The 72,089-nt window shown below is 37.5% G+C and overlaps 1 protein-coding gene and 1 non-coding gene across 2 annotated transcripts; both read right to left on the bottom strand.

Moving 5' to 3' along the window:
* Positions 1-42,076: 42,076 nt before the first annotated feature.
* Positions 42,077-50,653, bottom strand: LOC114381545 (disease resistance protein TAO1-like). Its single transcript, XM_028340822.1, is given in 9 exon segments — positions 42,077-42,505; positions 42,865-44,321; positions 44,537-44,842; positions 44,906-44,937; positions 44,988-45,928; positions 48,895-49,022; positions 49,024-49,413; positions 50,259-50,366; positions 50,475-50,653. Coding segments are annotated over 6 exon segments (3,093 nt in total). The 5' UTR covers positions 49,393-49,413; positions 50,259-50,366; positions 50,475-50,653; the 3' UTR covers positions 42,077-42,505; positions 42,865-43,004.
* A 15,485-nt stretch (positions 50,654-66,138) lies between these two features.
* Positions 66,139-66,245, bottom strand: LOC114382870. The gene has a single exon (XR_003660328.1). It is a non-coding gene; the product is annotated as a small nucleolar RNA R71 (small nucleolar RNA).
* Positions 66,246-72,089: the final 5,844 nt, after the last annotated feature.

Here is a 72,089-nt window from a genome sequence, read left to right as displayed (position 1 = left end):
CCTTAGCTGATGCTCTAAGTGAAGTATGAACAACAAGACTGACAGCCTTGTGTTTTGGAACCCACATCATCTTCTTTCTGCTGTTGCTACTTTGAGTTCCATGATGTGGATGGCCATGTAGATGATAGCAAAAGGGCTTTATGTGACCATACTTGCCACAGTAGTGACACCTCCACTTCTTTCTTTTGCTCTTTTTCTGCTGCATTCCATGATGTCGAGACCGATGTTGTGACATCGTGGCTCCAGTCCTGTTTTTGGCAGGAACAAATTCTGTTATGGTTGTTCTGCCAGCAGACTTAGGATTAAATCCAAGTCCTCTCTGGTTTCCAGCATTCTTTCCAAGCAGCAGCACCTCATTAAGCGTATCTGAGCCTTTATTCAGCATCTTTATTGATTTGGTCATGTTTTCCAATTTAGAGTTCAGAAAACCGACTTCTCCTTTAAGCTCAGAGATCTCCTCTTTATGTGCCTTCTTCTCAGCCTCCAGATCTGCAATGACCTTCTTCAGTTGTGCTTCTTGCTGAAGAATCTTCTCACTTCTGATGCATAGTTCTCTATAGGATGTAGCAAGCTCATCAAAAGTGATTTCACTGTCTGTATCACTTGAATCTTCAGCAGTTTCAAATCTCCCAGTGAGTGCATTCACATCTCTGTCAGAGTCACTTTCCTGTTCACTCTCTGTATCAGATCGACATACAGAAAGTCCTTTCCTCTGCTTCTTGAGATGAGTGGGACATTCAGCTATGATGTGTCCATAGCCTTCACACCCATGACATTGAATTCCTTTGCTGTGACTGGGCTTTACATCTGACCTTTTCTGGTATTTGCTGCCTTTCCTGATGTCGAAAGGGATGTTCTGGACATGTGGCTTCTGCCTCCTGTCCATTCTGTTCATCACTTTGTTGAACTGTTTTCCAAGGAGCACAACTGCATTAGTCAGACCTTCATCAGTATCCAGGTCATACTCACCTTCTCCTTCATCATTTGACACGAACGCCAGATTCTTGCTCTTCTTTTCAGCCCTATCCGAGAGTCCTAGCTCAAAGGTTTGAAGGGAACCAATGAGTTCATCCACTCTCATGTTGCAAATGTCTTGGGCCTCCTCTATTGCAGTGACTTTCATGTCAAATCTCTTAGGCAAGGATCTGAGGATCTTTCTCACCAGCTTTTCATCTGTTATCCTCTCTCCCAAGGCAGTGCAAGCATTGGCAATTTCAAGAATGTTCATGTGGAAGTCATGAATACACTTTCCTCCTTCATCTTCAGATTTTCGAATTTAGTAGCCAAGAGTTGCAATCTGGACATCTTAACTTTGGAGGTTCCTTCATGAGTGGTTTTCAGGATCTCCCATGCATCTTTGGCCACTGTGCAAATGTTGATTAGTCTGAAGATATTCTTGTCAACTCCATTGAATAGAGCATTCAAAGCTTTGGAGTTTCCAAGTGCCAATTCGTCTTCTTCTTTAGTCCAGTCTTCTTCTGGCTTCAATTCATCAGTGGGCTTTCCTTCTGTGTCCAGCATCTTGGGATGTTCCCAGCCTTTGACGACAGCTTTCCAGGTTCTGCTATCCAGTGATTTGAGGAAGGCCACCATTCTTGCTTTCCAGTATTCATAGTTGGTTCCATCAAGAATTGGTGGTCTGTTCACTGGTCCTCCTTCTTTCTCCATGTTCATCAGAATTTATCTCCCCAGATCTCACTCTGTGATTTCGAGTGTTGGCTCTGATACCAATTGAAATTCTGATACCAGGGGACAGATGTCGTACAGGATGTCATGACATCACGCTTCAGAACATGCAGTTTATATGTGTCCGTATGAACAGATTAAACAAGTAAATAACACAAGAGAATTGTTAACCCAGTTCGGTGCAACCTCACCTACATCTGGGGGCTACCAAGCCAGGGAGGAAATCCACTCTCAATAGTGTTAGTTCAAGGTCTAACAGCCCCTGTTTACAACCTTCTCACCTAACCACTACCCGTGCGATCTCTACCTAAGAGCCACTCTTAGATATGAGAACCTCTGCTCACTCCCTCTCACTCACACTCCCGTGTTTACAATTAAGTCAAAGACACACCAGAGATCAACTCTGAACAAAAGAGATCAACTCTACACACTAGAGATCAACTCTAGACACAAGAGATCAACTCTACACACATAGGTCCAACACTTGATGTTAGGGTACCATCAAGGTGGCTCACAAATCACTCAAGTCCCAAAACTCACAAAATAACTCTTCAATCCCGGACTTGGTACAGAACTCGTGCAGCCTCCATGATTATATAGCAATTTGCGTTTCTGGGCTGCAACGGCTTGTGCTGGAGGAGATCTATCTTCTTCTGAAAAAATCTGCAGTTAAAGAACTAAAAGATAACTTTTGATCTTTTAGTTTGAATCTTTAATCTTTAATCTTTAATCCCTGAACGAACTCTTCTTCTTTGAAATTCGAACTTTAATTATCTTTTAATTCGTTCCAAGAGATAGATCTTCTAATCTCTTGCTAACTGCACAATAATCTGTTAAAGATATAACAGATTTATATGTCCAGTATTATCGGGCCGGATGTCAGGACATCGTGTCCGACATCGTGGATCCTGCAGCTTCACTTCTGCACTTGACTTTTATCTTGCATTGTACAGCAACTCCAGTATTCTCGGGCAGGATGTCAGGACATTGTATCCGACATCGTGGATCCTGCAGCTTCACTTCTGCACTTGACTTTTATCTTGCATTGTACAGCAACTCCAGTATTCTCGGGCAGGATGTCAGGACATTGTATCCGACATCGTGGATTCGTGGATCCTGCAACTTCAATTCTTCATTTGACATTTTATCTTGCCTTGTACATTGTGCAGCCCGATCTTATTCCTTGACATATCGTTGGACATCATGTGCAGCAACTCCAGCTTTCCTTCATTGTCTAAGTGCTTATGTTTTAACAAAATCTTAGCCAATCTTTTAAAGCTCAGTAGAGCTAAACACTAACACTTTCGGTTTCCGGCACATCACAGAACTTCACAAATTGCCTAATGATGGGTGCCAAGCACCTCAAAATGACCAAATACAAGTTGCATGCCACCAAGCAAAGGTCCCTGGACGAAATTAGGGTATGACAACAGGGACTCAGCGTTGGTGATCCATCAGCTGAGAGGGGAATGGGAAACTAGAGACCCCAAGCTGATACCCTACAAAGCCTATATCAAGGAGATGGCTAATTCCTTTGATGAGATCTCCTTCCATCATGTTCCCCGGGAGGAAAATCAAATGGGTGATGCGCTTGCCACTTTGGCGTCAATGTTCCAGCTAACACCGCACGGGGATCTATTGTACATTGAGTTCTGGTGTCATGGCAAACCCGCACATTGTTGCCAGGTGGAAGAGGAACGGGACGGTAAGCCTTGGTATTTCGATATCAAGTGATATGTCGAAAACAAAGAGTACCCACCGGAGGCTTCTAACAATGATAAAAGGACATTGAGGAGATTGGCGGCCGATTTCTTCATGAGCAGGAGCATACTATATAAAAGAAACCACGACATGACTCTCCTGCGATGCGTGGATGCCAAAGAGGCAAACCACATGATCGAGGAAGTCCACGAGGGTTTGTTTGAAACCTACGCCAATGGGCATGCTATGGCCAGAAAGATCCTGAGAGCAGGTTATTACTGGCTCACCATGGAAAGTGATTGCTGCCTCAATGTCAGGAAATGCCACAAGTGTCAAGCGTTCGCAGACAATGTCAATGCTCCGAGTACATTGGGCGAGAGATCCAAGGGAAGACCCTAGGGTTCTCATGAGCCTTAGGGTAAATTTTGAGCCCATGGGCTAAGTATGAGCCCGCTTATCTTCGTAAATATTAGAATAGGTTTTTTCCTTCGTTTAGGCCTTGTATTTTGGCCATTCTAGTAGTATAGGGTTTTAGCCTTGTATTTCGAGGCATTTTGAGTAGTCTTTGTAGTAGGGACTTTTTTTGTATTTTCATGTATTTTGTCATGGGGGTGAGCTTAGTTATTATAGGGGGGGTGTAGCTAAGTTCTAGCTTCTCATCTCAAGGAGGTGAGCTTAGCTATTAGAGAGGTGTGTGTAGCTAAGCTCTAGCTTCTTTAGGAATCTTCTCAAAGAAGCTTCTCAAGGAGGTGAGCTTAGTTATTAGAGGGGTGTGTGTAGCTAAGCTCTAGCTTCTCAAGGAAGTTTTCTCAAAGAAGCTTCTCAAGGAAGTTTTCTCAAGGAAGCTACCTAGTCTATAAATAAAAGCATGTGTAACACTTGTTGTAACTTTGATGAATGAGAGTCTTGTGAGACATACTTCAAAGTGCCACTTCTCTCCCTCTTTCATTCCTTCAATTTCGTGCTCCCCCCTCTCTCTTTCTCTCCCTCTTTCTTTTCCTCCATTGAACCATCCTTCCAAGCTTCTTATCCAAGGCTCATCTTGGTGGTGAAGCTCCTTCTTTCATGGCTTATTCCCTAGTGGATGGTGCCTCCTCTCACCTCTTCTCCTTTGTCTTCCGCTGCATCTCCATGGTGGAAAATCACCATTAAAGGACCTCATTGAAGCTCAAAGATCCAGCCTCCATAGAAGCCCCACAAGCAAGCTTCCATCAAGTGGTAATCAGAGCACATGAGCTTCAAGTAGGTGCTCCTTAAACCTCCATTAATTTTTTTTATTTACCTTCTCTTCCATTGCTGTTTCTTCATTTTTTCTCCATGTATCTCCTCACATGTCTTGTGCTAAATGTTGTTAACATAATTCTTTAGAGTTTCTACCAATTAAACTTGCTATAGAAGCTAGATTTGATTTTCTATGGTTCAAATTTCTTGTTCTTGTTCTTGAACCATGAATTGTGTTGAGTTTAGGTTCCTTTGAGTTTTGTCTTGTTATTTTTCGAGGCTGAAACCTAAACCATAAAATTCTTACAAAAATATTAAAGTAGAAGAAAACCTCAAAAATCTAGAGTGACTTGTTCACCTATTGTAGTTTTGTCATAGAAGTCATGTCTAGTCATGAAACTTGTCACATAAGATTTCTTATGTTGTGCTGAATTTTATTTTCTTGTTTCTTTGTCTAACTCATTTGTTCATGAGTGTATGAAATTATTTTAGCCTATTATTTGATTTGAGTCAAATCTTGCATGTTAATTAGTCCTTAACATGTTCATGCAAAATTCTTAGAGAGTCTTTGATTGTGAACCTTTTCTTGAACTTTTAGGTTTCCTTATGATTGTGTCTATTGTGAAATTGAGTTTTGGTGATTGAATTGCAGGCTGAAATTTTGATCCAAGTGAATATTGAACTCCTAAAACTGTGGTAAACAAGACTAGTGAGTTCAACATACATAGTAAGATTGAAAGTAAGCCCACGGCAATCAATATACCATGCTTAAAAAAAAAAATCGCTGGTGCTGGCAGCTTGGACATACAAACTTGTAAAAATTACTGAGAATTGGTTACTTCGAATTTTGAGCTGAAATTTTTACTGAATTTGATAGACATCTGGAAAAAAAGTTATAAAAGAAGAACCAAGTGATTTGGATAAAAGGCAAAAATACTAAAAATCACACAAGTTGGCAGAAAAATCAGTATCCAGGAAAAAAAAAAGTGAAAGGGAAGTGTGCTTGTTGTTTTGGCTCAAAATTTATTCTATAATTGGTGCCTATGTTATACCAATCTTAGTTCCAAAATTTCAATTGAAAATTACTGTGAAAACAAGTGCCAAACCTAGAGATTTGTTGAGTCTTTTTTTATATATAGTTTTTTTTACTCTACTCTAGAGTCATTCTAAGTTTCTCTTTGAGTCCTAGCTTGCTTCTATGTCCTTTTCATTGCTTTAATTGTTGAGTAATCCTTGAAAAATTGTCTTGTTAAAACTCCATCGGTTTAGCTTTCATTTCATTTTTTTTGGTCTTTGGTTATTGCTTGTCTCTTTGTTTCCTTGTTTGTGGGTTGCCATATAGGGAATTAGAAGGAGGATTGGTGCCATCCCTTGAAGAATTTGAGTCAAGAAGCAAGGGGCCAACCACCTTAAGAGCTATTAAACTAAGAAGCACTCCAAATTGAGTGAATCACCAAAGAGAGAACAACCACCAAAATTGACGACCGTTTTGTAATTTTGTAATTTGCAATTTACTTACCTTTATTGCTTTCAAGTTTTGTAACAAAAAGGCCTTTCATTGGAAGTGTGTTGGGAGCCTCCAATAGGTTACCAAACTTCCATTTGTGTGTAATAATTTTAGGCAATTTTTCCTTAGGATAGTGAGTGTTTTTTTGGGAACCTTGAATGTGGTCATCCAAACACTCTTAGGATTCACCTAGTTTACTTTTCTTGCTTACTTTCATAGCTTATTTCCTTTAGCTTCCATTGTCAAACCACCTAGATAGCTTGCATTTTACCAATTAGTTTTTTCCCTTATCTTTCACACCTCTTTTAGTGTTTATTTTGGCTAGCTTCAACCATAGTTTCTTTTACCTTTTGTTTTCAAACCTCCAACAAGAAAGAACCACAACTTAGGAACCAACATGAGTCATCATTCATCTAGTGTTAATGGCGAGGGTACTAGTCATAAAGACCCTTTATCTAGAATCTTAGATGAGTTGAGTTCCCTCAAGTTATGGAAAGAAAAACAAGAGAGAAAAGAAAAAGGAAAAAAAAGAGTGGAAGAAATAAGTCAAGATGAAAGAAAGAAAATAAGAGAGGAAGAAAGAAGAAAAATAATGAAAGAAATGAAAAGAGAAAAACATGCCTCCTATAGTAGTCATAACTATTGCAAGAGCCTAAGTGAAGAATTTTGTGACTATTACGAAGGAAGGCATAGGTCACATCTTAGACCTCACTCCCATAGAAGAGAAAAGGAAAGAAAGCCTCAAGAGGCTAACATTAGCCTCTCATACTTCCATGGGAAGGACAATGTAGAGGCTAACTTAGATTGGGAAATAAGGGTAGAGCAACAACTTAAAAAGAAGTCTACTTCAAAATCTTATGGCTCTCACTCTTATCCAAAGAAAGACCAAGGTCAAGGAATCTCAGGGGTGACACCTTCTAAGCCCAAAGATGATAAGGGGAAGACAATAGAAAAGCAAGCCCCTAAGGCTAGTATGCAAGAGAAAACTAGCTCTATAAAGTGCTTTAAATGTCTTGGAAGAGGACACATTACTTCTCAATGCCCCACCACAAAAACCATGATTATGAGGGGCCAAGACATTTATAGTCGCCAAGATGAGGCTACTACTTCACCTTCCTCTAGTGAAAGTGAAGAAGCAAAAGGGGAAGAATCTAGTGAAGAAATCAACCCCCAAGAAGATGGACAACCATTAGTGGTTAAAGAGAAGTGTAAGGAGGTAAGTGTCTCCTCCAAGAGGTTAGCTAAGAAGGAAACTCATTTTACAATAAAGACAAATATTAAAGAAACTTTCCCTCTTAGACAACCTCCACATTTTCTCTTTTGTAAAAAGACACTTGCTAGCATTGCCACACCTCTTGGGCTTGAGTTTATTCCTCAAGTAAAGAAGTTGTTGGATGAGGGTTTGGTTCGCAAGAGCTTAAATCCTTGTGCTTTGTTGGTGCCCAAAATAGGTATTATTAGGCACCAAGTCCCTAAAATAGGTGGTATGATGAATGTTTTGAGTGGTGCAACCCTCTTTTGTAAAATCACTCGTACACCTAACATCTTCATGGTGTGTGTACATAGGGACCCATTAGGTAGGTTTGTTCTTATTTTTAGTTTCAATACAAACTTAGGTACTCATATGGGACACCTTAGGTTTGTCATACTTTTTGGTAGGAATAATCAATATGAAAATTCAGAAAAAGGTATGTTTTATTGCATTACTTTTCTTAATTTTTCAAATAGTGATCAAGGGGTTCCCATGAACCCTAAGAGAATAAAGGTCATTCTTGAGTGGCCTACTCCACCAAGTATAAGAAAAATTTGGGGCTTCCATGACTTAACAAACTTTTACAAAAGGTTTGTCCCATATTTTTCTATACTTGTAGCACAACTCATTGAGTTGGTGAGAAACCATGTACCTTCATGGGAAGATGCCCAAGAAATGGGTTTTCAAACCTTACCTTACTTCAACATACCAAACACCACTAATGCATATGTTTTTGTTCTTTTTACAGGTGATGAAGGAAGGAGCCCAGAGTATGAAGAACCTCGGGATTTGAGTTCAAATCCCTTCCAAGGTGGAGGGAATGATGCAATCCTACCCCGCAAGGACATTGGATAGAAGAATCCAAGTAGATTGGGCCAGAGATCCAAGGGAAGGCCCTAGGGTTCTCATGAGCCTTAGGGTAGATTTTGAGCCCATGGGCTAAGTATGAGTCCGCTTATCTTTGTAAATATTAGAATAGGTTTTTTCCTTCGTTTAGGCCTTGTATTTTGGCCATTCTAGTAGTATAGGGTTTTAGCCTTGTATTTCAAGGCATTTTGAGTAGTCTATGTAGTAGGGACTTTTTTTGTATTTTCATGTATTCTGTCATGGGGGTGAGCTTAGCTATTATAGGGGGTGTGTAGCTAAGTTATAGCTTCTCATCTCAAGGAGGTGTGCTTAGCTATTAGAGAGGTGTGTGTAGCTAAGCTCTAGCTTCTTTAGGAATCTTCTCAAGGAAGCTTCTCAAGGAGGTGAGCTTAGTTATTAGAGGGGTGTGTGTAGCTAAGCTCTAGCTTCTCAAGGAAGTTTTCTCAAAGAAGCTTCTCAAGGAAGTTTTCTCAAGAAAGCTTCTCAAGGAAGCTACCTAGTCTATAAATAGAAGCATGTGTAACACTTGTTGTAACTTTGATGAATGAGAGTCTTGTGAGACATACTTCAAAGTTCCACTTCTCTCCCTCTTTTATTCCTTCAATTTCGTGCTCCCTCCTCTCTCTTTATCTCCCTCTTTCTTTTCCTCCATTGAACCATCCTTCCAAGCTTCTTATCCAAGGCTCATCTTGGTGGTGAAGCTCCTTCTTCCATGGCTTATTCCCTAGTGGATGGTGCCTCCTCTCACCTCTTCTCCTTTGTCTTCCGCTGCTTCTCCATGGTGGAAAATCACCGTTAAATGACCTCATTGAAGCTCAAAGATCCAGCCTCCATAGAATCCCCACAAGCAAGCTTCCATCAGAACTTCTACTGGGGCAACGCCGTATTCCTTGGTTTATAGATTGGAAGCGGTACTCCCATTTGAAGTAGAGATCCCTTCCTAGAGGATACTGGCAGAATCGGGCTTAGAAGAATCAGAGTGGGCTCAAGCTCGCTATGACCAACTCAACCTTATTTAAGGTAAGCGCTTGACGGCCATGAGTCATGGGCGCTTGTATCAACAGAGAATGAAGAATGCATTCGACAAGAAGGTACGCTTGCGCAAGTTCCATGAGGGAGACCTTGTGCTGAAAAAGATGTCCCACGCCGTTAAGGATAATCGAGGGAAGTGGGCCCCGAACTACGAAGGGCCTTTCGTTGTGAAAAGGGCTTTTTCTGGAGGAGCCCTGGTGCTTACCAACATGGACGGCGAGGAGCTACCTTTACCCGTGAACTCTAATGTTGTCAAGCGATACTATGCTTAGAATCTTGGGTAATTAAGGATGTCACTGCATGTTCTTTTTATTTGTTGTGTTTGCGCCTTTTTGGTTTCCTCCAGGGATTCCGGTCCATTGTAATTATCTTGTCACATTTCTTTTAAAAGAAGAGAACATGGGTCTGAGACTTCAGTCCTCCCTTCGGTTTTAAACCATGTGCAGTATGTGATAACCTGAGCCCTTTCGCTCAGTTCATGGGGTGCCTCAAGCGCTTAATTAAAACTGAACCTAACCAGCTTCCACTAAGAATATTATTGCATTTGGAAACATTCATGCATACGCACACACATGCATAAACAGGGGCAGAAGCGTCTTAGGTCACAGTCAGAGGTCGAGACAAAGTTAAAGGCAGAAACCAATCAAGGTAAGATGACGACGCGGTCACGATTTGCCAGGCATTGTTGTTTCCTACTTTCAGGTACTTAGGGATGAACGCAAATAGAGGCTATCATCACGACCGACAGATCGTCATCCTTTCCTAGCTCGGGACAAGCGGAAAACGCCGCTGCAAGGCAGCCCAGTATCCTTTAAAATTCACAGTAAATATTATTGTTGTTTGTTTAAAATAAATAATGGATGTCTAATCTACCTTGAGTGGGTTCGAGTAAGCGAACACCGACCCGTAGAGGACCATACTCATAATAGCGCAAAAAAAATGGCAGGTTAGCTCGCCTGGGCGAGCAACCCCTGCACCAAAATATAAAAAACGAGGGAGGGGAACGTTTTTTGCACTCAAAAACTCCCCCCCCCCCCCCTCATTCAAAAAAGAGAGCTCATGGGAATTAAGGGTTTTTCACCCCTAGGCCACCATTTTTGCGCTTTTGCTTCCATTCTTAGTGTTGTTACTCGCTCCAACAAGTAAGTATCTCATCCTTGAGCTTTCTAGCTTTCCATTGATGTATTTTGGTCTTCTTTTAGTGCTCTAAGTTGTGGGAATGTGCTCAAATATGTGGGGCAATTTGGGCTTCGTTTCATGCTTGATTGGTGTGAGTTAGGGGTTTGTATGGGACGGCCCAAGGCCTATGTTGCATTTTGAAGCAATGGGGCATGCCACATTGCCCCCATTCTCTTGCTATTCATGCCTAAACATGCGCCCACCATGTGCTCGGTGAAATGTCTCAATGACACATGAGCATGCTTTTGTAAGTTTGGGGTTGTGGAACTGTTTTTTATGTATAGGGACAGCATGAAGGATTTAAAATGGGTGCCCAAATGCGATTCTAGGCCTAGGAACCCAAGCTTTTAATTTCAATACAAGGAAGCATGACTTACGCTTAGGAATCTAATTTTTGGTTTTGAATGTAGAAAGGCATGAATATTAGGACATGTTTGAGAGGTTTTTGTTAGAATTTAAATTTGGCTGCCCCGTGATGAATACCTTGCACCTAGGTAGCATGAAAAATACCTTTCAGCGGTATGTATATAGGTGAATGTATATAGTGTGGAAATGCTTTGCAAAGTGTGTGAATATATGGCATAAAATACCTTGCAAAGTGTGAATGTATGGCCAATAATGCATTTAAAAAAAAATCTATATATGTAGGATAGGTAGTGTAAAAATGCCTTTCAAAATATGTATATTTGTGGATAGGTAGCATAAGGGGTTTTTCAAAAAAAATGTACCCATGTCAAAAATGACACGAGAATGCTTCCCAAATGAATATATGATGTGAAATTGCCTTTCAAATGTAGATAGATGACATGAAAATTCTTTCTCCATAAAAAAATGCAAGTATGTGCATGACATGAGTGTGGCTCTCCAATGTGCATATATAAACAAATATGAAAACAACAAAAATTTGTATGTTAATAAAATACTTCAAATGTGTGTAGGTAGTTTGTGGTAGCAAAATACTTAGGATATGAACATGTGTGGTTTTGACACAATATCTTGAGCATGCGTATATGTATTCTTTCAAATATATATATATATATATATATATATATATATATATATATATATGTGTGTGTGTGTGTGTGTGTGTGTGTGTGTGTGTGTGTGTGTGTGTGTGTGTGTGTGTGTGTGTGTGTGTGGTAACTAGAATGTTTTGAATATCCTTGTATGTTGATATAAATAGTAGGGTATTTTACGCATATGCATGTTAGTAAATGTTACATTAAGGAAATGTATGCATAAGTTTGTTCTAAATCGGAAAGATTAGCGTGCCATTTTTGCTTTAAAAGTAGCTTTTCTTGGTAAACTAAACTTTCCAAATGTTTGTCCTCGTAGGAAATGGCTCCGAGAAAGCTTTTCGCAAAGAGATCCAGGAAGGACAAAGCGGCTAAAGGGACCAGTGCCGCTCCCGAGTATGACAGCCATCGTTTCTGGAGTGCTGAGCACCAACAGCGTTTCGAGGCCATCAAAGGATGGTCATTCCACCGAGAGAGACGCGTCCAGCTCAGGGACGATGAGTACACCGACTTCCAGGAAGAGATAGCTCGCCGGCAGTGGACGTCGCTGGTCACCCCCATGGCTAAGTTTGACCCAAACATAGTCCTGGAATTTTATGCCAATGCTTGGCCCACGAAGGAGGGCGTGCGGGACATGCGATCATGGGTGAGAGGCTAGTGGATTCCTTTCGATGCGGACGCCCTCAGCCAGTTCTTGGGATATCCGTTAGTGTTGGAGGAGGGCCAGGAGTGCGAGTATAGCCAGAGGAGGAACCGGGCCGATGGGTTTGATGAGGAGGCCATTGCCCAGTTGCTGTGCATACCGGGTTAGGATTTTGCCCGGACCGCTGCCGGGAGACGGGTGCGGATCATGCGTACCAGCATGACTACTCTGACCCAGACATGGATGACGTTGCTGCTTAGCAACATCTTGCCCAGCGATCATAATTCCGACCTCCCTCTGCCGAAGTGTCAGTTGGTGTATGCCATCCTGACACGAATGAGCGTCCACGTGGCCCAGGTGATTGCTGATGCCATCTATTTGTTTGCAGGTATGGTGCCTACCAGGCACCCTCTAGACCCAGATAAGTCCAACAGGGCCCTGGGGTTTTCGGCGCTGATCACGGGCATCTGCCAGTCCTTCGGAGTTCCCGTCGCCCCCAGTAAAGTAATCCGACCATCCATCACCCGGGCCTTCATTGAGAAGTATTGCACGCAGAGAAAGGCGCAGGGTGATGCACCACAGGCCGCAGGTGCGCCGCCACCACCTCATCAGGCTGACCCAGCTGGGTCATTTGACACGGAGCGGTACTTGTAGCACTCGATTCGCCAGCACGCGGCCAACCACAGGGGACTGGGGCAGGTCCATGAGTGTCTCTACCAGCTCAGCCTCAATATGCAGAGCCAGGGTTTCGCTCCTTTTGCGTGCCCTACTCTAGACCAGTTCAGGGCAGAGGTCACATGGCCCGGAGATTGGCCCAAGGCCCAGGCATGGGAGATGTCGGACTTACTCGGTTTCTTGGGAGGGAGTGGAGCCACATGACGGGGAGATCCCCATATTCGTGTCCTCTTCAATTTTATGTTTCATTTTTTATCATTTACATGTTATGTTAGTTTTTATGACTTAAGGGACTAATGTTTGTTTTTGTTGTTTCGATTGTCATGTGTTTTGTGCATACATTTTGTTTGGATTGTTGCGTTAGTGCTTATTTCGTTATTGTCGATAATGTTTGTTTGAAATTCCGGAACCGTGTAGAGTTTCATTTAGGAACGTCGTCCTAAAAATAAAACGAACAAAAACCATGATAAACACCAAGAATAGGAAAAAAGAAGAAAGAGGAAATGAACAAATAAACATAAAAAAAGGAGGAAGAAAGAGGAAAAGGAAAAGAGAGACAAGTAAGGAAAGAAAAAGAAGGAAGAATAAAAAGAAAATAATAAAAAATAAAAGTTGTCTAGCAAAAAAGCAACGTGCTTGTGAAAGGAGATAACTTCCAACTTTTCTTTGAAAAAGAATAAATTCACTGATCATAACCAGTTTTTGAAAAAATGTGTATACACATTTGAAGGGTGAATGCTGTGAAAATTTTCCCGAAGACCCAAAATGGACTCGGATGAATGCACAAATTGATAAAAGAACATATTTTGGAAACATTAGGTTGACTAGAAATAGAGGAAATGAATTCTGAGCCCTAGCATCACATGACCATAAAAATTTTGACACTTGAGTGTCCACATAGGTGCATGCATGACCAATTTTGCATAAAATTTCCAAATCATCATTTTTGCATTTGTGTCATGGAAATAATGTGGGGCATCCCTTTTATCCTTGAACCAAACCAAACCCTGACATGTGTCATGTCTAGCCATTCCACAAGCCTTGAGCCAAAATCCTAACTTACCATAAACCTTGACCCTGGGTAAGAATGTCAATCCTTACCCTCGGAAGCAAAAAAGAAAAGAAGGAAAATTCCCAATCAAAGAGTGGGAGAAAGCAAAAAAGAAAAGAAGAAGAAGGAAAATTCCCAATCAAAGAGTGGGAGAAAGCAAAAAAAGAAAAGAAGGAAGATTCCCAATTAAAGAGTGGGAGAAAGCAAAAAAGGAAGGAAAGAAAACCCCCGATCAAGGATCGAAAGAAAACAAAAGAAATGTGCAGAAAGGTCTTTGGACCAGACAATATTTGAACAATACAGAATTGTCACCAAATAAACGGAAAGAAGGAAAGGAAACCACGACCTAAAAGTGGTCTTCTCCCTTTGATTGCCAACCAAAAACCTGTGCGTCGGTGACTTGTTCGCCCCGCACTAAACAAAAATAGAAAAGGAAAAGGCCAAAAACACTCAAAGCCAAAATTCCCACCAAAAGAACCCATTCCCAAGGGAAGTCCTATTGATCCATGATCACACATGTAATCTTTGATTTGATAGGAAATGATTTGCAAAATGAAGTCACGACATATCTATGGTTCGGAATTAGGATGAAATACTTACCTGTGCGAGATTGATACACTTTGAGTGATTTTCTTCTATTTTTGTTGAACCCAGTGTTTCCTCTAAGTGGTTATTTAGAAGCGAAATGCTATCATCCAAAATCTCATTTATGGTTATGAGAAGATTTCATCAGCATACTCTCCTTCCCCGGTAGACACGTTGTTTTTCATCCAAAAAGCATATGTTGCTCTAATCAGTTGGAATTTTTGTCTCTTTACTAAAGCATGTTTACATTTTAGTGAAGAAAACACCGAGACTATTTTTAGTCTCACAAAGTTGTCTAGAACTACGTAGGCCTGAGTTCCTCATTGAGGATACGTAGGAGCAAGAGCCTCGCTTTTGTCGGCCGCCACACAATTTCTGTCATACTAACACTGGAGTCACTTGACATGCGGAGATACCCAAGTGGTTATACGTTTAAACTTTCTTTTGCTATCTCTAAGACTCAAAGCATGATAGCACGCAGAGACTAACGTCGTCTTCTGCACCCTTTGTCAATCGCGGCCAACAAGCCCGTTGACACGCGGAGATTTATGTCTTCTTCCGCGCAGACAAATTCTGTCATACTGACACTGGAGTCACTTTACATGCGGAGATACCCAAGTGATTATCCATTTAAACTTTGTTTTGCTATCTCTAAGACTCAAAGCATGATAGCACGCAAAGACTAACGTCGTCTTCTGCACCCTTTGTCAATCGCGGCCAACAAGCCTGTTGACACGCGGAGATTTACGTCATCTTCCGCACAGACAAATTCTGTCATACTGACACTGGAGTCACGTGACATGCGGAGATACCCAAGTGGTTATCCGTTTAAACTTTCATTTGCTATCTATAAGACTCAAAGCATGATAGCAAGCTGAGTGGGTAAACGCGCAGAAACAGATTTTGTGCCCTTTATCATTCAGGAACAAAAGCTGAGTGGGTAAACGTGCAGAAACTGATTTTGCGCCCTTTATCATTCAAGAACAAAAGCTGAGTGGGAAAACGCGCAGAAACAGGTTCTGCACCCTTTATCATTCAGGAACAAAAGATGAGTGGGTAAACGCGCAGAAAACAGATTCTGCGCCCTTTATCATTTAGGAACAAAAGCTAAGTGGGTAAACGTGCAGAGACAGATTCTGCGCCCTTTATCATTCAGGAGCAGCGAGGCGGGTGATAAACGCGCAGAGACAAATTATGCGCCCTTTTTCATTCAAAAATGGGCGATCGTGTCCGGTGGCATGCAGAGACAAATTATGGTCATTCTGTATCTCGCCACCCAGGCTCGATCGTTTCCAACAAAACGCAGAGACAAATTATGGTCATTCTGCGTCTTGTATCAACCGAGAGGAACAAATTCGACAGTATCAGGATGATGTGTCGGTATTGATCATTTTCAAATTTTTGCAGGTTCCGCTGGTAGGGAGGTTCACTGGCTGAATGGTGTTTCGCTCGAACGAAATTAGTGTCTTATCTTTACTTCCCTTTTCTCTCCAATAAAAGACAAGTAAACAGGGGCAACTGTCATACCCTAATTTCGTTCGGGGACCATCCGTTGTTGGGATACGACCCTCGTTTGACCACTTTGAGGTACTTGGCACCCATCGTTAGGCAATTCGTGAAGTTCCATGACATGCCATAAGTCAAAAGAAAGCATTGTAGCACAATCCGTGAAGTTCCGTGACATATCAGAAATTAAAAGGAAATGTTAGTGCGCAATCCGTAAAGTTCCGTAACGTTCCGGAAGGAAAAAAAGGGATAATTACATAATCCATAAGGTTTCATAACATTACGGAAAGAAAACAAGCATCGTTACGAAATTCGTAAAGTTTCGTAACGTTACGAAAAAAGAATCACCAAAAAAGAGCAAGGGGGTGTATTTAGTAAAAATAGGGGTGCAAATAGCAATCTGGCCCACTTGGGCCTTCCAGATTCTTCCTCCAGAAGGCGGTTGCTTCTGGAGGTTTGCTCGCCTGGGCAAGCTGGGTGGCAAGCTTCTCCCCCATTTTCTAATAAATAGGGGGAGAAGTGAAGAAGAAAAATGTTCAGCCCTCCTGGTAATTCTAGATCACTTAAAATTAGTGAAAAAAATTGGTTCCGTGAAGAAAATCCAAGCCGAGGCGCTTCCGTAGCGTTTCCGTGGGTGATTTCGCGAAGATTTTCGACCGTTCTTTGACGTTCTTCATTCGTTCTTTGTCGTTCTTCGGTTTTCAACCGGTAAGTTCCCGAAATTGAACTTTTCAATTCATTCTATGTACCCTTAGTGGTCCTCATTTGTTTCGCGTATTTTTATTTTCATTTCATTTACTTTATGTACCCCCTTTTGACGTTCTTTAGTCATTTGCTTAAGTTATTTTCTCGCCTAATCAAAAAATAAAATAAATTTCCACCGATCATTTGAATTGTAATATCCGTTAATTTCTGCTAAAATGAAATCCGACCGTTCGGGCATGTCGTAACCACGTTGGAAACCAAAAAGAGGTAAAATAATAATATAATAATAAAAAATATCTTTTAGTAAAATAAAACAAAAAAACTCAATCGGACGTTTTTCTATGGGATTTCTCTTTCTTAATCAAATCGACTAATAACCAAAGTGAAACTAAGGCTAAAATCAATTCATAAACCAAACTTTTGTCATCACCTAAAAAAGCCATTTTCAAAGGTCCAACGCCTTGAAATGGTCTTTTCCGCTTTTATTGGTTAAATGTAGATTTCTAAAAAACCTAAAATCAACATGTAACTTTATTACCTCTTTCAAAAATAAAGAAATCATTAATGGTCCAATGCCTTAATGTTTTTCTCACTTTTCAAAAGAATCGAAAGATTACTTAATGGTCCAAACGCCTTAAATGACTTTTCATTCAATAAAAACATATCTTGCAAAAAAGGATAAAAATAATCTAACCAAAACGCTTTGTTCACAAAAGTAGGTCTGATTTTCTCATCACAAATGAGGAATACGTAGGAGCAAAGGGAAGCGCCCTTGTCGACCACACAAAGATAAAAACATAAAAAGGCATAAAAAAGGGGGACATAAGAACGTAAAAAGGGAAAAATATAAATCGAAGTCAGATTTGCACATTTGATTAAAGGTTGTCGTCTCTTGTGACGGACGCGTGGGGTGCTAATACCTTCCCCGTGCGTAAATACAACTCCCGAACCTTTCACTCAAAAGTTTGTAGACCACGTCTTTTCCGATTTTTCCAACGTTTTCCTGAAATAAATGTTGGTGGCGACTCCGCGCGTATTCCTTTCTTAGAAAATGCTCCCGCGAGTCACGCGTCGCCCTCCTGCCGAAGGGTAGGTTGCGACATCAGGAATACAAATAATCATTGGAACTAAGACATTAATTCAATAAAAAATATTTTAGAAATAATACCATTAAATAAGATAAAGTTAGTTAAAATTTTCTTATATTTAAGACAATGATCTTTTTTTTATTATTATTTGAGCATGGAGAGTACATTATAAATCACAAGACTACATTTTCACATTATATTTCACAACAATATATACAATTAATTTTTAAAAAAAAAAACCAAACACGGTCATTTACAAAAAAAAAAAAACCTATACACTATCATTTACATAAAAAAAACTATATATTACCTAATTTATACACAACATTTACAAACTCATATACTATGATATATGTGTGTAATACATTTTGTATGTAACACCTTAGTTTTTTGTCCAAAGATATTGTTTAAAAAATCTTTTTATTTAATTTATTTTCAAAATTTGCATAAAAAATTTTAATTTGTAAATCCAGTTTGGTAAACTATTTTTTTAAATGCATCATTCGAAAAGCTCTGAATCTTTACATCAAATTAAATAAGTACGGATATAAAATATACATAGTCTCCATGCATAAATAATGTAACATAATCAGTATCATGAAAGAAAAAATACAAATGCAGCCTATAATTGTCTAAAAGTAAGTGAAATAAGTTATATATAACTGCTATAACAAAATACATACACTTGGAAAAACCATCCCTCAAAATACATCAAAATAAGCACAATAAACGTAAGACCAAAGTAGACCACTACCAAACTCAAAGTACTAAACTATATTTAAGGCATGTCTTCAGGAAGATCGTCATACTCCTTCTCGGTTGAAGGCTCTAACTGCCACAATAGTTTTTTTGTACTCCTCAATCTCCTCAGACTTCATATTAGAATGGTCTCCTCTATCCTTGATAACTTTAGCCATGTCCATTGGCACCACGTGGTAGCTGACAACGTTGCCCTATTTGTTGTACCCCGCTAGAGTCAACCTGAACTCCAAGTCATGATGAGGCTTGATGCAATCCCAAACCCCAAAGGCATTGGATAAAAGACTCCAAGAAGATTGGGCCAGAGATGCAAGAGAAGGCCCTAGGGTTCTCATGAGCCTTACTTTGCAATGTAGGACTTTGGGGTCATGCACAAATGATGCAATCCTACCCCACAAGGACATTGGATAGAAGACTCCAAGAAGATTGGGCCAGAGATGCAAGAAAAGGCCTTAGGGTTCTTATAAGCCTTAGGATAGATTTTGGGCCCATGGGCTAAGTATGAGCCCGCTTATCTTTGTACATGTTAGATTAAGGTTTCATTATTTTTGGGTCTTGTATTTAGGGCTCCAAAATATAGGTAAGGTACCCTAGAAATGTAGGATTTTTCAGCCCTTGTATTTTAGAGCACCTAAACTAGTTTTTGTATTAGGGATAGTTTTGTAATTTCACATGCATTAAGTGAATATTTGATGTGTGTGGTTGGAAATAAATTTAATTGAATTGGGAGAATCCCAATCCAATTAAATTTTAGAGGGGGAGGTGAGCATTTGCTTGCTACATGCTTTACATGCCTCATTACCCCTAAGCACACTTAGTGGAGAAACTTGAACTTGATCTTGGATTAGTGGGCTGAACCATAGCTAAAATTCACGAATCATAATTAGTGAAATTTTGGCTCCAAAATTTGACTCCACAAATTCAATTTCAAATTCAATTGAAATTTGAATAGAAATTCAAATTTCCCTCCAATTTTGTGTGACACTTAGGCTATAAATAGAGGCCATGTGTGTGCATTTTTTCAACTTTAATAATTTGAGAATTACACTTCAAAGTTCATACCTCTTTTAAGGCACAAAATTTTGTGTAAATTACACTTCGTAGATCACTATACCTTTTTTTGTTCTTTCCTTTGTTCATAAATTACACTTTTGCTGAAACAGGGAAACTCAACCATCAAACCACTTGGTAGATCCTTGCACTGCTCTGGATGCTGGATTTTAAAAATTTTAAAAAGAAAAAGAAGAGAAAGGAAAAAGAGAAAAGTAGCTCCTGTAATGGCCATTCTATCAAACTAGATAATGGTATAGGAGGTGAGCCAAAAACAGAAAAGATGAACCAGGATTTTGTGGCAGGAAACAATCAACAGCAGCATGCTGATTATAAGTGAGTGATTATGTGTTGAGTTATTGATTCTAAAACTGCACCTGCATTTACATGGTTGAATATTATAAGAAATTGTTCTTGCTGAGCTGAGTAATGTTTGTGCAGCCTGCTTTTTCCTAAGTGGAAATATCTTGTACAAGATGAACCATGATATGGTTTTGCTTCAATGTGTAAATGCCAAGGAGGCTAAGCAAATGCTAGTAGAAGTGCATGAGGGATCCTTTGGAACACATGCCAACGGGCATGCCATGGCCTAGAAGATTCTGAGGGTAGGGTATTACTGGCTCACTATGGAAAACTATTGTTGCATCCATGTGAGGAAGTGCCACAAGTGCCAGGCCTTCACCGATAATGTCAATGCTCCGGCCGTACCTTTGAACGTCTTGGTAGCACCTTGGCCATTCTCTATGTGGGGTATAGATGTGGTTGGAGCTATTGAGCTCAAAGCTTCGAAAGGACATCGCTTCATTTTGGTCAATGGACATCCGCAACTCGTTGGGGTTTTCCTGCACTTGGAAGAAGAAGTAGAAAAAGGAAGAAATATAGTGATAATTTGATTCTTCGTCGTCGTACTAAATAGTAGAGAAAATAGAAATTGTTTCTTCGTCTTTACAAGAAAAAGGAGTAATTAACTGTGACACGTTCACTAAAAAAAAATCCTTTTGTAGCGAATCATTTATTAAGAAAAATAAATAAACTTAATGGGCGAACGACGGGAATTGAACCCGCGCATGGTGGATTCACAATCCACTGCCTTGATCCACTTGGCTACATCCGCCCTTATACTATGTAAAAATGATCTATATATAAAATTCTATCCTTTCGTTCGTTATCATTCTTTTTTTCCTTTTAAGATAGGAAAAATGCTAAAGAATCGCGAAAGAAATAAAAAACGTATGTATAAATATTTATAAATAAAAAGATTACTAATCAAATAAATAAAAGTAAAGGGGCAATATCAAAAAAGTTGATATTGCCTTTTACTTTCAAAAACTAATCTACCTTAAGATCAAAATTTTATCCATTAATAGATGGAGCGTCGATCGCAGCTAGATCTAGAGGGAAATTATGAGCATTACGTTCATGCATTACTTCCATACCAAGGTTAGCTCGGTTAATAATATCAGCCCAGGTATTAATTACACGACCTTGACTATCAACTACGGATTGGTTGAAATTGAAACCATTTAAGTTGAAAGCCATAGTGTTGATACCTAAAGCGGTAAACCAAATACCTACTATAGGCCAAGCAGCAAAGAAGAAATGTAAAGAACGAGAATTGTTGAAACTTGCATATTGGAAGATCAATCGGCCAAAATAACCATGAGCAACTACAATATTATAGGTTTCCTCCTCTTGACCAAATCTGTAACCTTCATTAGCAGATTCATTTTCTGTGGTTTCCCTGATCAAACTAAAAGTTACCAAGGAATCATGCATAGCACTGAATAAGGAGCCGCCGAATACACCAGCTACAACCAACATGTGAAATGGATGCATAAGAATATTATGCTTAGCCTGAAATACAATCATAAAATTGGAAGTACCTGAAATTCCTAGAGGCATACCATCTGAAAAGCTTCCCTGACCAATAGGATAGATCAAGAAAACAGCAGTAGCGGCTGCAACAGCAATTCAAGGACGCATACCCAAACGAAAACTAAGTTCCCACTCACGCCCCATGTAGCAAGCTACACCAAGTAAGAAGTGTAGAATAATTAGTTCATAAGGACCGCCGTTATATAACCATTCATCAACAGATGCCGCTTCCCAAATAGGATAAAAGTGCAAACCTATAGCCGCAGAAGTAGGAATAATGGCACCAGAAATGATATTGTTTCCATAAAGTAGAGATCCAGAAACAGGCTCACGAATACCATCAATATCTACTAGAGGGGCAGCAATAAAAGTGATAATAAATACAGACCTAGGACTTACTCTTTAACCTAGAATCTACCTACAAGTTAGGACCTTTTTCTTCCTTGCTCAGCTTTTCCTCTGTTCTCTCCACACAATTTGCAGTCTATTCAGACCTCTCTCACACTCTCTGCAAGTCAGGCTTAAAAAAAGGGCTTTCTATCCGTGAAGGTGCGCTTAATGCCATTCTCGCACTAAGCGTGAGTAAGTGAGATTTGGCTTAGCGCCAATCTCGCGCTTAGCGCAAAAGAGACAACTGTCTCGCTTAGCGAGCTGCATACACGCTAGGCGCATGCTGGTGTGGACGAACTCTCTTTAGGCTTATCCTGAATCGCTAAGCCACTGCTGTCTCGCTTAGCGGTTTGGTCTCGCTAAGTGCATGATTCAGGCTTAGCGAGACAACAACTTTTGCACCTTCATAATTTTCTCCTTTTTACCTGAAATTCAGGTAGATTTTTTCCTTAAGTCTTGTTTTTAATTTGTCAATCTAATCTAGTGTCATTCTAGGACTTCCTTTGTGTTCCACCTTCGCTTGTGGTATTTTCCTTTTGCTTTATTTTTCCTTGAATCTCATTGAATTAATGTCATGTTAAATTTCCTTTTGGTTTAGCTTTCATTTCATCTTTTGGTTTCTTTCTTGTCTTTCTTTTTTTTTGCGTTTAAATGTTGCCTACAATAAGGATTGGAAGAGGAAATTGGTGCATTGCTTGAAGGAAGATTTTTTAGTCTTGGAGGTTAACCATCCTAGGAGCACCATTGGATTTGAAGCAACCAAAGCCTTACCAAATTTTGACTGAAACACTTGAGAAAAAAAAAACAAGCATTGAAGACATATTTGAAGACCTTAATTGCTTTGTTAAATTTGTTGTAATAGAACAATTGAGTGCTGAATTTTTTTTCTATTGCAATTCGTTGTATTTGGACATTCTTTAGGGGTGTATTAGGAGTCTCTAGTTAAGTGGTCATGTGACTACAACTAACTTCTAATATTAACCAACTATGTATGCTTGTATGACCCCAATCTATAGTTCTCACATTCATAAAGTGTTCTTACTAGATATGCCCCTTATGTGTGTGTTAGAAATTTAATTAGAATGCAATGATAGTGTAAAGAGTTTTTACATTGTCATTTAATCACAAATTGCTATGTATGGTAAATTTATTAACTTTTATAATAAATACATTAAAAGTCATATCTAGGATATTTTTTATTCATTGATAGTGTATCTGCACAATGACAGGGCATAAAAAATAAACTTGTGTTAGACTAATTTAGGGTGCGTGATTTAGGAATGGATTAGTTACTGTTCATAGCAAATGTTGATGCCTCTTTATTTCATATCTCTTTTTCAAAAACTAATTCAAGGAAACTTATGTTTTCAGAAGCATTTTTTATTCTTAAAATTAAAAAATTGAATAACAAATTTAAAGAAACTTATACAGTATTTAAAATGTTAGTTTTGACAAGTACGTGTTCTTTGGAATGTCAAGGTGGTGCTCTTTTTGTGTTCTAAATTTCATTTTGAAATGTCAATGCCAGCGGGTTATTGCCAAGTATCAAGTGAAATGACAATTTATCTATTTATTTTGGGTAACACACAAAGTCTAGTAAGCAGATATAGAAACTAAATTTGCAAATGACTTTCAAATATAGTCTTCCATTTCACAATTGAATGCGGAATGAAACCCCTTCAATGCTAAAAGTAAAACTTGACAAGGAATCTCTCTCCTTACAAATGAACATATGCAGTAACTTTCAATGAAGATTTAATGTTTTGAATTGTCCAACCTTCAAAACTTCACTCTGTATTATCTCCACTGCAATTTCCCGAGATTTTACGTTAAAATTTTTGTGTTATCCTGTCAAAAAAAGAAAATGAATTTTTGATATCTGATATGCATTAGCAAATTAGCAGGGATGTCCATATTTCAGGCAATGTTGCATTGCCTTCTGCTGAGACAGATCCTAAAAAGAATAGAACAAAGAAGAAAAAGAAAGAACAGTCAAACAAAAGTGACAATGGATATCATGAAGGTATCATCCAAGAGGACAAAGCCAACAGAGATGCAGCAGAGTCCCAGAATCTGATTCATAAAGTTTTTGAAGAAAAAGAACAGCATCAGTATGCTTCTGTTTTGTTTAGGCTTATGATGTGAGATAATACCATAACTTCTCACTAATACATGCTTAGTGCTAAAATTGAACTGCTGATAAAATTAATTTTAGTAACAGAAACTTGGCAAAGTTGTTAGTAGTAGTATTAGTATCAGTTAGAATAATAAAATAAAGCACCCGGTGGGGTGGTGCTAGAAGGCTTTCGCTATGCGAAGGTATGAGGTAGGGTGGTTGTATGCAGCCTTACCCTTTGCATACGCAAAGAGACTGTTTCCGAATTTGAACCCATGACCAAACCGGTCACCAAGGCACAACTTTAGTGTTGCACTAGGGCTTGGCCTCTAGTATCATTCAGAATAATAATTTTAAAAAATCATGATTTCATGACAAGCCTCTAATATTGTGATAACTACTATTGTTTGTTTTCTTTAACCTTTTTTTTTCTTATAGAGAATTAGAAATTCATAGCGTAGGGATAGACATTAATCCACAATTGTTAGTGCTTAGCTTTACTGAGTTTTAAAAGATTGGCTAAAATTTTGTTAAAACATAAGCACTTAGACAATGAAGGAAAGCTGGAGTTGCTGCACATGATGTCCAACGTTATGTCAAGGAATCAGATCGGGCTGCACAATGCACAAGGCAAGATAAAATGTCAAATGAAGAATTGAAGCTGCAGAATCCACGATGTCGGATACAATGTCCAGGACATCCTGCCCGAAAATACTGGACACATAAATCTGTTATACCTTTAACAGATTAATGTGCAGTCAGCAACAGATTAGGCGATCTATCTTTAGGAACGAATTAAAAGATAATTAAAGTTCGAATTACAAACTTGAATAGTTCGTTCAGGGATTAAAGATTAAAGATAAAAACTAAAAGATCAAACTTTATCTTCTAGATCTTTAAGTGCAGATTTTTCGGGAGAATGATAGATCTTATCCAGCGCAAGTTGTTGCAGCCCAGATACGCACACTGCTATATAAACATGAAGGCTGCACGGGTTTTGTACCAAGTCCGAGATTGAAGAGTTATTTTGTGAGTTTTGGGACTTGAGTGTTTTGTGAGCCACCTTGATGCTACCCTAACATCAAGTGTTGGACCTGAGTGTGTAGAGTTGATCTCTATTGTTCAGAGAGCAATCTCTGGTGTGTCTTTGATTTATTTGTAAACACGGGAGAGTGATTGAGAGGGAGTGAGAGGGGTTCTCATATCTAAGAGTGGCTCTTAGGTAGAGGTTGCATGGGTAGTGGTTAGGTGAGAAGGTTGTAAACAGTGGCTGTTAGATCTTCGAACTAACACTATTTTAGTGGATTTCCTCCCTGGCTTGGTAGCCCCCAGATGTAGGTGACGTTGCACCGAACTGGGTTAACAATTCTCTTGTGTTATTTACTTGTTTAATCTGTTCATACTGTCAAATATAATTTGCATGTTCTGAAGCGTGATGTCGTGACATCCGGTACGACATCTGTCATTGGTATCAGAATTTCAACAATTAAGTGGGACTGTCATTCTGGTTTGTAAGTCCAGGGAGAAAAGGCTAAATAGCTATCTTTTTTGTGAATTATGAGCAAACTGATAGATGATTTTACTAATTGCTCATTTAAAGACACAAAAACTAGCACATGGATTATTATGCTTTGGTTTGGAATTCATTTAAGAAGACAGTTGCCCTAGTTTCTTGGTTGGTCAGTATCAATATGATTTTTTCTTATTTAGTTGAATGGTGATAAACTTATCTCTTCATGTCATTTTCACTATTAAGTTGTCTAAACAAAGCTCTTTTTTTATTTATTTTCTACTTTTAGTCTGAGATAGGCTATAAACCTATTTTGTGCAATCATCTTACATTCTTAGTTAATTTTTCCGGTGGAGGAGTGTGGACAATAGGGCTCATGACTTTCCTAATGGAAATATATCTGACAAAAGAAAAGTTAAGAAAAGGAAGAAAATGAGTAAAAGTGAGGGCAATGGTGAAGTTGTGAATTCTGATATGCCTGTATCTGTTGAGCAAAGTGGTGAGACTGAGATGATGGAGGAAGACAAAAATAAGAGGGAAGACGCAAAGCCTTCCAAGTTATAACATTGGCAAATGGACTAGTTATTCAAGAACTAGAGAAGGGTAGGTAAGATGGAAAAATTGCTGCTTTGGGGCAAAAGGTAGTTCATTTAATTGATTTAAAATATTTTAGCAACTAGTTCCATGAAATTAAATCAAACCAAAAGAGAATTGCAAAGCATAAAGATTAGGCTAGTGGTGAGGGGGATGGACAGTTTAGGCGAGGTCATACCATCACGGACTAGGAAGCATCGACACCTCTGTAGAACATGTCGATGTGTTAGACACTTTTCGGACACACTTTCAACACATGTCAAACACCCCTCAACTGTGGTGCAATTAAAAATATTATTTTTTTGAATCAGACACCTCTTTGACACGGCTTTAGCACGAGTCAAGAGAATGAGCTGCCATCTATTCTTGGCTATACACTTCCCAGAAACTACTATCATTAAAAAAATTAAAAAAAACCAACAATGTTTAGTTCAAGTGACTGGGGCTTGGACTCCAGAAGCATGTGGTCAGGGGTTCAAATCCTGACTGGTGCGTGTAGAGAAATCATTGTTGGGAGAGGGGACATCCCACCAATGAGTGCCAGCAGATTCCACGAAAGAATTTAAAAATCCCAGTGACCGACCAGGATACTCCTTTGCAATCATATGTGCAGCAAAAAAAATAAAAATTAAAAGAAATAAAAAATTCAAGTTATATTATAAATATTTTTAGAATGTGAATCATATAAATCTTAATTCTTAATTATATATAAGTGGTGTCCTTGTTTCCTATATTTGGGACATTAGTCGTATCTCGGTGTCTACGTCATGTCCGGTGCCCGTGTTAGAGTCGGTGTTTCATATTCACAGATTCAAATCTCATTGGCACCATTTTATCAATAATAAATAATGAATTTAAGATTTGATTTGATTTAATTTAAGTAGTCTTTGGTTACAGATCAGCATCTATTACACTGCAAGATGAAGGAAGATGGAGTAGTATTCGCCTTGGTAAACACCATTTACCTGAATCTTCTATTACCTGGATGACTCTTTGTGCTTACATGTATCAACTTTTTGCAAGTAAAGGAAAAGTTAGAGGGTTGGGATGTTCACCTTGAAGGTTTGACATTTTATCCTTGTTCTTTTTCCATTGTCCTACTTTTACTTTTAGAGTGTGTTTGGATGAGGCAATTTAAAATTCTAAAGAATTTAAAATTCTGAGAATTTCAAATGCTCCAATTTAATTTTTTTTTATTTTTAAAATTCTGTGCTTGGATTCCTTTATTAAAAGTCGAAGAGTCATGAAGAAGAGCATCGCACATGCGCGTGGAAACCCTGACGGTGAAGGAGAACACGGCGTGCACGCTGCTAAGACTCTTGTAGGTGGAGGAGAGCAAGGCGGCGATCGGGCGGTTCAGCTTTCCACTGCTAGTCAGCCTCCTGCGGAGTGGGAGGTTCCGCACAAAGAAGGACGCATCAAAAGCGTTGTAATCACTGTGCATGGTGAAGGAGAACAAGATCAGGGTGGTGAAGGTGGGGATCATGAAGGTGCTGGTGGAGCTGATGGAGGACTTCGAGTCGAACATGGTGGACAAGTCAGCGTACGTGGTGAGCGTGTTGGTGGCAATACCAGAGGCGAGGGTGGCGCTGGTGGAGGAAGGAGGCATGCCGGTGCTGGTGGAGATCATCGAGGTTGGGACGCAGCGGCAAAAGGAAATCACGGTGGTTATTCTCTTACAGGTTAGCGATGACTTTGATGGAGAAGAGCATCACCGTGAAGATGCCGCCAACTCTGACGTCGGCAGCCAAGTCGAAGTAGTCTGCGATGGTGGCATTCTGGTTGTCGGATTTCTTCTTCGACGGCATATCTTTCCGTGTTGGTTCTTGACTGCGGAGACGCAGTCCATGGCGACGGTAGCCGCCGGAGTCTAAGATTCCGGCTTGGGAGGTATTTGCTTGGGGAACCAAAGCTTTGGATCGTCGTAGCCGAAGAGAAACTTTCGAGAATTTGAAATTCACTCTCTTGAAGATAGAATTTGAAATTCTATTATTTCAACTAACTAAAATCCCTTTTAAAATTCTAAAATTTTGAATTCCTTTTACTAAAATATCCAAATAGTTACTTTTAATAAAAAAGAATTTAATTTCCTATAAAAAATACATTACTTAGTTAAATTACCCTATCCAAACATACTCTTATTGAATTAGGGCAATGCCTGCAATATCTTTTTGACATGTCCCTTTCAATAAATTCTCTATCATTGGTTGTGTTGTATGTTGGTTCATTAACAACCATTAGTTAGTTCTTTTGCTCTTTACCAACTTTGTATTTTTTCTGTTTTCTGTTATTTTGTTATAACATGTAACAGTTAATTAGTTTCAAGTGGGTTGGGTTAGTTAGGTTTGAAATAGTGCTTCTTTTTCTTCTTCTTGCATAGCCTAATTTTGTAGAGAGTTCTGTACTTAGAAAATTCTGCAGAGATTGAATAAAGTGGTTGCTGTGAGCACAGTGCAGTGTTGGTTCATTTTGTTTTTCTTTTCTGCATTTTGCTTATTCTTGTTCATACAAGAAACTCATTCTTTTGTGAATTAAAATCTGATCTTGGCACAACAAATTGGTGCGGTGAGCGTGAAGCGATTTTGAGTTCGATTCAAGAAATGGGCTCGGCCAAGTATGAGGTTGAAAAATTCACAGGGCAAAATGATTTTGGGCTATGGCGATTGAAGATGAGAGCTCTTCTTGTTCAGTAGGGCCTGATGGAAGCATTTGATGGAGAAGCCAAACTTGAAAAGATGATGGCTGATGGGGATAAGAAAGCACTACTGCAGAAGGCACACAGTGCAATTATCCTCAGTCTCGGAGACAAGGTGTTGAGGAAAGTCTCTAAGGAAACAACTGCTGCTGGGATTTGGTCAAAGCTTGAAGGTTTGTACATGACCAAATCTTTAGTTAATCGTCTTTACCTAAAGCAGTCTTTGTATTCGTTTAAAATGCATGAAGATAGATCAGTAGGAGAACAATTGGATTTGTTTAATAAACTGATTCTAGATCTTGAAAATATCGATGTCACTATTGATGATGAGGATCAAGCTTTGTTATTGTTGTGCTCTTTGCCTAAGAGTTACTCTCATTTCAAAGAGACTTTATTGTTTGGAAGAGATTTTGTTTCTCTTGATGAAGTGCAGGCTGCTCTGAATTCAAAGGAATTGAATGAAAGAAAGGAAAAGAAGTCCTCTACAAGTGGTGAAGGGCTGACAGCAAGAGGCAAGACCTTCAAGAAAGATAGTAAATTTGATAAGAAGAAGCAAAAGCCAGAAAATCAGAAGAATGGTGAAGGAAACATCTTCAAAATCAGATGGTATCATTGTAAAAAGGAGGGTCAAGGAAAGTTTGTCCTGAAAGGCAGAAAAATGGTGGCAGTAACAATAGGAAGAAGGACTCAGGAAATGCTGCAATTGTTCAAGATGATGACTATGAATCTGCAGAGGCACTGATGGTGTCTGAAAAGAATCCAGAAACTAAATGGATAATGGATTCAGGGTGTTCATGGCATATGGCACCAAATAGATCATGGTTTGAACAATTTTTTGATCAAGCAGATGGGTTAGTACTCCTTGGAGATAACAAGCCTTGCAAAATTGAAGGAATTGGGTCTATAAGGTTCAAGTTTCATGATGGGGCTGAAAGGATTCTCACAGAGGTCAGATATGTACCTGAGTTTAAGAGAAATTTAATCTCTCTTGGTGAATTTGATAAAAGAGGGTATGTGTTCAAGGGAGAAAAAGGAATACTGAATGTAGTTAAAGACTCCATGGTTGTCATGAGGGGAATTATGGAGAATGGCCTCTATTCTGTAGATGTTGAAGTTGTAATTGGCTCTGTAGCCACTGCAACCGGAAGAGTTTTATCAAAAACTGAGTTATGGCACATGAGGTTGGGCCATGTAAGTGAGAAGGGGTTGATTGAATTGGCAAAACAGGAGCTGCTATGTGGGGACATAATGGAAAGATTAAAGTTCTGTGAACATTGTGTCTATGGCAAAGCCTGCAGAGCCAAATTTAATGCTGGACAGTAGAGAACAAAAGGTACCCTTGATTATGTTCATGCTGATCTTTGGGGTCCAACCAAGACTCCCTCTCATTCTGGAGCAAGGTATTTCTTGATCATTGTGGATGACTACTCAAGAAAGTTGTGGATCTACATTCAGAAAACAAAAGATGAGGCTTTTGATAACTTCAAAAGCTGGAAAGCACTTGTGGAAAACCAAACAGGCAGAAAGATCAAGAGGCTCCGTACTGATAATGGTCTTGAGTTCTGTTCTGAACCTTTCAATGATTTCTGTAAAGAGAATGGCATTGCAAGGCACAGGACAGTTGCGGGCACCCCTCAACAAAATGGTTTAGCTGAAAGATTCAACATGACCATTTTGGAGAGAGTGAGATGTATGTTGCTGAGTGCAGGATTACCCAAGATTTTTTGGGCTGAAGCAACAATGACTGTTGTATATCTCATCAACAAGTGTCCTTCAAAAGCTCTAAATTTCAAAACCCCTGAGGAGATTTGGTCTGGCCATCCACCGAGTCTAAAACAACTAAAGGTATTTGGCTGTGTTGCCTATGCTCACATCAAGCAAGATAAATTGGAACCTAGAGTTGTCAAGTGTATTTTTCTAGGATATCCTAAAGGAGTGAAAGGGTATAAGCTGTGGTGTTTGGCGGCTGGTTTTAAGAGGTGTTTAGTGAGTCGTGATGTTGTCTTCAATGAAGCTGAGATGGCCTACAAGATCGAGCCCAGCATGGTTCAGTCCAGCACTGATCAGAGTAAGGAAACTGATTCTGAAAAATTAAATTTTGAGGTGGAGACTGAGGATAAACATGCTGAAACACAAGCTGCTAATTGGCCTCTTGATGAAGAAAAATATGAAGAAGAGGAACAAGAAGAAGCTGACTATGTGCTGGCTCGAGATAGAATCAAACAACCTAAGAGGTATGGATATGTTGATCTAATAGCATTTACTCTGGTAGCTACTAGTGAAGTTTTGGAGGAAGATCCAAAAACTATTAAAGTTGTCTTAGCTAGTAAGGAGAAAGAAAAATGGCTAAGTGTCATGAATGAAGAGATTAAGTCTCTCCATGACAACCATACATGGGAATTAATTAAAAAACCACCTGGTTCTAGAGTGGTCAGTTGCAAATGGTTCTTCAAGAAGAAAGAAGGCATCCAAGGAGTTGAACCAGACAGATTTAAAGCTAGACTTGTTGCTCGAGGATTCACTCAAAAGGAGGGAATTGACTTCAATGAAGTTTTCTCTCCTGTAGTGAAAGACAGGTCAATCAGAATTCTTATGGCTATGGTGGCAGAATTTGATCTTGTGTTAGAACAAATGGATGTGAAGACAACATTTTTGTATAGGAAGCTTGATGAGGTGATATTGATGGAACAACCCGAGGGGTTTGAAGTCAAAGGTAAAGAGGATTATGTTTGCAAATTAAACAAATCCCTGTATGGTCTAAAACAGTCCCTAAGACAATGGAATAGGAGATTTGATGAATTTATGGCTAACATACAGTTTCATAGAAGTCACTATGATAACTGTGTTTACTTCAAATTTCCTTCTAAAGCGGAGTTTGTGATATTGCTATTATATGTTGATGATATTTTGATAGCAAGTAACAGCAAGAGTGAGGTTGAAAAATTGAAATCTGAGTTAAGCAGGGAATTTGAAATGAAGGATTTGGGAGCAACCAAGAGAATATTGGGAATAGAAATCAAACGGGACAGAAAAAGCAAATTGTTGTATTTGTCTCAGGAGTTATATCTCAGAAAAGTTCTTGAAAGGTTTGGAATGTCAAATTCCAAACCTGTAACTACTCCTATGTCACAGCAGTTTAAGCTCAGTACAAGTCAAGCGCCTAAGACACATGATGATATAATTTACATGGAAGGTATTCCATATGCTAATGTTGTAGGGTCACTAATGTATGCTATGGTATGTACTCTCCCTGACATAGCTCATGCAATGAGCTTAGTAAGTAGGTTCATGGCAAATCCAGGCAAAGCACATTGGCAAGCCCTGAAATGGATACTCAGATATATCAGAGGATCACTTGGAAGAGTTTTGGTTTATGGTGGAGCTAAGAATAGCAGAAGAACAACTGCTATTGAATGGTTTGTGGATTCTGATTATGCTGGCTGTTTAGATTCAAGGAAATCCCTCACAGGATTTGTGTTCACTGCTTTTGGCACTGCAATTAGTTGGAAAGCTAGCCTTCAAAAGGTAGTGGCTTTATCAACCACTGAAGTTGAGTATATTGCTCTTACAGAAGCTGTGAAAGAATCTTTGTGGCTTGAAGACATTGCAAAGGAGCTGAAAATACAAAATGAAGTGATCATAGTACATTGTGACAGCCAAAGTGCCATTGATTTATCCAGAAATTCTGTGCATCATGAGAGGACAAAGCACATTGATATTAAGCTGCATTTTGTCAGAGAAGTTATTGGTCAAGGATCAGTTATAGTCAAGAAGATTTCAACTGATTACAATCCTTCTGATATGATCATAAATGCTCTTCCAAGAAGCAAGTTTTTCCATTGTTTGAACTTGATTCAGCTAAAGGATGATTAAATCCTGTTTCTGCAACAGCCACTGTTTTTGTTAATGTTTTGTTATTGAACCAAGGTGGAGAATTGTTGTATGTTGGTTCATTAACAACCATTAGTTAGTTCTCTTGCTCTTTACCAACTTTGTATTTTTTCTGTTTTCTGTTATTCTTTTATAACATGTAGCAGTTAATTAGTGTCAAGTGGGTTGGGTTAGTTAGGCTTGAAATAGTGCTTCTATTTCTTCTTCTTGCATAGCCTAATTTTGTAGAGAGTTCTGTACTTAGAAAATTCTGCAGAGATTGAATAAAGTGGTTGTTGTGAGCACAGTGCAGTGTTGGCTCATTTTGTTTTTCTTTTCTGCATTTTGCTTATTCTTGTTCATACAAGAAACTCATTCTTTTGTGAATTAAAATCTGATCTTGGCACAACAGGTTGAAAAAAGGTGAGTGAGTCAACACTGTCGTGCAATCCATACAAAATTCACCTAATAACAGTAGTGAGTGTGTTGGAAAGCATGTTGTTAACGATTTTCATTAAATATGTTCTTTTTCTAAGTACTATTGTGATGTCTATACATTGTCCTCAGGCATGCAAGTTGGAGAGAAGAGAAGACTTGTAATTCCACCATCATTAGCGTGCGTGATTAAATTCTTGTGTCTTTTAAACACCATTTTCTGTTCTCTGATTTCTTATTTGGGATTCCCATAACCTCTACTGTGTGCATGTATAAGGTCTGAGAGTGATGAACATTATGCCAAATTACCACCAAATTCATGGTTGGTTTATGACTTCGAACTGGTTAAAGTTCATTGAATATTTCACCCAAGTGATTGTGGCTAGTTAAGATTGTGGATGGAAAAAAAAATCATGGAGTCTGGAGGCAATACAGTGGACAACCAAAAGCCAACTGTACACAATTTTGTTGTTGGATTGGTTGAACTTGAATTTCTGGTGACCGGTGAATGGTTTTTGGTCTAGAAGATGTTGATTCTTCCAGATACCGTGTTAAAAATTAAAGATATTGAGGGTGAAGGTAGTGAAAATGTTCACATACATATAACGGGTTATCCGAACTAAATAACATTATACATGTGATATGATTTTGAAATGCTCCAGGGCTTAGTCAACAACTATTTTGTTTTAGATTTAGGCCTTGTTCGAATTTGTTTATGTTTGGCTTTATGTCCCCTGCACCTTGAACGGACGTTTGAGGAAAGAACCCTTTGGTATCTTTTGGATCATTGAGAGACCTGTCAACGGTTTTCCAAACATAGGCTTAGCTTTTCTATATATATATATAAAAAAGGTATTTATTGGAGAAACAAGAAGAAAAAATTAAATAAGCTTTTTTTTAAAAGTTAAAATTAGCTAATGATCATTAAACTTTTCAATAACCTCATAACACGATTAATCACACGTAGATAGTTGTTTATTTACTATAACATCTGTGAAGTAAAGTTAATTGTTTATGCATATAGTTAACGCGGTGTGTGATGATAAAAAAGTTTCATGATGACACTAATAATCATTTGTAAGGCAAAGTAATTAATCATCAATAGAGGTTTTAGTAACTTCATGACACTATATTAATTACAAATGGATAATTGCACATAATTGCATTCATCTACTTTTATCCACTTATGAAATGGTTAATAATATTTATATATGTAATTAATCATGTGTGTTGAGTAAATCATGTGTTACTCTTTCCTTGCTGATGTTTTGTCAAATTTGGCTGCTGCTGATATGTGCATTCCCATATGTCTCACTAGAAAGCAAAAGAAGGCATGTTGATAGTAATGTTACTCTAAAGTTGGTACTGATGAATTACACATGATATGTACTTTATTTCAACCACACATTTTAGATTTTGCTTAAATATGTTTTTGTCTCTGATAAATATATGTTTTTTTCGTTTGGTTTCTGATAAATTTTTCTTTTGCATTGAATTCTTAGTATTTCAAAAATTTAATCTTAGGTTCCTGCCGTTAGTCCGTAATCATTAACTGTTTACGTAGTTGTTAATCGGCCAAGCAAACATGTCACATGTGGTGCCACATGTAATTTTTCTCTGACTGTGATTACAAAACGACGTCGTATTGCCCCTTTCTTCTTTCTCATATCTGTCTCCATCACCCTTCATCTTCCTCATTTGCCACCATTGTGCCACCGATGATGTTTCATTTTTTATTAGTTGATGGTGTGACACCCTCTACCCCACACATATATGTACTAATAATAAAATGAATAAGAAATCAGAATTAATTAAAAGTCTTTAAAACACATTTAAATAAAAGTATTTCATAAGGGTAAAAAGCTCACATTCACTTCACTATTACCAAATAAAACTTGTCAGAAACATGTTTGGCTTAAAACATAATGTAATTAAACAAAACTCATGCCCTAATGTCACATCCGATCAGATCATTGTGTCCCGACGTCCTTCAGTACAAGGTTCCTTAAAACAGTTCACATAGTCATTTGTTCCCACGAACACAAAGTTCGAGATCATCACAAGATCCAAACACAAACAACACACCGGGAGTGAGTTATCACATTCTTAACTAATAGAGAGAAATAAGACAACATGTAGATATACATATCATATAAACAAAATACAACTTACTTAAACATAGCTCACGTCATTCCACCACTTTGCCGCGTAACATCACATCATAGCAAGTCTCATTCATTTTCACATCATTAACGTACTCAAGGATCAAAACACAATATCATTAAATCAATCAATATCTAAAGAGTCAATCAGGGCCTCTCCCTCCTGATTCAGGTCCAACCCAGAAAACATTTTAGCACACAGACTCTATCTATGAACTGTACAAAACACAGGACTCCTCAATTGTGATGTAGCTCCATGTGGAGCTTGTAGGCCTTGGATCTTCTTCATCAATGGATTCCTTTCCTTCATGAAGTTTAATGGCAGTGGAATAAAGAAGGAAGAAAGATGATTGGAGATGCCACTTCAAGGAGAAGATGAGTCAAGAAGAAGCTCACTACCATAGGAAGCCATGGACAAGAGCTTGAAGGAGGAGAAGATAGGGGGAGGGAGAAGGAGAGAAGGAACACAAAATTTTGTATCTCAAATGAGATCTAAACTTTGAAGTGTAATTTTGAAATGATCAAAGTTGAAAAAATGCACACACATGATCTCTATTTATAGCCAAAGTGTCACACAAAATTGGAGGAAAATTTGAATTTCACTTGAATTTGAAATTGAATTTGTGGAGCCAAATTTTGGAGTCAAAATTTCACTAATTATGATTAGTGAATTTTAACTATAGTTCAGCCCACTAATCCAAGATCAAGTTCAAGATTATCCACTAAGTGTGCTTAAGTGTCATGAGACATGTAAAGCATGAAGGACATGCATAAAGTGTGACTATATGATGTGGCAATGGGGTGTAGCAAGCAAATGCTTACCTCCCCCTCTAAAATTTAATTGGATTGGGCTTCTCCCAATTCAATTAAATTTATTTCCCAACACACACATCAAATATTCACGTAATGCATGTGAAATTACAAAACTACCCCTAATACAAAAAATTAGTCTAGGTGTCCTAAAATACAAGGGCTAAAAAATCTTACATTTCTAGGGTACCCTACCTACATTATGGAGCCCTAAATACATGGCCCAAAAATAATGAAACATTAATCTAATATGTAAAAAGATAAGAGGGCTCATACTTAGCCCACGGGCCCGAAATCTATCCTGAGGCTCATAAGAACCCTAAGGCCTTCTCTTGCATCTCTGGCTCAATCTTCTTGGAGTCTTCTATCCAAGGCTCATAAGTACCCTACATACATGATGTAGCTCCATGTGGAGCTTGTAGGCCTTGGATGTTCTTCATCAATGGAGTCATTTTCTTCTTAAAGATGAATGACAACGAAATTGAGAAGGAAGAAAGATGATTGGAGATGGCACTTCAAGGAGAAGATGAGTCAAGAAGAAGCTCACCACCATAGGAAGCCATGGATAAGAGCTTGAAGGAGGAGAAGATGAGGGGAGGGAGAAGGAGAGAAGGGGCACGAAATTTTGTGCCTCAAATGAGGTATGAACTTTGAAGTGTAATTCTCAAATGATCAAAGTTGAAAAAATGCACACACATGGCCTCTATTTATAGCCTAAGTGTCACACAAAATTGGAGGGAAATTTGAATTTCATTTGAATTTGAAATTGAATTTGTGGAGCCAAATTTTAGAGCCAAAATTTCACTAATTATGATTAGTGAATTTTAGCTATGGTTCAAATCACTAATCCAAGATCAAGTCCAAGATAATCCACTAAATGTGCTTAGGTGTCATGAGGCATGTAAAGCATGAAGGACATGCACAAAGTGTGACTATATGATGTGCCAATGGGATGTAGCAAGCAAATGCTCACTTCCCCCTCTAAAATTTAATTGGATTGGGCTTCTCCCAATTCAATTAAATTTATTTGCCAACGCACACATCAAATATTCACTTAATGCATGTGAAATTACAAAATAACCCTAATACAAAAAACTGGTTAAGGTGTCCTAAAATACAAGGGCTGAAGAATCATACATTTCTAGGATATCCTACCTACATTATGGAGTCCTAAATACAAGGCTAAAAAATAATGAAACCTTAATCTAATATGTACAAAGATAAGTGGGCTCATACTTAGTCCATGAGTCTGAAATCTATCCTAAGGATCATAAGAACCCTAGGGCCTTCTCTTGCATCTCTGGTCCAATCTTTTTGGAGTCTTCTATCCAATACCCTTGGAGGGTAGGATTGCATTAAATTTTTCTCGAAATAATTTTTTCTTGTTGCACTTGTGATTAAACTCGTCGGGTCCCCACAGTGGTTCCGATCACAATACCCGTCGCACAATAACTTGTCACCCTTAAAGGGTCTTATAGTCATGTGATTGTATGGTTCATAACTCACAATTCAGTGCACACAATATCTCAATGCACATATATATTACAAGTCAATACATACTCAATTTATCACATACACTTGATCTTAATCACAATGGTATAATCTCAATTTAGCATGTTATCACACCTCATGAATCGTATACACTTTACCGATGTACTATGCACTACACACAACTACTTAATTGTTTTCAAAATCATTTTAACTCATCACACCTCAAAGAGATTAAACTCGTTGGGTTGCTACAGTGGATCCCATCACAATACTCATCGCACAAACTCATCGCTCTTAAAGGGTCTTACAATTATGTGATTGCATAGTTCATAGTTCGTAGCTCACAACTCAACACATATAGCATCTCACAGTTCATAGGTTCAATTAGTCACTTACTCACAATTTGAATCCATTTCATAATCTTAATATAACAATTTATACAAAAATCTTTCTCACAATATGGGGAGTAAAACCCCTCGAACAATTTCACACAATCATATTAAAATCAATTAATGAAAATCATAGGTCAAAAACACGAAAATACCAAGAGCACTCAATTTTATCAACTAATTCATATCAGCACATCAATTGGTCCATCAAACACAACAATATCATATTTATAATCGTAAAGGAAAATTACAATTTAATAAACATCCCAAAAAAAACCCAAATTTAATCCTCTAAGGATCCCTACACATGTTCATTCTAACCCTCAATTGTGATAAACTCATCTCTTACCTCTAAGCAGATTGACGTGTGTATTCCTACAGTGATAGCAGCATCTCTAGTGGTTTTTTGAGATTTTTCAAGCTTTTCCTTTGGTTGCTCTGCTTGGGTTTCCAAGCGTTAGAGAGAAGGAGAAGAGATTGAAGCCTCCATTTTACTGTCTCTATGCGAGGGACGTTTCTCTCTTTGTGGACATTATTTTTCAAATCCCAACAGTGGAGGTGTTCAAAAATGGGTTCCGAAAGTGGTGTCCAAATTTCACTATGATCCAACGTTTGATGAGTCCAGGAATGTAGTTTTACTAAGACAGGTTTTGGGTCTCTGCGGGAAAAGAGAAAGCTACAATGCGATGGGTATCTCTGCCACCTCAGACATTGTTTCACAAATTCTAATGGTGAGAATGTTTGAAAATGAGTTCCAAATATGGTGCTTAAATTTTACAAATATGCAGCGATTAACGAGTCTGAGATCGCCATTTTAATGAGACAGTTTTGGGTGTATGCGGGAAAAGAGAGGATTTTGGGAGAGGAAGAAGGAAAAACGAACATGAGAAGAAGACGAAGCGTAAAGACGTATCGTCAATCTAAAAACTGACCTAACGTGTCTCTATTTATGGCTAGGGTACTTTCAGCCTATTATTTACTCTATTTTTTCATTTTTATAAATAAAAACTCTATTTTATTTCATATCAAATGAATAAATAAAATATCATTTTTATTTTCCTTCAAATCATTATTTTAATAAAGTTATTTCTTCTTATTTATTTAATTATAAAAACCTCATCATTTTTCTAAAACTCTATTTATTTATAAATAAAAATCCTTTTTAATTTATTTACGAAGAAGGGGATGTTATAGGTGGACTAGATGAAAACAAGTTGGATGAAAGAATAGATATGAACCAACAAAACCCAAAACGAATGAGAGTGTAGTAGTAGTTCTGACCCAAATCGAAACAAAAAACACAAACACCTGAACGATGTAATAGCGAAACCGAGCAAGCAAGATCCTGAAACGAGAAAGAGAGAATCAAACCTTGCAACATCATGGCGGTGTTGACGAGGAAGCGCCGACGCATGATGGCGGAAGCCGTGGCGGCGGTGATTGCGATCCTGTCGGAGGATCTGATGATCAAGATCCTTGTTAGGGTTAGGGTTAGCAACCCCTTTGCAATTGAGGTGCGTGTGCAAGCAGTGGAAATCTCTGGTGCTGGATCTCCAATTCATGAAGAAGAATTTTCACACATCATTCTTGGACATCAAGGATCTCACATCCAAAGCCATGGAGGACATGAACGTGTTTCAATTGCAACTCAATACGCCCCTGCATTGGCAGAAGAAGAGAAGAAGAAGTGCATTCGATGGTGAACGGGTTGGCTCAGTTGGATAACATGTTGGTGGTGATTCGATCCCTAAATAGGACCTTGGAAACGATTAAGGTTGAAGTTCAAGCGATCAAGGAGAGAGTGAAGTGTCTCTAGAGTTTTTTACAAATTTATCTGAAGACAACAACAACTTCTTCCTCCTTCTCACACTCCATGTGATTGATTATTCCCCTTTTTTTAAATTTTGCAATGTTTATTTATAAATAATTTCACACAGTTGCTTCTTTAAAAAAAAAATTTTAAATCACGATGATGAAGTAACATTGGAGTGGAGTAAATTATTTGGATGGTTTTGACATCATTGTTGGTGTTCAAAGATGAGAGATGGCGGATTCGGCAATGATGAATAATGAGGTTGCTAAAGCTATGAGAGGAAAAGGAATAGGTGAAGATGAAGGAAACTGAGGGACTGAAGAAAACACATTTGACTGAATCAAGGAATGAATGGGGACTGTTGGAATGAATGGCGAGATGCACGCCTTGGCGGTGGTGGCAATGAGTAGGACCAGAATGGGGTTTAGACTCAACAGAGAAAGAGGCAGCAGAAAGAAAAATGAATTTATTTAACGTGCAAAACGACGTCATTTTGTATTTTTTCTTAAAAAAAAAACCTTTTCCCACGTGTAATCTCAGTCAGAGAAAAATCTCATGTGACATGCTTGCGTGGGTGGGTAACGGCCATGTAGGCAGTTAACAATTAAGGACTAACACGAGGGATCTAAGACAAAATTTCTAAAATATTAGGGATCCAATTCAAAAGAAAAATTTATCAATGACCAAATGAAAAAAACGTGTATTTATGAGACCATAAAGATATTTAAGCCTTTATATTTTTAGATTAGCTTTAAAACCCGTGTTTGCATTTCTAAGGGGTGTGGGGGTGCAGGAGGGGGGGGGGGTAAATGATGTATTTTATCTAGGGGTGGGTAAGCGGGTCGGCCCGCCCGCATAAGCCCGCATTGGTAGCGGACCGGTCCAATCCGCCCCGCTTCTTACACGGACCAAATAAATTGGTCTGTCCCCGCCTCGCGGACCCCACGGGTCAAACGGGCCGGTCCGCGGGCCTAGTTTTAAAAGAATTTTAATTTTAATAAAAATATAATACAATCAAATTAAGTTCAATACAAATGTAAATAAAGTCTCAATAATTAATCAATTACATCAATAAAATAAATAATGTCTTAACAAAAGAAAATCCAAGCAATAAATCTAAAATATGAAATTTAAACATCTCCAACTGATTTCATATTTGAAGTAGTTTGAGCCTTCTCCATATCTTCATCTTCTTTTCCTAAAACTCGAAATAATAATAAATATTAGAATAAAATCAAGTTAAGTGATTAAAAGACAATAATTATTACATATTATTTACCCTGCATATCAAATACTAGTAACCAATTTTTAGTATATATTGTCAACAAGAAGCCTAGTTCAATATTTGTTAAGCACACGTGAGGAGAAAAAATGTTCTTAGCCTGCTACAATTACTAAATATGATATGAGTTATTTTTTATAATAAAAATATATTAAAATATCTTCAAAAATATTTATTTAACAATTATTTTTGGCTTAAATGATAAGAATTAATATTTTTATTATTTATGACTTTCAGATCTGAAAATGATAGATTAAAAGAGAAAAAGATCGAAAAAATATCAAAAAAAAAGATTTTTAGCAAGTTATCACTTATTTTTTTTATCTTAATCTTTTATTTTTCTTATCTTATCCTTTTTTATTTTTATCATCTTTTAATTTAAATATTTTATTTTTATCTTTATATCTTTATCTTATCTAATATATTTCTTTATATGTTATTTAAAAAAAAAGTTTAAAGTGAAAAAGAGAAAATCAAACTTAATATAATTGGGTCAGAATCACACAAATTAAACCTGCGGGCTGCAGGCAACCTGTGGACCCCGCGGGTCAAACTCGCATAGTCCGCGGATTAAGCGGGACGGGTCCAAAAATATGACATAACCATTGACCGTTTGAAAAAATTGGTCTATAACCCGCGCGGACCGCTGATCCCGCGGGTCAATCCATGGACCTGAGCCCGTTTACCCACCCCTAATCTTATCCAACACTTCACTTAAAAGGTGTAGTTTTTTAACACTTAAATATCTTTTTCTTGTTAAATTGATTTTAAGAGGGTGATTACGTGTTTGGAAACATATTTCGAGCCAATAAATAACGTCCATTGACTATAAGACGCGAAAACTTATTTCAATCCCATACCATTTCAATATCATTCCCAACAATAAAAGGTTTATAGGTAACAAGATAAGTTTTCAGACACGTAGCAGAACCCCAAGTATAAATCCTTCCTTAGAAACCATAAACTAATAAAAATAGTAAAAAATTGCTGACATAAATGCACTAACGAGTAGCTATACTATACCTACCTGTAGCTTTATAACTGCTTGGACTGGTGCCTTATGAGCAAACCCAAGTCTCTTCAGATTGCTCATTCCTCCACCGTCTTAAGACACAATAGTATAGTGTCCAAAAATTGGACCAAAATTGAAGCATAGTATTAGGAGATTTTAGAACATAGAATCCAAGCAACAAGAAGCAGAATTAGAATTAAAAAAATTGATGATGAAATTTAAAACCTTATACCGATCAAAAGAAGAGGATACAGCATGCACATCATCAAACATAATGTCAATGACTTGCAATTGATGGCCCTTGAGAGTGTGGACCTTTTCACCCGTGTTTAAGTCCCAGACAAAGACCAGAGTGTCCTTGCAGGAATGATGTGTTCGGGGGAATCCACTCCAAAGGTCCTACAAAGCTCGTGTAACCTAGCAGAATCTTTGAACTCACAAACTTGTGGTTGTTGTTCTGATCAGACCACAACCTAATCGTTTGGTCCCTCAACAACGTCATTATGCCCTTGTTACCACACGCACACATTCCGCTAACCTATGATCAAACAATCAATGCAAATTGGAATTCGAATGAAAAAAAAATGACAATGTAGAAGGGTGCGGTAGGGATATTACATATCAAGAATTGAAAAGACAAATCTTGTGTTGCTCATTTGATAGAGGAAGCGAGGGAGCGTGAGAAAGGTTTAATGATCGCAACTCAACACAAACAAACCCATCTCACAGGCTTCCTTGCTTGCTTCTACAACTTCCTTTTTATTTAAGGTTTAAGATTCAAATACAATATTCCATAGATCAGTACGTAGAAGTTAAAAGAAAACAAAAAATACTTTGAATGTAACCGCACCCACTGGTAAATCAAATCTCAAAATACTAATAAAGTGCATCTCTGACCTCAAACCAGATCCTGAGTGCGCATGATCTGCACGGGGCGCTTTTGTTTGCGATCCGTACCTGCGAGTCGGACTGAACTTACAAGGCTTAGAAGCACCTCCTGAAGGTGATCGACACACTCCTGGCTGATGATTCGCTGATCAACGACCACCACCGTTACTGTTACAGAATCCTCTGAGTCTTGCTTTGAAGGGCAAACAATTTTTTTTTTTGGTTTCTTTTGCTGGAGACAAAAGTTGTGGGAGAGGATCCAGTTCTCTCATTGTATATAAAAGATTTGACTCGTACACTGGAAAGACCCCACATCCTTTTATGCTCTCTTTATTGTAATTAAATTTAAATACAAATGTTATGTGGCAGAAATGATCATACACTTCACTTATTCCGCCAAATTTGTTGATATCATGATACCAAAATAATACGTGATCTGAAATCAATTTTTCGCAGCCTATAATCCTGCGATGGTCCAAACTGATCAGCATATCATCTCGATAGATAGCGCAAGAAAACCGGTTATCTTTTAAGACTGATCCCTCCAAAAGAATGATGCAATAAATGAAACCACATAAATGAGATTTTGGAAGATAAGGAATAGTTATTGAACTCTCTTCTGTATGAAATCCATACTTGCTGTTTGTGACATGATCTCCAGGGAAGAAGAAGTATTCATCCTCACGGTATGTAGGGTCTTTGTTTAAGTAGGGTATGCGACTCTGATACATGTGTTGTAACACTAGCCGTTGAGTTATATCTGTCTTAAGAGAAATGCAGTTGATGGCACTCACCTCTTTCACCCCTGGTGGAAGCTTCGGCAGGGATACCAGTCTCCGACAATTATTTAAATGAAGCTCTCTTAGGGATGGTGGAATCTTCGGCAAAGACATGAGTCTCCAAAAATTATTTAAGTGAAGCTCTCTTAGGGATGGTGGAAGTTTCGGCAAGGACACAAGTCTCCAACAATTATTTAAATGAAGCTCTCTCAGGGATGATGGAAGCTTCGGTAGAGACATGAGTCTCTGACAATTATTTAAATGAAGCTCTGTTAGGGATGGTGGAAGCTCCGGCAGATACATGAGTTTCGTACAGAAATCATCTAATTTTAGCTTTCTCATCATTGAAAGGTTTTTTATGTTTGCAGGCAAGATCTCAACATTAGTTCCACTTAGGTCTAACACTTCTAAAGACAATAAGTGATCAATTGGTGATGACAATGTACATATAGCAGTGTGAGATAACATCAAATCTATCATTTCCTCTGATGTCACCGTGAATTCCTTGAGAGAAGAACAACCTAAGAGGTCAAGTACATAGAGAGATTTGGAATTTAGATGGATCTGATACAAGCTTTTACAATGATTAAGATATACTCTTTCAAGTTTTTTGGCCATAAATAAGTCTGGGATCTCAATCAAGTCTCGAGACTCTTGAAGGTCAATGGTCTTTAAACTCACGAGGTTCTGTAAAAAAAATAAAAATACATCACATTGACCATAAATCATTAAAATAAAATTCTTAGTATACATTGAAGCTCATCATCCTAGGTGTGGCTCTTGTGATTGTGAATGAGTTTCATTCGAGTAAGCAAAAGACTAGTTACCACTTTGTCTTACGATTCTCTACCCTACCTTTGCAAATAGAAAGAAAAATGTAGTATGTATATTCACAATCATACCTGAACCCCATCCCAGAGCTTTTTGAGCTTGCTACGAGGCATGGAAATCTCTACAAGTTGTTCAGCGCAAAAGTTAGACGGCAAAGACTCAAGACAACATTCATCCCAATGAAGGTACCTCAATTTGTTAGACAATGACTCAAGACCATTACTAAGGAACACATTAAATTGGTTGTTACTCCGCCACCCTTTGTGGATTCGAAGAAATCTCAGGTTAGTCATCTTTGCAAGGGAATCGGAGCTCAAAAATAGATCCCCAGTTAATTTATGCAGATTTAAAATTATGCCTTCAACAACATCAGTTCCCTAACAAAGTTTAGAATACTAATTAGAAAAGGTAATCATACTAGCTGCATTCTAAAAAGATACATGTATTATCAAATAAAAGCAATTGCACTTGCCTTGTTATGTTTCAAAACATCAACAACTTCCTCGTGTTTGCACAATCAACTTCGTCTTCCAGGATCTTTGATAGATTGTTGACGAATAATTTCTCGACCCATTTCTTGTGTCAAGTCATGCATTTCTATCTCATTGTATTTTGAAATTCTTATGAGAGATTTATCTAAAAGTACTTCTATCTCAGATGCTGGAAAGAAACCAAAAGCTTCCAATAATCCTGCTACCCAATCTCTTTTTCCTCCTTTGAAGAAGCATGCAAGGTCTAAAAAGATCTCTTTTTGTGAACAATCTAAGTCATAATAACTCAATTTTAATTCATTATGAATTTCCACATTTAGAATCTTTTGAATTTTTCTCAATTCACTTTCCCATGCGTCTTTACATTTTTGACGAAGACTTTTACCCAAAATTTTTAAAGCCAAAGGAATACCTTTGCAATAGAAAATTACTCTTCTTGATAGATCTTCATATCCATCTTTAGGTTGTTCTTCTCCAAAAACAGTCAAACAGAAAAGCTGAAGGGAGTGATGAGAGCTCAATTCCTCGACTGAATATATTTCATCAACTAGGCTAAGCATTTGCTTATTTCTACTCGTAACAATGACCCTACTTCCTAGTCCCAAAAAATCATATTCTCCAATTAGCTTTTCTAATTGCTCAGAGGTAGCCACGTCATCCAAGACAATGAAAACTCTTTTACCCTGGAGATTACTCATTTCAGACTTATCAAAAACATTTATGAAGAAGCAATGACCTTCAAACTCAGGAGACAATTCATTATATAAAGCAGTAGCAAGGGTGCTTTTACCTATGCCACCCATGCCCCATATTCCAAGGGTTCTAACTTCACTAGACCCATTATTTAGAAATGATTCAATCCGTTTATAATGTTCCTCAATTCCAACCAATCCTTTACTTTGGTTTTGGTATCTGCGAGGCAATTTTTCCGAAACAGCTCTAACAATGTCCTTAAGCAATTCAACATCATTCCTAGCACACATTAACAATAGGAAATTAATAAATAAGAGATGAGTTATTTGTTTAACAAATTAGAAAAAAAAAACTATCCATGATCAATATGGTAGTGTAGTAGAGAAAGAAACACAAAAAAATATAGTTGAGGGATGAAAATCCAATGACTTTGAGAAGATAATCAATGCCTCTATATTTTCTTTGTAGTGACCTTGCTAAGTGTTATCGGGATTACTCGATGTTAGATATGCTAGGACCGACGTATGTAAATAAATTGATGTATATGAAATCACCAACATAGGATATGAAACACAAATAACAAGTAACACATGGCATAATTAACTTTCCTTGCCAAAGGCCCATAATGGTCTATAAATATTGTACCATATAAGGAATAAGACAACTTTGACCCGTTTTATACAACACCCTCTCTCTCTCTCTCTCTCTCTCTCTCTCTCTCTCTCTCTCTCTCTCTATCATAATCATGCTCTTCATGTTCCAGTGATCACACCATAACATTGGCTCCTATACTTAATGGGAAAACATCATCTAACGTTTATTCATGTGTATTGACACAATCCTCATTTGGTGATGATGGTTCTCATCATGAAGGATGAGTGAGGAAAAGTTAGAAGAGATATGAATGACGGGTACACTAAGGGATGGTTTGAACGGTTACAAGGAACCATGGGGAGACTAAGGAAATTTCCAATTAAGGGGGACTCATGAGCCTCACTTGAAATTTCTAACTAAAGCGGAGCTATATCCATGGTTGGTGAGAGCATATTGACATGAGATATGTCCTCTGAATCATCATCAATATGTTGCGTAACACCATTAAGGCCCGGGAGGCTTAGTGGTAATGTTTATGTAAGACCATTAGCACCAGTGGGGTTTAATGGCAACATGGGCCCAAAATATGATAATGTGTGAGATAGATGTTTGGACTAGTATATTGTGAGCGTAGTTTTCTAGTGAACCACACGTGGTGGTTTTATATGTTAGTGTGTGATATTTCATTGTTTGTGGCTTTTAAGGGAGCAGAGGACTCAACCCTCACACCAACATTTTCAGGTTCAGATGATGAGCGTTGGAGGGATTCCTTCGAGAGTTCTTCATCAGGTTCTTGTTGTGGGTTCACTTTTGTCTGGCATATACCTTCTTGGTGGCGTGTGTATTTCGTAGGGCTTAGATAAATGACTGCTTTGAGACTTAGGTTTTCCATTTTGGTGTATTGATTTAAATAGACCTAGGTTTCATGGACTTTTATACGTGTGCAATCATCTTATTTACTTACTATTTAGCTTTGATACTTATTTACTTATGTTTGGTGGTCATGGAGGCTCATCTCAAATCTTTATATATATATACTTGATGTTATTTCAAAGATGTAACATGTTATACTTCAAGTTTAGCTATTTATTATGTATATCAACTTATGGATTTAAATGAAACAACATTTTATGAATATGTATGTTGCATACGATTTCAAAAATAGATTGCTTTCTTTTTAAGTTGATAGCTGTCATTAAAAAGAAAAAGGTTGAGGAGACTTTGTGAAAAAATTTATTTCAGTGAAAATTTTATCCTATCTTTTCATGTTTTATGATGTTTATGAAAAGGATTTTGGAGTCACTTGTTTATAAAGATGAATAAAAGGTATTTGAAGTGTATTTGTAATCCCTGATTTTAGGGTGTTACACAGTAAGAAGGAAAGTAGAAAATGAAGAGTTGCCAATTTTCAATTAAGATTGAAAGAGAAGTTATTTAATTTGTAATGATTATGGTTACTATGCAATAACTGTGTAATTGTGCGCATGCACAAATCATGAAAAGCACAGGGATCACACAAAAAGAGCACCTGAATGTGGCTTTCATTTACATTACGATGTTCTTAAGCCGATATTACTTTTATGAAGCAACACCGACTTGGGGGCTACTATTACGGGGAAGATATTCAACTCTACACTCTTAAGCCAGTATTACTTCTACGAAGTAACACTGACTTAGGGGCTACTTTTACGAGGACAATATTCGCTTATATACTCTTAATCCAGTATTACTTCTACGTAGCAGCACCAACCTGAGGGCTAGTGTTACAGGGATTACCCAAGCATTAGATATGCTAGGACTGACGTAGGATATGAAACAGAAATAATAAGTAACACACAACATACAAGGAATAGGACAACTCTGACACATTTTATACCACTCTCTCTTAAAACTCTCTCATTCACAATCACGATCAAGGTTATCAAACTCGAGAGTTTATGCAGACTCGTTAGAGTTTCATAGACTCGACTCGTGAACTCAACTCGTAGACTCGTAAGTGCCTACTTCATATAAAAATAATAATAATATATCTATAAATAACATACTAGTTAAACATTTCAACAATATAATAAAGTAAAACAGTAAATCATAAAGTTCAAAATATTAAAATAACCAAGTCTAGTAATAATACATCACTACTAGATAATAACTTGCAGACGTTATAGTAGTGGTAGATCATTCTCATCGAGGGGTTGATGTTATTAGAGATCAAGGGTTTGATATTATTAAAGGTGAGAATTTTATATTTGAGAATAACACACTAAATGAAGGTATGTTGAATGCTAAACAAACAAAAAACAATAAAAAATGACTTACATTTTGGTCTTATTTTTTTAACTTGCTAACTCGTTGACTTGGTAGTAAACTCAAGAGTATACCGAGTTTACTTAGAGTTTATAGAGTTTGCTCAGAGTCTACTAAAAAAGAGTTTACTCAAGAGTCAACTCACAGAGGACAAATGGATTCGTAAACTAGTAAGAGTTAGCGAGTTAACTCCAGAGTTTGATAACCATGATCACGATCAAGGTGTTATACTACAGAAGTATGTTCAGTTTAGAATCAAATTCGGCCAACTCAATCTAAAATAATTCATTGTCATTCTCATATTTTATCATTAGAAAATTTAATCACACTGAATTCATTTTATTTACCTATAATTTTTAGAGTCCAACCCAACTAAATTTGCTGCTTCAGTAAGAGCATCTTTCCATTTGTTTGCATTCAGGCTCTCCCTCAAGTTTTGCAAAGGCTTGCTTATAGCTCCCAATTTGCTTCCTCACATGGGATGGATCTATATTGTAAAACACTGGTATCACAATCTGTCCTTTTTCTTTCTTGCATTCCAAGATCTTGAAGAGTTCACCCAAGCACCACTTTGAGGAAGCATAGTTATCTGAGAAGATGACAATAGATATACAAGAATCTTCGATGGCTTTGGTGAGTGCTAGTGCGATTTGATCTCCCTTTTCAAGTTGTTCATCTATATAGGTTTTAATTTTCTTTTGCATCAAAGCTTCGTAAAGATGGCATGTGAAGTTCCTTCGGGTGTCCTCACCTCGAAAGCTTAGAAAAACGTCATATTTTTTAGGGAATACCTTAGAAGCAGATCCAGAGGAAGAAGCAACAACATTGATCATTTTCTCAGCCATCACGAATTCCAAGTGCTGAACCTGTGGTTATTATAAATCTACACTTGAATAAATAAATAATTTTAAAAACAGCTTCTGCATTTGAATGTTTTCTGGACACATGTTCTTACTATTTTTTCATTGAAATTTCTAAATCTTTCTAATGTGAGATCAAACAGTTCAACGTTCACACTCTTGCCCTCCTATGGAACTATATATAAATAAACAATGTTTAGCAATTGGCAACTGTCATGTTGAGTTGTTTAAGTTAAATCTTCCTATTAATACAAGTTGAATCATGCATGCTGGAGTTCAACCTTGTTTGGTTTGATAGAAAGCAATCATACATTGGTTTATAATTGCATTGCTATTCACTTAATCTGAAGTTCGGATTTACTATCGATTCTCTGAATATATAAATTTTAGGATTAAGGCTTAGATTTTTGCTTGTCTACTAAGCTTCCATTATGTTCAATGAATTATCAGATTTTTCAAGTCAAAATAAAGCATTAATCAACGATAAAACCTTAAATTTGTGCATTAAATCCAATGCATGATTGCTTTCTATCAAACTAAACATGGTTGAACTCCAACATGCATTGTTCAACTTCTATAATGAATAGTGGGTGCCATAGGAAGATTAACTTAGCCTTAAAAAACTGGACTTTGAGAAAAGCATTATCAATGAAAAATAAATTAAATCTACAAATCACATCTTCACAACAGCATAGACAGTCATCAGATGGCATGAAGCAAAAAATCAAGGTATTTGCATAGTTTCTACTTTCTAACCATTTAAAACATGCTTGACACTTCATTAGATTAAATTAAACCAACATATCAGTTACAATTCAGAAATCTAATCAGATAAGTGAAAGTAGGCCTACCTTAAATTAAAAAAGAATTGTAGATGGCCAATCTGAACAGAAATAACAAGTGCATGCCCTTAGAATGATTGTCAGTTTAACACAAGGAATGGGGACATCGAAAGCAAGCTTCACAAAAAATACCAAAAAAAGAAATAAATTAACCATGTCGTTTCATCATCTATTATTTTTATTGGAGGTAAAATTGAAAATGGAGAAAAAGATCTTCCCACAGACCCAGTCCAACTTCTAGCAACAGAGAAGATTACACAGATTTTTACTTCAACACAAGAGCTTCTTGGGAGAAACAGAGAATAACTATAGACAACAATTGTATAGTGCAGATAAATAAGCATTTCTCAAGTATGAAAGAAGAATTAGATAGCATCTGTATATACAATTGTGCAGGTGGTGTGTATATTATATGTAATTTCTAAGAAGTTCAACATACTATCACGCAGAGTCTACTCACATGCTTTCGTAGAAGGTTCCTCTGACTTTCTTAGAAATTCACATCCCCTAATCAACATGTCTCATATCTGTTGACTTTTTGACTTTTTGGCAATTTAGGGCGTGCACAAGTGTAGAACATAGAATTTTCGCCCTTCATTTAAGACGGACTGACAAACTATTTATTGGGTAGCTGTTAGTTTGACCTGCAATGCCGTGCGTGTACTAGAGACTGGAATGGAGTGAGTGAATGAGTCATACTTTAAACCTTTAATTTGATTGGTTTATCTTTAGTTGGAGTTGCATATACTACGCTTCAAAGAAGTTTCATTTCCCCTTTATCCAATTCGTCAAGCTCACTTGCATACATACTCTGAACCATATATATTTTCTATTCATTAGCTGTGACCCATTATTAATTAATATTTTTTTAATAAATTAATTAAATTATGAAAAAAAACTAGCAGTAGAGTAGACACTTGTTTCTTAAAAATGTAAAAAAATAATATTTTTAAGCTTTTAAAAATGCGGATACAAATTATATTGGGCTTGAGAGATTAATGAGTCTCGTTAGAAAAGGATGAATAGTCTATAGTTATTATTTTTAAGAATTAATGTGTAAACAACTATAGTAGATGAGCAATAATATGAAGATCGATGTTTAGGATCTTTGGCACGTGTCTTGACCCAAGTTCTGTTTACAAACATGTATCGGTTATTGACTTGTTGTTATTAGTTTTTGGGAGCAAAAGGCAGCGTGCAACAATTACAGTATTCGTAAGTAAAAGGAAGCTAGTTCTGGGTGCCTTACATATAATGCAAGGAGTGAAAGGCAGCAAGGTTAAAACGGGATCTTTCTGCATAGTTATGGAGTGATTCACTCTGGTTGGTTTCGTGTGATGAAATTATGGGTTGTGACCGGACACGGATCATCCAGAAGTGTATTAAAGAGGAATCTCTATTTTTTGATAAATAATTATTTAATAAATAATAAGTTTAACAAAAATATTTATTATTAATTTTACCCGTAAAACTTGATAATATGAAATTCGCAACAACCAAAACAATGCTAATCCATACAGAATACTGGGCCCGCGGAGGCTTATATATATATATATATATATATATATATATATATATATATATATATATACACACACACACAAAGCAGCAGGTGGGAGCATGTCAAGTTGCCTTTTTTTTAGGGAAATGATAGTTAGTAAGAATGCACAATAGTACGAATGTTATGCGCGAAAGAATCCAAATGATTTCCGTCAAATTTGTTTATGGTTAATTATATAAATAAGTAATTTAATTATAATTAAAAGTTTAATTAGGTCCTTCAATTATTAAAAAATTCAATCAAATTCTTTAATTTTTTATTAAAAACATTATAATCATATCTTTTTTGTCAACTTTCTTAGTTAGCTTGATTGAGGAAAGTTGTATAAATAGACATTTTTATCTCGTTTATATTGACAACCGATATAAAAATGTTTATTTACACTTGCTATAGATCTTAACAAGGTCGTCTTTGTATTGACAATGAATATAAAATTATCTTTTTATACCAATTGTATTGATGATTGATGTAAAATTATCTATTTACATCCGTCATCAAATTCAAGAAGGACATCGTTTTTAAATCAATTTCACTGGCAATTGATATAAAAATATTTTGCTTTACATCATTTGTATTGGAAACTCATGTAAAAATATTTATTTTCGTCATCAAACTAATGAAATTGATCAAAAGGATAAATTATAGTATTTTTAAATAATTAGAAACCTGATTAGACTTTTAATAATTAAGGTACTCAGATGAACTTTTAATTTAATTAGAAAACAATTGTATAATCAATTAAGACATTTTTAATGTTATTTATTTCTTAGATTTCATGTTTAGCCAATAAAAACTTAACAAGTAGGATTCGTGCATTTTTGCTACTTCTAATCTTTGTACCATATAATAATCCTCTTTTTTTAATGTATTTTATTTTAGTTAGGCAAAATGTCACTTTTGATCTTTTATATTTTAATATTTTTTTCATTTTAGTACGTTAAGCTTTAAAAGTGTTATTTTGATTGTTTATGTTCTTAAATTTTTTGTTTTGGTATTTGTTTTAGTTTTTTGTTAGAAATATTAGTATTTTGTTAAATTTTAAATTTTAAAATAATTAATTTAATAAAGTAATAGATACAAACCGTTACTATTTTTATTTTATTTCAAAAATTATTCCACACCCAGCTCCTCCCCTGATGCGTAAAATATATTAGGTTTGCACATGGACAAGTGTACCATACGCAGTAGTAATAGTGGACTTGAATGTCCGGATATCGAACCCAAAGAACCAGTTGTATTCCCAATTAGTTAAACTTATAGACTAACAATCGAATTGAATAAAAAAAAGAGGATTTAAATATTTTTGTGGTTTTGATTTTATAATAAAATAATTAAATGAATATAAAGAGAGATTTAAGTTATAATAAGAGTTATGACTCCCTAGTATTAATTTTCTCTCAAACTTAGTCTTCATGAAATTCCTTCATTTAATTACTGATTCCCAAAATCAACTAAAGCCTATGATCAAGGTAAGAAAATGCTCTTTGCCTTAAATCAATACCCCAATGATCATGGATCTATCAACTTAAGTCCAAGAATAAAATCAATTCTAGAGATAATTAATTAAAGATTAACTGATTTATCGGAGATTACCCAAAAAGTTTGATCATGCAATTCGGTATAAAACATTCTCTGCCTAAATTTACCAATTACATATAGATCATCACTACTATGCAATCGATTGAGTATTAGAATGGTCAGTTCCAAATAAACATTAAAATGAGGAAGAAAATTAATTAACATAACAACAATGAGGAATTTCATTAAGAAGAAGGAGAGGAGTACATTTAGACAGTTACATCATAACCTGGACTAGGAAGACTAGTCACTCATGATCAAAGAAAAACTAACAATCCTATAAAGAGTCATAAACATACCAATAGTTAGGAACAATGATGACGATCCGTCCTAACAGTTTTGTCCACGCTCTTCAGTTCTCAAAAGCCCTCAAAGTTCTCTCAAATTCGTAAAAGACAAGAATAAAAATTGAATCATCATTTACAAAGACAAAGATATTTATATATAAATTCCTAAAGATAATTACATGAAAAGGGAGCACTACAACCATGGTGAACCCACCACGACAGTTGTTGAAAGTGACGTTGAAGCCTTAGGCCATCCTGGATTCACCTCCACGACCCTCATCAAATTTTGATGTTGTTCTAGAAGATTGTTATCACTTTATTGTGGCCATGCTGATTATGATGACCATAATCAAGTGCAGAGTCTTCAAATCTTTATAAATTTTTGCAATTTCTAACTCTTTCACTTAATTGAGCAGTTGTGCTTCTGCAATACAAAACTAGTATTCAAATGTGAGTTTTCCGAGAAAATACATGCAAAATGACACAAAAACTCATACAAAATATGTTTCAAAAAGTGGTTTTTCAACCTCCCCACACTTGAGCATTGTTTGCCCTCAAGTAATTATTCTAGTTCCCAATCAAAACAAATTTTCCTAAATCAGAACTCATGTAACAGAAATTCCTATTTATTCAACAAGTAATAAGTCAGACAATAGACATAAAAAATTTACTCAGGAATCCATTAGGCTTATAATTAACATGAAAATAGTATTAAGGAGCTTCAACTTTACTATGCTCACCACTTGTCAATGTTTACATTGTTATATAGACAAACAGTTATACTTAAGATCGCAATTCAATGAGCAAGTTCAAAACTATGTAAATGAATCAATTCAATTCAAATAAATCCAAAAATTCTAAATAAGTAATACATGTTAGGTTGTAATGGGCCATGCATGTAATATAAGCTAGGTACTGAAAGAAATAGGCCAATTAAAGGGTTCCACTTAATTATATGAAAACACTCAGAAATCAAGGGAACTTTTACCTACTTAATTTTTGCACCTTTTTTTCTATTTAACTTTTGGTCTCTTTTTCCCTTCCCTCTTTTTATTTGCTTTGGGGTAAAATAATTCATATATATATATATATATATATATATATATATATATATATATATATATATATACATACATACATACATACATACATTTCCTTACTTTCGTTTTTTCATTGCTTTCTCTTTTTTTTCATCAACCCCATTTTGTCTTTGATTTCACTTGAGAGGAGAACTTAGGATTTATTCATTGGCATAATCTGCAATATGTATTAATTCCCCTTTTGTCCTTCCATCAATAATATTCACATAATATCAATGACTAACAAAGAATAATCATTCAGGCTCAGAGTGGTCAACTAAGGCAAATGATGTGTCATTATTTTCTCCTATTTCTTACCCCTTTCTGTCACCATTTTAATTACTGATTAGCCTTAGTTGTCAAATTAATTATGCAGTTTTATCATTGTAGAAGCAAAGCTTCATGGGCATGGTGAATCAAAGGTGATTCAAAGGTGTTTTGATGATAACAATGATGACAACAAAAGATGATGACAAAGGTAATGACAAAAAGCTCAAAGGTCAATCAAAGGATGAGTTCAAGATGTTCAAGAAGGAATCAAGAACAAGGATGAGTTCAAGATGTTCAAGAAGGAATCAAGAACAATTCAAGATCAAGACTCAAGAGGAAAAGTTGAAGAACACTTCAAGATTCAAGAAGAAGGATGAATTCAAGAATCAAGATTCAAGGATCAAGCTTCAAGAATCAAGATCAAGATTCAAGATTCAAGATTCAAGAATCAAGAGAAGACTTAATCAAGATAGGTATGAAAAGGAGTTTTCAAAAACTGAGTAGCACATGGATTTTTCACAAAACATGTTTACCAAAGAGTTTTTACTCTCTGGTAATCGATTACCAGATTGCTGTAATCGATTACCAGTAGAAAAATTGTTTTGAAAAAGTTTTCAAAATTGAATTTAAAACGTTTCAATTATTTTCAAAAAGCTGTAATCGATTACAATGTTTTGGTAATCGATTACCAGTGCCTTTGAACGTTGAAATTCAAATTCAAATGTGAAGAGTCACATCCTTTCACTTAAAAGCCTTGTGTAATCGATTACACTGATTTGGTAATCGATTACCAGTGACTGTTTCTGAATAAATCAAAAGATGTAACTCTTCAAAAGGTTTTTTGACTTTTTCAAATTGGTTTTAAGTTTTTCTAAAAGTTGTAACTCTTCTAAATGGTTTTCTTGACCAGACATGAAGAGTCTATAAAAGCAAGGCTTTGATTTGCTTTTCAATATACATTTCCAATTCATTCAATCAATCTTTTACAAGCCTTGAATCTCTTTGAATTTCTTCTTCTTCTTTGTACCAAAAGCTTTCTAAAGTTTTTTGGTTTTCTAAACCTTGAAAACTTGTGCTATTCATCTTTTCATTCTCTTCTCCCTTTGCCAAAAAGAATTCGCCATGGACTAACCACCTGAATTCTTTTTGTGTCTCTCTTCTCCCTTTTCCAAAAGAACAAAGGACTAACCACCTAAATTCTTTTGTGTCTCCCTTCTCCCTTGTCAAAGAATTCAAAACGACACAGTGTTCAAAGGACTAACCGCCTGAGAATTCTTTTGTATCCCCATTCACAAAGTATCAAAGGTTTAACAGCCTAAGATCTTTGTCTCAACACATTGGAGGGTACATCCTTTGTGGTACAAGTAGAGGGTACATCTACTTGGGTTTGAATGAGAACAAGAGAGGGTACATCTCTTGTGGATCAGTTCTAGTGGAGGGTACATCCACTAGGGTTTCAAAGAGAACAAGGGAGGGTACATCCCTTGTGGATCTTTGCTTGTAAAAGGATTTTTACAAGGTTGAAAGAAATCTCAAGGACCGCAGGTCGCTTGGGGACTGGATGTAGGCACGGGTTGTTGCCGAACCAGTATAAAAACTCTTGTGTGTTTGTTTTCTTCTTCCTTACTCTTTTACTTTCCGCTGTGCATTTAATTTCCGCTTTTACTTTCTGTTAAGTTTCTCTTCTACTCCATATTCTCTTAATAAAATAAGTAAAAGCCTTAGAAGAGTTATTTTTTAATTAGTAAAGGTTTAGGAATAATTAATTCAACCCCCCTTCTTAATTATTCTGAGGCCACTGGATCCAACAAACGTTTGTTTGATCATTGCTCACTCGGAGACGACCTAGGATCACTTCCTAGATACTGCATTTTAATGTTTATTTGATTCGGGTATGGCCTCGATCAGCAAAAACTAATCAAAATAATTCATTGGTCTCAAGAAAGCCTATTAAAGTCTCAATCTAAAAATTCAAAATTCATTCAAGGATATGCATGTCAAAATAGAGATTTGAACAGTGCTAAGGAAATGATCAATTCACCAACACTAAAAGAAGGCTCAATACTCACATTTATGAGGGTATCTCTAAGAACAGTTCACAAAGATGTATGCTGATGCTCCCTTCTGTAGAAAACTCCAATAACCTCAATACACAAAAAAATTATTGATGACTCCCCATTGCAGTTACTTTTTGTGCATTTATGTCTCAAGGAAATTTCAATGGGGAGTTTAACCGAAAAGCGCATCGGGTCGTCAAGTATTTAAAATTAAAACGGATGAATCCGAGTATCGAACATAGGAAACTAATGTTAGCCTGAATTAAGTTCAGAATTGAAGTATTGTTGAGAGAACGAACATGTATAAGTGATAATTTCAAACAGAATTTAAACTAAACTTGTATGCTAAAAACTATAAAAATGCAAAGTAAATAAAATGACAGCAGTAGGTAGATATGTTGGGTCTTTCTAACAAACAAGCTGATGCATAGAAATATATTTCTCTAATCAATCATGCTCTTGTGTTCTATGCTATAGCCTAAATTACTAAACCCTCGATCCCTCGTTAGGTTGAATATCCAAGCTTCGTCCGCAGATCCCTTATTTAAGACTACACCCGATTTAGACAGCCCTCTTAGGTTTAGACTAACTTAAATTGAGTTTCTTCCACAGATCCCTCATGTAAGACTAGACTCAGCTCAAGTAGCTTACTAAAGTTTAGCCTAATTTAGCCTAAGCTTCGTCCGCAGGTCCCTTATGTAAGACTAGGCCTAAACTAAATAACATTATTGTAACAACATAATTAAAACCAAAACTTAACCTGCAGATCCCTCATGTAAGGCTAAGTTTCAATCCTGCTTCAATCAAGTTCTAAGGCAACAGTACATTTCCCAATGCTAAAGTCACCTAATTGTGCACACAAATGGGTGATCAGACCAAAGCATACAAACATTAAGCATTGAAGGAAGCATTGAACACAGAAAACATAATCAATTAGATATTAGGTATTTACATCAGCTGTTCATTAGAAATCCCCAACTAGGGTGTTTAGCCAACCATTACAAAGAAACCCTAACAATAAATGAGATTAAAGGCAGAGCATGATAGTTCCTTACACAAGAAGGGGGATTCCTCCTCCTCTTCTCAGCATCTCACACTCACTCTCTACTCAATAATCTCTCAAATGACAAAACCTAGGCTTCAATGCACAAGTTGTTTCTCTTTTCTTCTTATAGGGCTCTTTTCCCCAAATAGGCCTGTGGCTGCTCTGGAATTCTATGCCCTGGCCGCCCTGTAGAAGCTGTCATAAAAGGTCTAAAAGCAGTATAAAAAAATGTGTACCCTAATTCTGCACAAGACAGGCTTTAAATAGGCTCTGAAATCGCAACATTGCGCGTAGCGCCAGCCTCGCGCTTAGCACGAGTAAGTGAAATTGGGCTTAACGCCAGTCTCGCACTTAGCCTGGCTGAAGGCACGTGCTGCGCTTAGCGCACTGATTTAGCTCTGCCAGATTCTCCTTTGCGCTAAGCATGCTGAAGCTACGCTTAGCGGTGGATATGCACTTAGCCCAACTGCTACATTTTGCAATTCAAAACTTAGCCTCTTTTTCACCTGAAAATGCACAGATTTCATCATTAAATCCAATGGAAATGTTCTAGAGATAGCGTTAACCAAAAATTAAGATTTATTTACAAAAATCACTACAAAATAACCATAAATTGGGGGAACTATACAAGCTTTGGAAAATGATTTTTATACAAAAGTTAGTTGTATAAAGCGAATAACAATTATCAAGGGAATAACTGAAAACAAAAAAAATTTAAACACAAGAACAATAAATTTTTACCATAGTGATAAAATTAGAATAATGCAAGAATTCACATATATCAGAGAGAGCCCAAAGTTGGGAGAGCAATAATGACCCTCCCACACTTAAAACATGCAGTGCCCTCAATGCATAAAAATAAGAACAAAATCAAGACAAGATGAATTAAAATAAATTAAGTACTGAATACAAATGAAAATAAAGATTGGAACAAAAATAAAAATAAAATTAACTTGAAATTGAAACTATATATATATATATATATATATATATATATATATATATATATATATATATATATATATATATATATATATTGTAAATGAACACGGTTGTGGTGGTGTAACCATGATCGTTATCAACATTGACCATGGCCGTACTCGGATTTGATAATGAATGCATGGGTCATGCAACAAAGCGTAATTTAATGAAAAATAAAACATGCAACAAAGCGTAATTAAATGGATACCAGTCATAGGTTGCCACCTGAAAAGCGCTTGTTTAACGTCTCGAGCCTAACGTGTGATGAGGGAGTTGAAAATCAACCACCCTCGAACAAGGTGATTTTCCATTTTAGCATTGGTCCTCTAGTATAATCATTCACTGCATAACCAAGAGCTTGAATGGTGATGTTATCTTCCTTTTTCTTACTTCATCCAGGCTCTTTTGGAATGAATTTATTCCTTGAAGTGTCTTTCTTCCCCCCACTTGGGTGAGGTTTAGCCACAAAAGTCTTCATCTTGTTGGTGGCTTGCACAAAACTACATGTAAGGGAGAAGTGAAATATGACAACTCATACTAGAAAGGGGATTGAATAGTGTGCTAGTCAAAATATAAAACCTTTTCGAAATGGAACATGTTATAAGAAACAAAATTATAAGGTGGATTGTCATCCAGTGACTAAAAGTGGATTGTCGTCCAATGAGGTGTAAAACTTACCCTTTCAGTAAAAACTTTGTGTGCAGAGTTTGTCAATAATAAACAATGAAATAGTTTAATAAGCTAATTAGAGCAATAAAAATATTTCATTTTATATTGGTTCACTCAACCTAAGCTACGTCTAGTTCTCATTTACTAACCAGTACAGGGTTCCACTAATCAAACTTGATTACAACAAGTATTCTTTCCTGCCACTTCTAGCTTATAAGTATTCTCAAGGCCACTACTTGTGACACCCTCTACCACACACACACATATATATAAATAAAACATATAAAAATACTGATAAACAAATTCACGTGAGTAAAAAGTTCGCATTCACTTCACTATTACCAAATAAAACTTATAAAAATACATATTCGGCTCGAGGTAAGGCCGTCAAAGTTAAAAAAATGTTGTGTTAAATGAGTAAGGTAAAATAAAATAAAATAACATAATGCAATTAAAATAAAAACTCATCCCAAATGTCACATCCTATTAGAGCATTGTGTTCTAGCGTCCTCTAGCTTGAGGTTTTTTAATGTCATCCACCTAGTCATCTGCTCCCACGAACACAAGGTTCGAGATCATCACAGGATCCAAACACAAATAACACACGGGGAGTGAATTATCAGATTTAAAATAATATAAATAAACAAAGACGTACTCCAAATAAATTATAGAAATATTTATAACATAGCTCAACTTAATACAACTCACGTCACTTCATCACTTTATCATTTAAAATTCATTTTTCTATCACGAATCACATTACACATGAATCATACACTTGGGTCAAGACGTAATAACACTCATCAATTTCATGATAAACAATTAGCAAGCGTTATGCAACAATTATACTAAGACTTAAGCCTATATGCAATGTGGTACCATGTCAGTGAAAAATCACCCTAAGGCGCTTAAGAGTACAGAACAAGATACACCATACAATGGGAGATCAACATAGGCTTAAAGGAGCACTCAAATCAAATGTCTTTACCCCCAAGGCCTAGACTCTGAAGAATCTGTTAGGGCTTGTTGATTTTCCCCTACAGTTACTTTTTGTCCAATTTTCAACAAATATATTCAAGGGAAATGAAACACCAGAAAACGCACCGGGTCATCAAGTATTTAAAATTAAAATGGAGTGATCCGAGTATCGAACTCGGGGAACTTGCTTATTAGACAAAGTTTTATTCAGAAATAAGGCATTGTTGGAACAACATTGATAAACGATGGTTAAAAACAGAAATAAACTAATTCTATGGTAAAAACAGTAAATGCAAGTAAGTAAAAGTTGACAACAATAGGTAAAAAGCGTTGCGTCTTTCTAACAAACAAGCTAATGCATATGAGGATATTTCTCTAATTAATCATGTTCTTGTGTTCTATGTTGTAGCCTAAAGTACTAAACCTCGATCCCTCGTAAGTTTAGACTAATTTAACCTAAGCTTCGTCAGCAGATCCTTCTTGTAAGACTAGGCTTAACTTAAACAGCGTTATCATCACAGCATATTCAAAAAACCAAAACCCCACAATCCATCCCTAGTAATGTGGTTATTCAGCCCTGCTTCTATCAAGTTCTAAGGCAACAATACAGTTCCCAATGCTAAAGTCACCTAACTATACACACAAATGGGTGATCAAACCAAGAGCATGCAGAAATTAAGCATTGAATGAAGCATTGAACACATAAAACACAATTAATTAGATATTAAAGTAATTACATAAGCTCTTCCTTAGAAATCCCCAACAAGGGTGTTTAGCCAACCATTACAGAAAAACCCTAACACAAATGAGATTGAGAGTACAAAATAATTGTTCCTTACAAAAGAAGGGGGATCCCTCCTCCTCTTCTCAGCACCTCACAATCACTCTATGGCTCACTAATCTCTCTCTAATTGGAGATGTAGGTTCCTGAGTTGCTGCTTCCTCCTGAGCGATTGGATCAGTCTCAAAGATAAATGGCTCAGGATGAATAGGCTCATCCTCTGAATCTGGCACGGGCTCCTCTACTGGAACAGGCTATTAGGCTGTGGAGGCCTCACCCCCTCCAGACGGAGAAGGCTGGACTCCTGGCCAAGCCACCTGTGCAAGAAACTCATCCACACTCATAGTCGGCTGCTGGCCAGATCTCTGCAATCTCTATATGATGATGATTTGGCCTCTGTGTAGGCTCTACAGCATGGAAAATAATGTCTCCAAAGTGAATGAGGAGGGTCCTGTAAGAGGAGCTGATAGTGATGGAGCTGGTAAGGGAGTGGGAGCCGAAGTTGGTGCTGGTAAAGATGAAGCTGGAGCAGATGGAGATGGGGCAGAAGAATTTGGTAAAGTGGATGAAGAAGGAGCAGAAGCATCTGGTGTTGCTAAAGTAGGGGGAGCCTCAGATCTCTTACCTCTAGCCTTCCTTGGCCCTCTGAATGTCACTGTTGGATCATCTAGATTCCAACAGTTCTTCTTTATATATGCCAAGTTAATGGCAGGGCTAAGGCTCTCAAACGATTTGGAATCTGATGTGACTCCTCTAGCTTTACACAAAGCTGTGATTAAGGTTGAAATCCAAGCCTAGAGGAGTCATGCTGGGCAATGATAGAAATCTGGTGGGAGATGAGGTAGCCCAGATTCATGTCCATCTTCATGATAATGCCATAAATCAACTTGGCCCGATCCAGTGTGATGTCAGAAGTGTGGGAGGTGGGGACCAAGTTGGAGTAAGAAAGAACACTCTAAGTCTGAGCGAGTGTGGTCATGTTCTTTTTGAGGATCTTCAGAGGCTAACCATCAACATTAAGCTCAAATCCCCTCCCTAGGATGCAGCGCTTAGCAGCCAACTCTTAAGGATCAGGCCTCAAGAGTGCAAATCTAGAGTAGGCTAATAATGTCTCCCCTTCCTTGATGATTACAGGGGTCTTCAGGAAGGTATTCAGCGTGTCCTCACCAAACTTCACCAAATGGCCTCTCACCCTCACATGATTAGGTGATTTATCCTCGGGATCATAGAGGTTAGCATAAAACTCTTTCACAATGGCAGCATCAATGTTGCCTTCATTAAAATTGGTGAACTCCTCATCCCATTTTCTTCTCTCCAATTCTTCCTTGAACTTATCAAACTCAGTGTGGTAGATTACCATATTTCTTTCCGAGAGTATCTTCCTGGGTACCACAATGTCAGTGTACCTTTCCAAAGCCTTGGGAGAAGTGAACCTGGATCGGTCATATCGGACCTGGGAAGGTGTGGCAGGTGCCTTTCTCTTCTTTGATGCCATCTGAAAATATAAGATCAAACAACAAGATTAGTCAGGGTTATTTTCAACAAAACAGAAAAATAACACTAAAAATTGAACTGGGTGCTTAGCGCGCCTTATAAAATTTTACCCATGGGCCAAGCGCAGCAGACTCGCACTTAGCCTAAAGACACATAAAATATTTTTCTGCAGATTAGCCTTAGCGCAACATGCTGGGCTTATCCTAAATCTACAATTTTCAAAATAGAAGAGGGTCAAGGCTTAGCTCAGCCTCACCAAAATGACCCTTAGGTTTAACACACAGGGCGCGCTTAGCCTAACCACAAAAACTCAAAAACAGTGAGAGAGTTGAGCTTAGCGTAGCAGGGCACACTTAGCTTAACCGCCTCGACACACAACAAGGGCTTAGCGCAGTTATTCAAAGGACTGAAAAATATAAGCATATTGGCACTTAGCCTGAGAGGTTAGGCTTAGCGTTGAACAAAAATTTCAAAAATCCTAATTGTCTGAAACACTAGTCCCGCTTAGCGCATAGACGCGCTTAGCGGGTTCATCGCTTTCGTTCATCAGTAGGGATGAATGCGCTTAGCGCGTGATGTGCCATCATTTTCTTCTATTTTCTAAACCCTTTTTGCACCATTTTAATTACTGATTGGTCTTAATTGTCAATTAATCAGGTAGTTTTATTATTTGGGCTCATTTAGCTAATTTGATGTTTTTAATCTAATTTCAGGAATTAATGAAACATTGGGCTTAATCCGGATTTTGGTTATGGACTTGAAGAGGGCAAATAAAGAAGCGCTTACCTTAGTTAATTTCTAATTAGGAAATTTCGCAATTTTATTTTATATTGTTCAGTGTTTAATTCGTTTTGGGCCAGAGTATTGTAATAGGGCCCAATGACTTTGAGTGACTCTTTTTAAATAGCAGCCTTGGGATTCGTGCAAGGCATTCTGTTATGCTATTTTCATTATTCAGAGCTTTGGTTTTAGGTTTTCACGTTTTTCTGTTCCCTTGTTACGGTTTTCGTTCTTAATGCAAATTTCCGTTTTCTGCTTCTAATTACGAGTTCATTCTTGCTTCTTCTTCTACTTTCATTTACGTTTCTGTCTCATTTACGTTTCTGTTCATTTACGTTTCTATTCATTTACGTTTCTGCTTCATGTTTCATTTGCGTTTTCTGTTTGAATCCATGGAAGGCTAGATTTTCTGGTGTTGTTTCCTTTTGAGGACGAAGCCCAACTCTCTTTGAGGTTTCGCTTGTAATGTGGTTTCCTGGCAGTTTTCCCTTCACCAGTTATCCCAATTTCGTGAATATTAATCAGTGCACACTTCGTGTTCGATTAATTGCCTCTGAGCCTAACTTGCGTTCATGCTTAATGGACGAAGGGCTAACTGTGCTGTATGTGGTGCCTAATCACGTATTGAAAACCCTAAGTTGATTTTCGCTTAGTAAATTGAAATAGGGTTGGATTAAGTGGTTGACTGTTAGGGACGAATTCTCCATAACCCAGGATAAGAGAATGGCTTCTGAATCAGAGGAAACAACCCATTTTTAATATTAGTAGTTTCGTATTCCAGTTTACTTGTTCTACTCTTTAATTACCAAACAACCAAATCCCCCCCCAATCGTTACTGTTACTGCAGGTATATTATGAACATTTGGCTTGTCACTGCTCATTGGGAAACGACCTAGGATCACTTCCTAGTTACTGCATTTTCATGTTTATTTGATTCGGGTACGGCCTCGATCAAATTTGGCGCCGTTGCCGAGGAGCAGTGTCCAAAGGTTCATAATAGCTAGCTAGTGTTGTGTGTTTAATCCTTTCGTGTTTTATGTTTAATTGTTAGTATTGTGTTAGTGTTGTTTAGTGTCCTGGTATTTTGTTTAATGTGTGTTCTGTTTCAGTTTTCCCATTAAGCACTTCCCCTGTTTCAGTTTTGGGTGTTTTGCTGTGAATAGTGTTTTGCGACGGACTTAGCGACCGTTTCTGCTTGCGGAAAACCAGAGTAGTAGTAGAAATCCCTTAGCGACGGATTTTAGCGACCACCCATGCTGAATTATTTGTGATTTTTTGTTTTAGTAGCTAAGGTTGTTATTTTTGGCTGAATTTTTTTGTGGTAACTTCTTTTAATCCATATTTTGTGGGAAAAATAGCTAGAGCCTTTAGTTTGGTCAGATTTGAAAGTTCCAAAAAACTAGCAAATTTTGTGTTTGTCAAAACTTCAAACGGCCATAACTTTTGCTCCGGCTGAGGTCTCCATCGTCCAAAAAAAGCGATTATGTCAAAAGTTTTTTATTTTTCAAGTTTTATTCACTTATTTTTCTTAACCTACCAATTTTAGCTTTCATAGTTAGACTTCGAATTTTTGTCCGAAATTTTTTGTGCTATCTTCTCATCATTTTATAAGGTTGCTCACAAAATTTCAAGTCATTTGGATATCATTTGAGGGTAGCTGTAGTTCAAACCTACACCTTTATTTACATGACAAGGCAACTAGTTGTGTGCATGCTGAATGTAGTGTATGACTAGAGGCAATCCATCTGACTTACAACCCTTTGATCCTGAGATAGATAGGACATTTCACAGATTAGTTAGGCATCATTTTATACCTTTTGATCATTCTGAGCATTCCATAACTGGTGAATCTGTGCATTCTGTTATTGGTGATTTTGAACATCCTGATCTTGAGCATTATAATTTTGAGCATTCTGATTCTGAGCATTCTGATTTTGCACATTCTGAGAACATGGCACAACCTCCACCCCGTGAGAGGACTCTAAAGGAAATGGCTGCACCTGATTTCACCTACGAAAGCTTGTGCATCCAATACCCTGATGAGGATGTCCCATATGTTCTTAAAACTGGACTGATTCATTTGCTTCCATAGTTTCATGGCCTTGCAGGTGAAGACCCGCACAAACATTTGAAAGAATTTCACATTGTCTGCTCCACCATGAAACCCCCAGATGTCCAAGAGGATCACATATTTCTGAAGGTTTTTCCTCATTCATTAAAGGGAGTGGCAAAGGACTGGCTGTATTACCTTGCTCCAAGGTCCATCACGAGCTGGGATGACCTTAAGAGAGTATTCTTAGAAAAAAATTTCCCTGCTTCCAGGACCACAACCATCAGGAAGGATATCTCAGGTATTAGACAACTCAGTGGAGAGAGCCTGTATGAGTACTGGGAGAGATTTAAGAAACTATGTGCCAGTTGCCCCCACCATCAGATTTCAGAATAGCTTCTTCTCCAATATTTTTATGAAGGACTCAGTAATATGGAGAGAAGTCTGATAGATGCTGCCAGTGGTGGAGCCCTTGGAGACATGACTCCTGCTGAAGCCAGAAATTTAATTGAGAAGATGGCTTCCAACTTCCAGCAGTTTAGCGCCAGAAATGATGCCATAGTCATTAGAGGAGTGCATAAGGTAGCTACAAACCCATCTACATCATCTGAAACTAAGAAGCTTGAAGGCAAACTGGATGCATTGGTTAACTTGGTAACCCAGCTAGCCTTGAATCAGAAATCTGTACCTGTCGCAAGGGTTTGTGGTTTGTGCTCCTCTGCTGACCACCATACAGACCTTTGCCCTTCCATGTAGCAACCTGGAGCAATTGAGCAGCCTGAAGCTTATGCTGCAAATATTTACAATAGACCTCCTCAAACTCAGCAGCAAAATCAACCACAACAGAACAATTATGACCTCTCCAGCAACAGATACAACCCTAGATGGAGGAATCACCCTAACCTCAGATGGTCCAGCCCTCAGCAACAACAACAGCAGCCTGCTCCTTCCTTCCAAAATGCTGCTGGCCCAAGCAGACCATACATTCCTCCACCAATCCAACAACAGCAACAACCCCAGAAACAACCAACAGTTGAGGCCCCTCCACAACCTTCCCTCGAAGAACTTGTGAGGCAAATGACTATGCAGAACATGCAGTTTCAGCAAGAGACCAGAGCCTCCATTCAGAGCTTAACCAATCAGATGGGACAATTGGCTACCCAATTGAATCAACAACAGTCCCAGAATTCTGACAAGCTGCCTTCTCAAGCTGTCCAAAATCCCAAAAATGTCAGTGCCATTTCATTGAGGTCGGGAAAGCATTGTCAAGGACCTCAACCCGTAGCACCTTCCTCATCTGCAAATGAACCTGCCAATCTTCACTCTATTCTAGAAAAAGGTGATGACAAAAATTTGCCTAACAATTTCTGTGCAGGTGAATCTTCTTCCATAGGTAATTCTGATTTGCAAAAGCAGCACATTCCCCCTCTTCCATTCCCTCCAAGAGCAGTTTCCAACAAAAAAATGGAAGAGGCAGAGAAAGAGATCTTGGAAACGTTTAGAAAAGTAAAGGTAAACATACCTCTGTTGGATGCAATAAAGAAAATTCCAAGATATGCCAAATTCTTGAAGGAGCTGTGCACTAATAAGTGGAAGCATAAAGGAAGTGAACGAATTAGCATGGGCAGAAATGTCTCCGCATTGATTGGTAAATCTGTTCCTCAAATTCCTGAAAAATGCAAAGATCTAGGTACATTCAGCATACCTTGTATTATAGGGAATAGTAAGTTTGACAATGCCATGCTAGATTTAGGAGCCTCTGTTAGTGTTATGCCTCTGTCGATTTTTAATTCTCTATCTCTAGGTCCCTTGCAGTCAACTGATGTGGTAATTAATTTAGCTAATAGAAGTGTTGCCTATCCTGTTGGTTTCATAGAAGATGTCTTAGTTAGAGTTGGTGAACTGATTTTCCCTGTTGATTTTTATATCTTGAATATGGAAGATGGATTTTCTCAAGGATCAGTTCCCATCATTCTAGGCAGACCCTTTATGAAAACTGCTAGAACTAAGATAAATGTTTATGCAGGCACACTGTCTATGGAATTTGGTGACATAACTGTTCATTTTAATATTCTGGATGCTATGAAATACCTATCTGAAGATCTTTCTGTATTTCGTGTTGAAATAATTGACCATGTTGTTGATGAATACATGACTGATCTTTATTCTAATCTGCATGCCTCTCACTCTTCATGCATTGAGTCTGAAATTGTACTTGATCATATGTCTGAATTTGATGCTGAGAGTGAATCTAAGAGTGATATTGATTGCATGTCTGATGGTGGTGTTTTACCTCTTGAGATTGATTTTATAGAGTCAGATAGGACTAACCATGTTTCAGGAAGTACACATACCTCTGACTTTCTTTATGAGGTAAAGGCTGAGAAACCATCTCCTTCTACCACTGTCCAGCCGACCACACCAGAATTGAAGCCTCTGCCATCAAATTTAAAATACACTTACTTGGATGATAGCAAGAGTTTTCCAGTGATTACATCTGCCTCCCTTGCTGATGAGCAAGAGGAGAAGTTGTTGTCAGTTCTCAAGAAGCATAAGAAGGCTATAGGCTGGACCCTGGCGGACATTCCTGGTATTAGCCCATCCACATGTATGCATCGAATAAATTTAGAGGATGGAGCTAAACCAGTAAGACAGCCACAGAGAAGACTCAACCCAGTGATTCTTGATGTAGTGAAGAAGGAGATAACTAAGCTTTTGCAAGCTGGAATCATTTATCCTATCTCCGATAGCCAATGGGTGAGTCCCGTCCAGGTAGTCCCGAAGAAGACTGGCCTCACAGTGATCAGAAATGAGAAGGAGGAGCTGATTCCTACTCAGGTGCAGAACAGTTGGAGAGTCTGCATTGACTATAGGAGGCTGAACCAGGTTACCAAAAAGGACCATTTTCCCCTGCCATTCATTGACCAGATGCTTGAACGCCTGGCAGGTAAATCCCACTACTGTTTCCTTGATGGTTTTTCTGGTTATATGCAAATTACTATTGCTCCTGAGGATCAGGAAAAGACCACATTCACCTGCCCCTTCGGCACTTTTGCTTATAGGAGGATGCCTTTCGGCCTGTGCAATGCCCCTAGTACCTTCCAGCGGTGCATGATTAGTATTTTCAGTGATTTTTTTGAAAATTGCATAGAGGTGTTTATGGATGATTTCACTGTATATGGATCCTCTTTTGATGGTTGTTTGAATAGTTTGGAAAAAGTTTTGAATAGATGCATTGAAACTAACCTTGTTCTAAATTTTGAAAAATGTCATTTTATGGTTGAGCAAGGTATAGTTTTAGGCCACATTATTTCCAATAAGGGTATTGAAGTGGATCCTGCAAAAATTTATGTTATTTCACAATTGCCTTACCCCTCTTGTGTGCGAGAGGTGCGATCTTTTCTTGGTCATGCAGGATTCTACAGGCGCTTTATAAGGGATTTTAGCAAAGTAGCCCTTCCACTGTCCAACTTGTTGCAAAAGGAGGTGGAGTTTGACTTTAATGACAGATGCAAAGAGGCTTTTGATTGCCTCAAAAGAGCGTTGACTACCACCCCCATCATCCAGGCACCCGATTGGATAGCCCCTTTTGAGCTTATGTGTGATGCATCAAATTATGCATTGGGGGCTGTCCTTGCTCATAAAATTGATAAATTGCCCAGAAAATTGATAAATTGCCCTGGGTGATATATTATGCTTCTAGGACTTTAGATGCTGCCCAAGCGAATTATACTACTACTGAGAAAGAGCTTCTAGCCATAGTTTTTGCTCTTGAAAAATTTCGATCTTATTTGCTTGGTACTCGCATTATTGTTTATACTGACCATGCAGCTCTAAAGTTCTTGTTGAAGAAGGCTGATTCTAAGCCTAGGTTGATCTGATGGATGCTCTGGCTCCAAGAGTTTGACTTCGAGATCCGTGATAGGAGCGGAGCACAAAATCTAGTTGCTGATCATTTGAGTCGGATCGAACGTGTCTCTGATGCAGATTCACCTATTCGGGATGATTTCCCGGATGATCATTTGTATATACTGTATAGTATTTCTAACTCTCTTTCTACTCCCTGGTTTGCTAACATTGTCAATTATTTAGTTGCCTCTGTTTTTCCTCCCTTAGCATCTAAGGCCCAAAAAGATAAAATTAAAAGTGATCAGGTAATTAGACGATGCATTCCAGATCATGAGACTGACTCAGTCCTACAGTTCTGTCATTCTTCCGCACCGGGAGGTCATCTAGGTGTTCAAAGGACAGCTCGCAAAGTGCTTGATTGTGGTTTTTATTGGCCCACCATCTTTAAAGATGCGTGGAAGATCTGCAGCACTTGTGAGCAGTGTCAGAGAGCAGGAAATACACTTACATGGCGACAACAAATGCCTCAGCAACCTATGCTATTCTGTGAGGTGTTTGATGTTTGGTTATGTTTACATTCTCCTTGCAGTTGACTATGTTTCAAAATGGGTGGAAGCCAAGCCCACTAGAACTAATGATGCTAAAGTTGTTGCAGACTTTGTCAGGTCTAATCTGTTTTGTAGGTTTGCAGTACCTAAAGCAATTGTTAGTGATCAAGGAACCCATTTTTGCAACAGGACAATGCATGCCCTGCTTAAAAAGTACGGGGTGGTACACAGGGTATCCACACCATACCACCCCCAGACCAATGGACAGGCATAAATTTCTAACCGAGAAATCAAGCGAATTTTAGAGAAGATTATGCAGCCAAGCAGGAAAGATTAGAGTACCAGGCTTGATGATGCTCTCTGGGCACATCGGACTGCCTACAAAGCACCCATAGGAATGTCTCCTTATCGGGTTGTCTTTGGAAAGGCATGTCATCTTCCAGTGGAAATTGAGCACAAAGCTTACTGGGCAGTGAAGACTTGCAACTTCTCTATGGATCAAGCTGGTGAGGAAAGAAAGTTGCAACTGAGTGAGTTAGATGAAATCCGCCTAGAAGCCTACGAGAATGCCAAGTTCTACAAAGAAAAGACCAAGAAGTTCCATGATAGCATGATAGTTAAAAAGGACTTCATGGTTGGGCAAAAAGTGTTATTGTATAATTCTAGGCTTGGACTCATGAGTGGTAAGTTGAGGTCTAAATGGATTGGTCCTTTTGTTGTTACTAATGTTTTTCCTTATGGTACAGTTGAGATCAAAAGCGACTCCACAAACAAGAGCTTCAAGGTCAACGGACATCGACTTAAGCCATTCCTCACGAACCCTTCTTTAGTGGACGTAGTGGTGGAAGAGACTTCCTTACTCCACCCTACTCTTCCTCCACCATGACTTAGGGAGTTTTTCTTTTCCTACCTCCTTCTTTGCTTTTATTACACTTGTCCGATTCTCTTTGATGATTTAATTGTTTTTAATCTTTTAATTGTGCTACATTGAGGACAATGTGTTGTTTAAGTATGGGGGGGGGGGGGGAGTGTTCTTTGGTTTTGCTAGTTTTGTTGGTTTTGTTAATTTGTTAGTTGTGTTAATTTGTTAATGTTGTTAGTTTCGTCGGATTTTTAGTTTAATATTTTGGGTCAATTTTGTGTGCATGTACGACTTTGCATGTTTTTCTTTGAATTATAGGATATGTTCAAGAAATGGGTAATTGTTTTGAAAACAAAAATTCTTGACATTTTGTGACTTGAAATCCCTTATTCTCCTCTACATGTCATGATAGTTTTGAAAGCTCAATTTGAAAGTGATGAGTTTACCTTTGTGAGAATTTGAGCCATCCATCATCATAATCATTTGGTGTGTTTTGCCCCATTGATTGCTTGCACAATAGCCTTGGCTTGATTCTTGTTGATGCTTCCTAATTCACATGCATATTTGGAAATGATTGAGGCAATTTTGTTCTTATAAGCTTCTAGCCAAATGGACTTACCTTGAATTAATTCCTTTGATAGCCCTTTTGAGCCTTGTTTCCCTTTCCTTGTTTTGAAGCTCACTACAAGCCTTAAATGAAAAACCATGATATCACCATATCTTTAAGGAATTTTGGAGCTTTGGAATTGTTTTGGGAATAAGTGTGGGGGGTTTTTTGTTTCATTGGATAACTTGTTTTGTTGGCTATGCTTCGTGATGTATTTTGGGCCATACTTGATGTACATTGTATATTGGTTAAATGTTGGACATGCTGAATGAAATGTTGTTTCTCAAAGGCTATAGAGTAAAAAAAAAAAAATTCGAAAAAAAGAAGAAGAAAAAGAAAAGCAATAAAGTTGAGTGAATAAGAT

Source organism: Glycine soja, chromosome 13, assembly GCF_004193775.1.
Source record: "Glycine soja cultivar W05 chromosome 13, ASM419377v2, whole genome shotgun sequence".
Lineage (NCBI taxonomy): Eukaryota > Viridiplantae > Streptophyta > Magnoliopsida > Fabales > Fabaceae > Glycine > Glycine soja.
Note: the sequence above shows the minus strand (reverse complement) of the source record. Positions and strands in the feature narration are given on the sequence as shown.